The following is a 72089-nucleotide window of genomic DNA, read 5'->3' as shown; positions in this document are numbered from 1 at the left end:
GTGTGGAATTATTTCAACACAAATGCGGACAACAGGTGTCAAGCCGTGTGTTGCCTTTGTCAAGTTCTAATAAGTAGGGGTAAGGACGTTAACCACCTAGGAACATCCTCCCTTATACGTCACCTGGACCGCATTCATCAGAAGTCAGTGACAAGTTCAAAAACTTTGGGTGACAGCGGAAGGAGTCCACTGACAACTAAATCCCTTCCTCTTGTAACCAAGCTCCTGCAAACCACACCATCAACTCCCTCAGTGTCAATTTCCTCCTTACCCAGGAAAGCCAATCGTCCTGCAGGCCATGTCACTGTCAAGTCTGACGAGTCCTCTCCTGCCTGGGATTCCTCCGATGCATCCTTGAGTGTAACGCCTACTGCTGCTGGCGCTGCTGTTGTTGCTGCTGGGAGTCGATCGTCATCCCAGAGGGGAAGTCGGTAGACCACTTGTACTACTTCCAGTAAGCAACTGACTGTCCAACAGTCCTTTGCGAGGAAGATGAAATATCACAGCAGTCATCCCGCTGCAAAGCAGATAACTCAGGCCTTGGCAGCCTGGGCGGTGAGAAACGTGGTTCCGGTATCCACAGTTAATTCCGAGGCAACTAGAGACTTGATTGAGGTACTGTGTCCCCGGTACCAAATACCATCTAGGTTCCATTTTTCTAGGCAGGCGATACCGAAAATGTACACAGACCTCAGGAAAATAGTCACCAGTGTCCTAAAAAATGCAGTTGTACCCAATGTCCACTTAACCACGGACATGTGGACAAGTGGAGCAGGGCAGACTCAGGACTATATGACTGTGACAGCACACTGAGTAGATGTATTGCCTCCCGCCGCAAGAACAGCAGCGGCGGCACCAGTAGCAGCATCTCGCAAACGCCAACTCGTTCCTAGGCAGGCTACGCTTTGTATCACCGCTTTCCATAAGAGGCACACAGCTGACAACCTCTTACGGAAACTGAGGAAGATCATCGCAGAATGGCTTACCCCAATTGGACTCTCCTGGGGATTTGTGACATCGGACAACGCCACCAATATTGTGCGTGCATTACATCTGGGCAAATTCCATCATGTCCCATGTTTTGCACATACATTGAATTTGGTGGTGCAGAATTATTTAAAAAACGACAGGGGCGTGCAAGAGATGCTGTCGGTGGCCCAAAGAATTGCGGGCCACTTTCGGCATTCAGCCGCCGCATGCTGAAGACTGGAGCACCACCAAACATTCCTGAACCTGCCCTGCCATCATCTGAAGCAAAAGGTGGTAACGAGGTGGAATTCAACTCTATATGCTTCAGAGGATGGAGGAGCAGCAAAAGGCCATTCAAGCCTATACATCTGCCCACGAAATAGGCATAGGAGGGGGAATGCACCTGACTCAAGCGCAGTGGAGAATGATTTCAACGTTGTGCAAGGTTCTGCTGCCCTTTGAACTTGCCACACGTGAAGTCAGTTCAGACACTGCCAGCCTGAGTCAGGTCATTCCCCTCATCAGGCTTTTGCAGAAGAAGCTGGAGACATTGAAGGAGGAGCTAAAACAGAGCGATTCCGCTAGGCATGTGGGACTTGTGGATGGAGCACTTAATTCGCTTAACCAGGATTCACGGGTGGTCAATCTGTTGAAATCAGAGCACTACATTTTGGCCACCGTGCTCGATCCTAGATTTAAAACCTACGTTGTATCTCTCTTTCCGGCAGACACAAGTCTACAGAGGTTCAAAGACCTGCTGGTGAGAAAATTGTCAAGACAAGCGGAACGTGATCCGTCAACATCTCCTCCTTCACATTCTCCCGCAACTGGGGATGTGAGGAAAAGGCTAAGAATTCCGAGCCCACCCGCTGGCGGTGATGCAGGGCAGTCTGGAGCGAGTGCTGACATCTGGTCCGGACTGAAGGACCTGCCAACGATTACTGACATGTCGTCTACTGTCACTGCATATGATTCTCTCACCATTGAAAGAATGGTGGAGGATTATATGAGTGACCGCATCCAAGAAGGCACGTCAGACAGTCCGTACGTATACTGGCAGGAAAAAGAGGCAATTTGGAGGCCCTTGCACAAACTGGCTTTAATCTACCTAAGTTGCCCTCCCTCCAGTGTGTACTCCGAAAGAGTGTTTAGTGCAGCCGCTCACCTTGTCAGCAATCGGCATACGAGGTTACTTCCAGAAAATGTGGAGAAGATGATGTTCATCAAAATGAATTATAATCAATTCCTCCGTGGAGACATTCACCAGCAGCAATTGCCTCCAGAAAGTACACAGGGACCTGAGATGGTGGATTCCAGTGGGGACGAATTAATAATCTGTGAGGAGGGGGATGTACACAGTGAAAGGGGTGAGGAATCGGAGGAGGATGATGATGAGGTGGACATCTTGCCTCTGTAGAGCCAGTTTGTGCAAGGAGAGATTGATTGCTTCTTTTTTTGGTGGGGGCCCAAACCAACCAGTCATTTCAGTCACAGTCGTGTGGCAGACCCTGTCACTGAAATGATGGGTTTGTTAAAGTGTGCATGTCCTGTTTATACAACATAAAGGTGGGTGGGAAGGCCCAAGGACAATTCCATCTTGCGCCTCTTTTTTCTTTCATTTTTCTTTGCATCATGTGCTGTTTGGGGACAATTTTTTTGATGTGCCATCCTGCCTGACACTGCAGTGCCACTCCTAGATGGGCCAGGTGTTTGTGTCGGCCACTTGGGTCGCTTAGCTTAGTCACACAGCGACCTTGGTGCGCCTCTTTTTTTCTTTGCATCATGTGCTGTTTGGGGACAATTTTTTTGAAGTGCCATCCTGCCTGACACTGCAGTGCCACTCCTAGAGGGGCCAGGTGTTTGTGTCGGCCACTTGGGTCGCTTAGCTTAGTCACACAGCGACCTTGGTGCGCCTCTTTTTTTCTTTGCATCATGTGCTGTTTGGGGACAATTTTTTTGAAGTGCCATCCTGCCTGACACTGCAGTGCCACTCCTAGATGGGCCAGGTGTTTGTGTCGGCCACTTGTGTTGCTTAGCTTAGTCACACAGCGACCTTGGTGCGCCTCTTTTTTTCTTTGCATCATGTGCTGTTTGGGGACAATTTTTTTGAAGTGCCATCCTGCCTGACACTGCAGTGCCACTCCTAGATGGGCCAGGTGTTTGTGTCGGCCACTTGTGTCGCTTAGCTTAGTCACACAGCGACCTTGGTGCGCCTCTTTTTTTCTTTGCATCATGTGCTGTTTGGGGACAATTTTTTTGAAGTGCCATCCTGCCTGACACTGCAGTGCCACTCCTAGATAGGCCAGGTGTTTGTGTCGGCCACTTGGGTCGCTTAGCTTAGCCATCCAGCGACCTCGGTGCAAATTTAAGGACTAAAAATAATATTGTGAGGTGTGAGGTGTTCAGAATAGACTGAAAATGAGTGGAAATTATGGTTATTGAGGTTAATAATACTATGGGATCAAAATGACCCCCAAATTCTATGATTTAAGCTGTTTTTGAGGGTTTTTTGTAAAAAAAAACACGAATCCAAAACACACCCGAATCCGACAAAAAAGATTCAGGGAGGTTTTGCCAAAACGCGTCCGAATCCAAAACACGGCCGCGGAACCGAATTCAAAACCAAAACACAAAACCCAAAAAAAATGTCCGGTGCACATCACTACATTTAATAAAAACAGACCTCAATTTAAACAGCCCTCACCAACTTCTACATGGCATAAATAGTCTCCATAGTTCAATGACCAACCAGACCCAACATTAAATAAAACACCCATGTAATAATTAGGTCTTTGTACCTGAAACCAGCCCTGACAATAAATACATAGCATTCACATTTACAGTAATTCTTTATTTAAAGAATACCTTTCACCTAATACTTGACATTGGCTAAATCCTTCAAATATTTCAACATCTTAATATTGTATATTGTCTGCTATTGTAATGTCTTATGTGTACCTATAGGGGGTGGTACCTCTAAAAACTCATTGAACAATTGTTTATTACCCTGTGATGCACCGATACTTGTTAAAATGAATTTATTTTAATAATTGATACTCTTTAACATGTCATAATATTAACTTTGTGAGTTAAAAAAAAAGTTAAAAACAGAAGTGTGGGTGTGGCCTGGCTAGCATGGGAGGAGGACGTGCTTTCCCTGAGCTCCTGCACAGCTTACCAGTTTAACCCATGTATTGCCTCTCCTAACCCTACCTAACCCTACTCCCTACCTCTCCTCCCGTAGCTGATACCCTGTATAGCCTCCAGGTCAGGTCCGCAGAATCGGGGAGCACTCCTGGAGTTCCGCGGATTGCAGCCTGCCCGCCCCTTGGATCCACGGCCTCAATTTGAACCGGAAGTCGGAGATGAACCGCCGCGGGTAACAAGTCGGGACTTCAGGGGCTCACACCGGAGAATCGCTACTGTCACATCAGCTCCCTCGGAGGTCCCCCGCCGACACCACACCCGGAAAGCGTCCATCCTTCCTAACCCTGATTGACGCCTCCAGGATGAAGGACTCCGGCTCTCCACTGCAGGCAGCCATATTGCAGTAACGGAGAAAAAACTCTTCATTCAGGTGAGCTCACCTGCTGCTGTGATCATCTGATCTGCTGACTGCGGGATTGAGGATCTATGTGAGATACTGCCGCAGTCCCTTGCAGCTGCACTCCCAAGCGACGACCGTTGCTAACTGTGCACCCCAAGTTACCTGGATAACCTTTATTACAGGGGGTGTCCGCCCTTACCCAGTGCCAGATTAAGGGAGGGTCACAGAGGGTTAGTACCCCGGGCCCTCCTTCCTAAAGGGCTCCCCCAGCTGGAGCTGCTAAGATCCATTTGCCACTGCTGCCTGCACAGCGTAAACAGTCACGCTGCATGAAGGGTTACAATGACAGGTAGCTACAGTAGTAGCAGCTGTCTGGATTTAGGGACCACGCCTCTTCCCAGCGAGTAGAGAGGGACCCGGACTCTGCAGCGACCTGGACAGGAGACTGAACAGACCTCTGCTCTGATAAGGAGTGCGGTCAAGCAAGCAAGGTAGTCGAGAGGTGAACGCCCACCCCACACAGTAGTGAGTTCATTGTTACAATCAGCAAGAGTGCAGAAAATAACATCCCCCCCCCCATTGGCAATAGAACCCACAATGGACTTAAACCCGTTACAGACTCAGTAGTAACCCCATACCCCCTTAGAAGCAATAAATAAAGTTTTATAAACCACCCAATCCCCCCCAGTAAAAAAACAACACTTTTTTTGTGCACACACTACCCCACCCTGCAACCAATGTATTTTTATTTATTTATTATCACTTTAACTGTACATTATTCCTCCCCCACCCCCAATTGTTATTGACCCCCCCCCCCCCCCCCTTGGAAGTCACTCCCTCTCTACCCCCATAGGCATACGTGACCCTCCCACACATGCAGGGCCCCCCTATTTTAAGTTCCCCGGGCCTCCGAAAGGCTTAATCCGGCCCTGACCTTACGCCACAGACACCCCAGACCTGGGAATTTTGGTTGTTGGCAGATCCAGACCAGTGGTCCTTAACCTGTGTTGATCCTTAGTGCTGTGTAGGGATGTAGGTTTGGAAATCCAGCTATTAATCCAGGGGAGGAGACGAGTATATGAAGGAGGAAACACATCCCCACCCTTCATCTCCCATACAAGTTTATAGTGAATTAATTTCCTAGTAATCCACAAATCAGCCTCACTTTCTGAAAAAGAGCACTGTAATTACATAATTTCTGCTCCTTGATGCATACATGGATTTCAAAATCCTGCTACTACAGCACCATCTTGTGGCCATCTTTGATATATATAATCATTGATTCAACATCTCTGTGAGGGTATGTCCTCCTAACAACATGATCTCTACGCCGTCGCTTCCAGACTAATTAACCCTTTGAATCGGTCATCCTGCACTCATATATATAATTTGCAAGTCCTTATTGGGTCGCGTCGATATGCCTCCGAAAAAACTAAGGGATCTAAATCTGCTCCGCAGGTGCATTTCTTTGGACCCTCCTCATCTGGAAATAAATCTCATCCATCCCTTCCTTCGACTGACCAAACTCCATCGTATCAAACAACTTCACCATCTTTACATAGCTCCACTACTATCCCACAAGGTAATATGGACTCATTAGATGGTCCTGTTACACTCCGCTCTATTCATTCTATGCTATCTTCATTCAAAACAGGCATTACGGCCAAGCTTAAATCTAATATCCAAGCCCTACGCTCTGACATCTCTGAAATTGGTAATAGAACGGACCATATTGAGCATAAGATGACAGAGCTGGTTGCATCGCACAATGATCTGATCACCGCCCATGATTCTCTCCAGGGGGAAGTCGCCTCCATCCGCGAGAAAATCACGGACTTAGAGGATCGCTCATGAAGAAACAATATAAAAATAAGATGCATCCCTGACTCTGTTGCAAATGCTTACCTGTATACTGTAAATACACTACTGATATTTTTCAAAGGCTATTACAAGAAGATTCCCTATCGGACCTTCTGATTGACAGGATCCATAGACTTCCGAAATCTAGGCAGGCTCCTGCTCAAGCACCAAGAGACACCCTTCTTAGAGTGCATTTTTTTCATATTAAAGAGAAGATTTTACGTGCCGCACTATCCCTCTTCATCTACTGCAGACTGTCTTGATTCTCTTCAACTTTTCCCAGATTTGTCCCCAGCAACCCTGGCCAAGAGACACTCATTTTATGCTATCACATCCGCCTTACAGAAAGCTACAGTTCAATATAAATGGAGATTCCTCACTAAACTGATAGTGCTACGTAATGGTACTTCTACTATTATTCCCAGTCCTGAAATATGGACCTGCAATCCTGAAGAGATGGGACATTTTCCTTGACAATCAACCTGCTACTTCAACTGCATCACCTAAACATATCACCCCAGAGTGGACAGTGGTGCCGGGTTAATGTTTAGTCTGATGAGATCAACTGACAAATATATTCTGTTATCCCCTTTTCTCTAGTATTCCTGAGTTGACATAAGTACAGCCTTATAGGCCTTGCTACTCACATTTCTTATACAATGTTACAGCTAGATGTGTGTCTTGGTAGAAATGTTAATGTGTCCCTATGATTTTAGGCAATCTTCCTTATGACCATGTTCCAGTGACCGCATTGATTTTTGTTATTGCTGTTTAGGTGAGGTCCTCAAGAATATTATTTATTTTTGAATACTGTTATACGGTTATGTTTTTATGGTTGGATACTACTCCTCTTTTCACTATTCGGAAGGTGACCTTTTTCCCTCAAGTTAGGATGACCATATTCTCTGATAGTTATTATTATTGTTTCGGTTTGGAGGCGACAGTGGGTATCTAAGGCTGACCCGCCGCCCACTTGTACTTGTCCGTCACGGTGTCCTTGTGCCGGTATCTCTAGCTCCTTTATGGATGCTATTTCTGTTCTTTTCTCCCATTTTATTTCTTGTTTTGTCTGTTATTTTTTTTTTCTTTATTGATGCCAATTCTGACTTTTTGTTTTTGAAGAGATATGCACATGCCCATTATGATGTACCAAACTTACTGCTGATGTATGTCATTGCTCTCTGTAGTATAATGTCCTTCCTCCCTCCATGGCTAAGTTTCTAAGTCTTAATGTAAAAGGGATCAACTCACCCCGCAAGAGACGTTTAGCTTTGAAATATTTTGCAGATCAAAAAGCGTAAGTGGTAGCTATACAGGAGTCGCACTTCCCATTGCACTCTACCCCACAGTTCTCCAATAATAACTATCCAGTAATTTATACTTCTTGTGGACCGTTTAAAAGAAATGGAGTGGCTATATTATTCCATAAATCGTGTCCTTTCCAATTGGAGCACAAGTGGGTGGATTGCAATGGCAGATACTTGATTCTTGTGGGGAAGTTGCGTTCTAGATCTGTTACTCTGGTTTTGCTCTATGCCCCTAACACCAGTCAACCTCGTTTCCTTAAAACTTTTTTTCAAAAGTTATATGACATTGAGAAGGGTGCTGTTTTCCTTATGGGTAATTTTAACTTAGCTCCTGACCCCCAATTCGATAAATCCTCCAAACTTGATAAACAATCAGATAATGCTGCTAGATCTTTAGCCTCCTCTTTCTCACACTTACTGACTGAATTTGATTTATATAACGCCTGGAGAGTCAAGAATGTAGGAACAAGGGATTACACATATTATTCAGCAGTACATAAATCTTATTCTAGGATTGACCTCCTGCTCACAGATAAATGGTCATTGCAATCAATTCCTAATGTTAAAATATTGCCAATCTCATGGTCTGATCATGCCCCTTTAATATGGTCCTGGTCATATAATACAGCCAGCTCTCCTCCACGTCCTTGAAGGTTGCAGGACTATATTTTGAGAGATGAAGATGGAGTCTCTATCTTACAAGAGACATTGTCTTCATATCTGGAAACCAATGATCCTGCCGATACCACTGTCTCTAACCATTGGTTTGCCCTTAAGGCAGTCATGAGAAGGGCCACTATCCAAGCTGCAGCACGGATAGCACGCCGAAATCGAGAAGTCCAAATAGCTTATGAGTTGGAGGTGACAACGTTAGAATCCAAACATAAAAAATCTCCTAGAGGTTCTGCTACACTTGCAGCCCTCAGTGAAGCAAAGAGGAAACTCAATAGTTTATATCTTTCACATATCCAAAAAGCAATTTCCACACTGAAACAAAAATTTTACACACTGGGTAATAGAGCCAGTAAACTATTGGCGTGGAAACTTAGGGGGAAAAATCTAATCAACAGAATTAAAAGTTTGACTAACTCAGATGGGTCGTTGTCCTTGAACAGTAAAGATATCACTAATCAATTTGCCTCTAACTATGGGAAATTATATAATCTTAACCTAGATCCTCTCACCCCTCAACCTTCATTGCAATTTATACAATCTTTTCTAGACTCCATTAATCTGCCTTCTATTTCTCCCGATGACGCTTTTGCACTTTGTTCTCCTTGGACTGATGAGGAACTTCATAACACTCTGAAATCCCTTAAAAAAGACAAAGCCCCTGGCCTGGACGGGTTTATTAATAATTTTTATATTATATTCCAAGATTCCCTCTATCCTATTCTTATTAATCTGTATAATGATGTTTCCAAAAATCCTTTCTCTAGTGAAATGTTGGAGGCGCAGATAATCACGATCCCCAAGCCTGGCAAGAATCCATCTCTCTGTGCAAATTATAGACCTATAGCACTTGTGAACACAGATATTAAAATTGATGCTAAACTAATTGCGAATAGATTGAATCCATTGGTCCCTACCTTGGTAAATCAAGATCAAGTCGGTTTCACTATAGGTCGCCAGGACTCAGACAATACTAGAAGGGTTTTCTCCCTACTAGAGGCTCACTCTGTATTCCGGAAGCCCTTATTACTGCTTTCTCTTGATGCGGAGAAGGCTTTTGACAGGATTCATTGGCTATATATGTCCGAGGTTCTTGCTAGGTTTGGGTTTTCAGGCCAATTTTTACAAAATATTCTCCGTTTATACTCTCAACCCACGGCGCGTGTTTTTAGCAATGGGTTTTTGTCTGATCTTTTCCCTATCACAAACGGCACTCACCAGGGATGCCCTTAATCACCATTAATTTTTGTATTAGCGATAGAACCTTTGGCAGAAAAAATTCAGACATCTACTCTGGTAGATGGAGTACATATAGGTGCCTTACAACATAAGATCTGCTTATTTGCAGATTACGTCCTTTTATTTGTAGCTAACCCTGAGTCCTCTCTCCCAGCTATCCATAACATTCTCCAAGATTACTCCAATATATCGTATTACAAATTGAACACATCCAAAACGGAAGCACTTGCCCTAGATATGGATAATTCTCTCATTCAATCCCAACAATCTCGCTATAATTACTCTTGGCAAAACTCTTCCCTTCAATATCTAGGGATTAAAATACCCATAAATTTTCATGATGCAGTAACTTGTAACTTTCTCCTACTTCTAGCTCAGTTCACAGCTCTCCCTAAGCAGTGAACAAATTACGAGGTTTCCTGGATGGGGTGCCTCTCCTCGATTAAAACGATGCTCCATTATTTGTTTAGAGCCATACCGTATTTGGTCCCACTTAAATTACTTAATAAATTCTATTCTATTATGTCTACTTTTATTTGGAAGGGTAAAAGGCCCAGAATGGCTAGAGCCCGCTTGTTTAAATCCAAAGGTAGTGGTGGTCTTACCTTCCCTAATCTTGAACTTTACCAACACGTGTGTCTACTTGACCAATTAAAAGACTGGCTCCAGACAGACTCTATGAAACCCTGGGTGGATATTGAAAGACATATGTGTAAAGGTTTCCCCTTACCAGATTTGATTTGGGTTAAAGCCTCCCATAGAACCCCTCTGCTAAAGTTATGAAAAATGTTTCTAATTCCCTTATAGTCTGGGAGATGTTAATCACTACTCTGGGTGAATGTCCTCTACCTTCCTCAAATGTATCCCTTTTGGCAGTTTCAAAACTACTCTCTGATTTTTCTTTACAGAATTGGCGAGACCTAGGTATTCGATTGAGCAAAGATCTATGCGATAACTCAGGGCTTAAACCTTCCAGCAACTACAAACCCAATACTCAATACCGGCAAAGAACTTTTATAAGTATTTGCGTATTAGGCATTGGATTGTGACAAATACACCTGATTCACACTCTCTACCTTCTCCTCCACCATATGTGTTATCTAAATTTTCTTCCCAAGGCCACAAAGGCGGTATATCACAGTGGTACTCTACTCTCCTTTCTCCACATGATGAGCCGAAACTGCACATCCAAGTTAGATGGGAATCAGAACTAAATATTCTTTTGACAGATGATGAATGGAATAAAGTTTTTCTGAATGTTTTTAAAATGTCCAGATGCATAAACCATTCGGAAATGATGTTCAAGTTAATACATGGTCTCTACCACACTCCGGATAAGCTCCACAGGATCTGGCCTGAGTCTTCTAAATTTTGTTGGAGACAGTGTGGGTTAGAGGGAACATTAATCCACATATTTTGGCTATGCCCTATTATTAGATTGCTCTGGACAGAGGTTTTTGATCTAATTGAACAGGTTACAAAAATGTTGCTCCTCCCTCTCCCTGAGATCGTATTCCTACATTATTTCCCTCCCTCTGCACCCAACGAACACGCATATATTATAGGCCATATACTTAAAGCTACTAGAGCTGCTATAGCTCAATACTGGAAAAGAACAGATCCACCACATTTGTCCAAAATTATAGATTCTATCCACCACAAGTTTGAAATGGAAACTATGGGCTTTAAATTAGTGATGAGCACCGGAAATTTTTCGGGTTTTGTGTTTTGGTTTTGGGTTCGGTTCCGCGGCCGTGTTTTGGGTTCGAACGCGTTTTGGCAAAACCTCACCGATTTTTTTTTGTCGGATTCGGGTGTGTTTTTGATTCGGGTGTTTTTTTCAAAAAACTTTAAAAAACAGCTTAAATCATAGAATTTGGGGGTCATTTTGATCCCAAAGTATTATTAACCTCAATAACCATAATTTCCACTCATTTTCAGTCTATTCTGAACACCTCACACCTCACAATATTATTTTTAGTCCTTAAATTTGCACCGAGGTCGCTGGATGGCTAAGCTAAGCGACCCAAGTGGCCGACACAAACACCTGGCCCATCTAGGAGTGGCACTGCAGTGTCACGCAGGATGGCCCTTCCAAAAAACACTCCCCAAACAGCACATGACGCAAAGAAAAAAAGAGGCGCAATGAGGTAGCTGTGTGAGTAAGCTAAGCGACCCTAGTGGCCGACACAAACACCTGGCCCATCTAGGAGTGGCACTGCAGTGTCACGCAGGATGGCCCTTCCAAAAAACACCCCCCAAACAGCACATGACGCAAAGAAAAATGAAAGAAAAAAGAAGTGCAAGATGGAATTGTCCTTGGGCCCTCCCACCCACCCTTATGTTGTATAAACAGGACATGCACACTTTAACCAACCCATCATTTCAGTGACAGGGTCTGCCACACGACTGTGACTGAAATGACGGGTTGGTTTGGACCCCCACCAAAAAAGAAGCAATTAATCTCTCCTTGCACAAACTGGCTCTACAGAGGCAAGATGTCCACCTCATCATCATCCTCCGATATATCACCGTGTACATCCTCCTCCTCACAGATTATCAATTCGTCCCCACTGGAATCCACCATCTCAGCTCCCTGTGTACTACTTTGTGGAGGCAATTGCTGCTGGTCAATGTCTCCACGGAGGAATTGATTATAATTCATTTTAATGAACATCATCTTCTCCACATTTTCTGGATGTAACCTCGTACGCCGATTGCTGACAAGGTGAGCGGCGGCACTAAACACTCTTTCGGAGTACACACTTGTGGGAGGGCAACTTAGGTAGAATAAAGCCAGTTTGTGCAAGGGCCTCCAAATTGCCTCTTTTTCCTGCCAGTATAAGTACGGACTGTCTGACGTGCCTACTTGGATGCGGTCACTCATATAATCCTCCACCATTCTTTCAATGGGGAGAGAATCATATGCAGTGACAGTAGACGACATGTCCGTAATCGTTGTCAGGTCCTTCAGTCCGGACCAGATGTCAGCATCAGCAGTCGCTCCAGACTGCCCTGCATCACCGCCAGCAGGTGGGCTCGGAATTCTGAGCCTTTTCCTCGCACCCCCAGTTGCGGGAGAATGTGAAGGAGGAGATGTTGACAGGTCGCGTTCCGCTTGACTTGACAATTTTGTCACCAGCAGTTCTTTGAACCCCAGCAGACTTGTGTCTGCCGGAAAGAGAGATCCAAGGTAGGTTTTAAATCTAGGATCGAGCACGGTGGCCAAAATGTAGTGCTCTGATTTCAACAGATTGACCACCCGTGAATCCTTGTTAAGCGAATTAAGGGCTCCATCCACAAGTCCCACATGCCTAGCGGAATCGCTCTGTGTTAGCTCCTCCTTCAATGTCTCCAGCTTCTTCTGCAAAAGCCTGATGAGGGGAATGACCTGACTCAGGCTGGCAGTGTCTGAACTGACTTCACGTGTGGCAAGTTCAAAAGGTTGCAGAACCTTGCACAACGTTGAAATCATTCTCCACTGCGCTTGAGACAGGTGCATTTCACCTCCTATATCGTACTCAGTTGTATAGGCTTGAATGGCCTTTTGCTGCTCCTCCAACCTCTGAAGCATATAGAGGGTTGAATTCCACCTCGTTACCACTTCTTGCTTCAGATGATGGCAGGGCAGGTTCAGGCGTTTTTGGTGGTGCTCCAGTCTTCTGTACGTGGTGCCTGTACACCGAAAGTGTCCCGCAATTCTTCTGGCCACCGACAGCATCTCTTGCACGCCCCTCTCGTTTTTTAAATAATTCTGCATCACCAAATTCAAGGTATGTGCAAAACATGGGACGTGCTGGAATTTGCCCATATTTAATGCACACACAATATTGCTGGCGTTGTCCGATGCCACAAATCCACAGGAGAGTCCAATTGGGGTAAGCCATTCCGCGATGATCTTCCTCAGTTGCCGTAAGAGGTTTTTAGCTGTGTGCGTATTCTGGAAAGCGGTGATACAAAGCGTAGCCTGCCTAGGAAAGAGTTGGCGTTTGCGAGATGCTGCTACTGGTGCTGCCGCTGCTGTTCTTGCGGCGGGAGTGCATACATCTACCCAGTGGGCTGTCACAGTCATATAGTCCTGAGCCTTCCCTGCTCCACTTGTCCACATGTCCGTGGTTAAGTGGACATTGGGTACAACTGCATTTTTTAGGACACTGGTGAGTCTTTTTCTGAGGTCTGTGTACATTTTCGGTATCGCCTGCCTAGAGAAATGGAACCTAGATGGTATTTGGTACCGGGGACACAGTACCTCCAACAAGTCTCTAGTTGCCTCTGCAGTAATGATGGATACCGGAACCACGTTTCTCACCGCCCAGGATGCCAAGGCCTCAGTTATCCGCTTTGCAGCAGGATGACTGCTGTGATATTTCATCTTCCTCGCAAAGGACTGTTGGACAGTCAATTGCTTGGTGGAAGTAGTAAAAGTGGGCTTACGAGTACGACTTCCCCTCTGGGATGACCATCGACTCCCAGCAGCAACAACAGCAGCGCCAGCAGCAGTAGGCGTTACACGCAAGGATGCATCGGAGGAATCCCAGGCAGGAGAGGACTCGTCATAATTGCCAGTGACATGGCCTGCAGGACTATTGGCATTCCTGGGGAAGGAGGAAATTGACACTGAGGGAGTTGGTGGGGTGGTTTGCGTGAGCTTGGTTACAAGAGGAAGGGATTTACTGGTCAGTGGACTGCTTCCGCTGTCGCCCAAAGTTTTTGAACTTGTCACTGACTTATGATGAATGCGCTGCAGGTGACGTATAAGGGAGGATGTTCCGAGGTGGTTAACGTCCTTACCCCTACTTATTACAGTTTGACAAAGGCAACACACGGCTTGACAAATGTTGTCCGCATTTCTGTTGAAATACTTCCACACCGAAGAGCTGATTTTTTTGGTATTTTCACCAGGCATGTCAATGGCCCTATTCCTCCCACGGACAACAGGTGTCTCCCCGGGTGCCTGACTTAAACAAACCACCTCACCATCAGAATCCTCCTGGTCAATTTCCTCCCCAGCGCCAGCAACACCCATATCCTCCTCATCCTGGTGTACTTCAACACTGACATCTTCAATCTGACTATCAGGAACTGAACTGCGGGTGCTCCTTCCAGCACTTGCAGGGGGCGTGCAAATGGTGGAAGGCGCATGCTCTTCACGTCCAGTGTTGGGAAGGTCAGGCATCGCAAACGACACAATTGGACTCTCCTTGTGGATTTGTGATTTCGAAGAACGCACAGTTCTTTGCTGTGCTTTTGCCAGCTTGAGTCTTTTCATTTTTCTAGCGAGAGGCTGAGTGCTTCCATCCTCATGTGAAGCTGAACCACTAGCCATGAACATAGGCCAGGGCCTCAGCCGTTCCTTGCCACTCCGTGTGGTAAATGGCATATTGGCAAGTTTACGCTTCTCCTCCGACAATTTTATTTTAGATTTTTGAGTCCTTTTTTTACTGATATTTGGTGTTTTGGATTTTACATGCTCTGTACTATGACATTGGGCATCGGCCTTGGCAGACGACGTTGCTGGCATTTCATCGTCTTGGCCATGACTAGTGGCAGCAGCTTCAGCACGAGGTGGAAGTCGATCTTGATCTTTCCCTATTTTTGGAACCTCAACATTTTTGTTCTCCATATTTTAATAGGCACAACTAAAAGGCACCTCAGGTAAACAATGGAGATGGATGGATACTAGTATACTTATGGATGACGAGCGACTGCCGACACAGAGGTAGCTACAGCCGTGGACTACCGAACTGTGTCTGCTGCTAATATAGACTGGATGATAATGAGATAAAATTAAAATATATATATATATATATCACACTAGTACTGCAGCCGGACAGGTATATATTATGTAATGACGGACCTGCTGGACACTGTCTGTCAGCACTGCAGACTCCTAAAGTAAGCTACTAGTATCAAGAAGATAGAAAAAAAAAAAACCACGGGTAGGTGGTATACAATTATGGATGGACGAGCGACTGCCGACACAGAGGTAGCTACAGCCGTGGACTACCGTACTGTGTCTGCTGCTAATATAGACTGGATGATAATGAGATAAAATTAAAATATATATATATATCACACTAGTACTGCAGCCGGACAGGTATATATTATGTAATGACGGACCTGCTGGACACTGTCTGTCAGCACTGCAGACTCCTAAAGTAAGCTACTAGTATCAAGAAGATAAAAAAAAAAAAAAAACACGGGTAGGTGGTATACAATTATGGATGGACGAGCGACTGCCGACACAGAGGTAGCTACAGCCGTGGACTACCGTACTGTGTCTGCTGCTAATATAGACTGGATGATAATGAGATAAAATTAAAATATATATATATATCACACTAGTACTGCAGCCGGACAGGTATATATTATGTAATGACGGACCTGCTGGACACTGTCTGTCAGCACTGCAGACTCCTAAAGTAAGCTACTAGTATCAAGAAGATAGAAAAAAAAAAAACCACGGGTAGGTGGTATACAATTATGGATGGACGAGCGACTGCCGACACAGAGGTAGTTACAGCCGTGGACTACCGTACTGTGTCTGCTGCTAATATAGACTGGATGATAATGAGATAAAATTAAAATATATATATATCACACTAGTACTGCAGCCGGACAGGTATATATTATATAATGACGGACCTGCTGGACACTGTCTGTCAGCACTGCAGACTCCTAAAGTAAGCTACTAGTATCAAGAAGATAGAAAAAAAAAAACCACGGGTAGGTGGTATACAATTATGGATGGACGAGCGACTGCCGACACAGAGGTAGCTACAGCCGTGGACTACCGTACTGTGTCTGCTGCTAATATAGACTGGATGATAATGAGATAAAATTAAAATATATATATATATCACACTAGTACTGCAGCCGGACAGGTATATATTATGTAATGACGGACCTGCTGGACACTGTCTGTCAGCACTGCAGACTCCTAAAGTAAGCTACTAGTATCAAGAAGATAGAAAAAAAAAAACCACGGGTAGGTGGTATACAATTATGGATGGACGAGCGACTGCCGACACAGAGGTAGCTACAGCCGTGGACTACCGTACTGTGTCTGCTGCTAATATAGACTGGATGATAATGAGATAAAATTAAAATATATATATATATCACACTAGTACTGCAGCCGGACAGGTATATATTATGTAATGACGGACCTGCTGGACACTGTCTGCAGAATGCGTTTATAAAAACACCACACGACGAGTGTTTAACTTTTTCAGGCAGACAATCACAATATACTGGTGGTCAGCAGACAATCACAATATACTGGTGGTCAGTGGTCACTGGTCAGTCACACTGGCAGTGGCACTCTGGCAGCAAAAGTGTGCACTGTACTTAAAATATGTACTCCTGCTATAACTGCTCCCCAGTCTCCCCCACAATTAAGCTGTGTGAGCAGTGAGCACTCAGCACAGTCAGATAATGATATACAGTATTACATATGATGCAGCACACTAGGCTGAGCACAGATATGGTATGTGACTGTGTCACACTGTGTATCGTTTTTTTTCAGGCAGAGAACGGATTAATTAAACTGGTGGTGGTCACTGGTCACTGGTCACACTATCAGCAAGTAGTACTCCGTCCTAAGCAGACAATCACAATATACTGGTGGTCAGTGTGGTCACTGGTCAGTCACACTGGCAGTGTGGCACTCTGGCAGCAAAAGTGTGCACTGTACTTAAAATATATTATTTATGTACTCCTGCTCTAACTGCTCCCCAGTCTCCCCCACAATTAAGCTGTGTGAGCAGTGAGCACTCAGCACAGTCAGATATACAGTATTACATATGATGATGCAGCACACTGAGGCTGAGCACAGATATGGTATGTGACTGTGTCACACTGTGTATCGTTTTTTTTCAGGCAGAGAACGGATTAATTAAACTGGTGGTCAATGGTCACTGGTCACACTATCAGCAAGTAGTAGTACTCCAGTCCTAATATGCTCCCCAAAATTAGTAAATAGTGTCTCTAACTCTCTACTCTCTTCTCTATAAACGGAGAGGACGCAAGCCACGTCCTCTCCCTATCAATCTCAATGCACGTGTGAAAATGGCGGCGACGCGCGGCTCCTTATATAGAATCCGAGTCTCGCGATAGAATACGAGCCTCGCGAGAATCCGACAGCGGGATGATGACGTTCGGGCGCGCTCGGGTTAGCCGAGCAAGGCGGGAAGATCCGAGTCTGCCTCAGATCCGTGTAAAAAGGCTGAAGTTCGGGGGGGTTCGGATTCCGAGGAACCGAACCCGCTCATCACTACTTTAAATATTCTTTAGCTCCAACATCTCCTCTGATTAAATGGTTATCCTGGTCTAACTATTACACCTCCAATATAGCTTCACGTAAGTTTTTGATTTGAAGGACCATGATTAGCTTCTCCTTCTGATGCTTTTGAGGATCATAGAGGTTTTGGATGTGTCGTTTCCTGTTCCATCCCATAGATATATTGAAATGTACAGTATGGGACTGTGTGCATGCGTCTTCTAACTACTTATAATTATTTGTACGCTGTTTAGTTTATGTTCTTGATTATACACGTGCTCACTGATTGACTTTTGAGGCTATATTTGGCATCACCTCCCTCTCTTTTTCTTTCTCTTTTTTTTCTCTCTCTGTCTCTTTCTTTTCCTCTTTCTATGTATGTTCTATTGTGTTTTTGTTTTCTGTTTATGATTGCAGATCTACTGTTAATACGACATTGTCTTTATATATATTTATACTGACCTGTATGATCTGTAATGGAAAATCTCTTTAATAAAAATATTTCAGTTAATAAAAAAAATAAAAGTGTGAAAAGATAGAAATATTAGTTATGTAATATGTTTCTTTATTCTCTATAGTTTTGATCACGTATTATATATGACTCATTTGAGATACTGTAATTCCTAGATTGCTGAAGTTCAGTCAGGTCCTCCTTGTGCACACTTAAGAGGATTCCAGTCTCTTGCAGGTGTATGATCCCTAATGTAGTAATGGGTTTTCTGGGCAGCACTGATATAATCTAATCTATATATAATTTATATTCTGTATATATGGATTAGATAGAATGAATGATCCTTTTAATCAATTATATATCAGGCTTAAGGAATTTCTACACATTCATTTCAGAATTATTGCTCCCTATAAGAAACACACAGTAACATCAGCATGTAGACGCTAGTAATCCATACAATGAGCTGCCGCTTCCATAATGGATCTGAAAACAATCCGTGTTGTTGTTGAGCAGTATTTCTATTATTATGAATATAAGCCAATATAACTATTGCGTAGGAAATCAGGTATTACAGATATTGACTACAAATATATTGTCGGATCATACTCCATTCAGTTACGTGTATCTGTAGCAGACTTATCCTCTAGAGTACACTAATCAGCATCAATGTAGCCAATTTAAATATTTTGACCAGAGGCATTTCTAGAGAGGAAGGGAACCGCCACGCCATTTTTTCGGAGGCCTGCACTGTGCCAGAGTCTCTAGTGCTCAGTGCGCTAGCAGCGGTGGTGACGGCTAAGGGGAGAGGAGGGGGCCCACACACAGTCACCAATGGACGCCGTAAAGGTGAGTATAGAAGACATGGGTGCAGTGTGTGTGGTGTTGGCCCCCTCTGGACACAGGGGCCCGTGTGCACCACACACACTGAACCCATTATAGATACGCCACTGATTTTGACACCTCTCTATACAACAATCTTTCTTCTCCTATAGTAATGAACAGGGCAGTAGAGAGCCTGGTTGGCGTCAGGTAATTTTCGGGGGGTGTGGCGTAATCACAGGAAGCATGGCCATGCACCCTTAGAAAAGAAAATTCAGAAAAAAAAATATAGAATTTAAGCACCTCCAGTGCCAGGTTATGGAGGGGAAGAACGACCTAGGCCCAGGTAAATAGAACCCCCCCCTCCCTCCTCCCAGCACCACTGATAGTAAACACATACACTCAGAGCCGTAACTAGACATTTTTGGTGCCCTGTGCCAGAAAAAGCACCCCCCCACCTCCATATTTTTCTAACAGGGACATAAGGTGTACGTAAAGATATACATGTGTATATATATATATATATATATATATATATATACATAGATATATATATATATATAGATATAGATACATACATACATACATACATACATACATACATACATACAGTCCATATCCTTATGAATATAAGCAACTGTGGGATGCTCCAATAAAGACCAATTGGTCCATACATATCAAAAGAACAAAGTTTTTAGGCACTCGCCAAAAAATGCAGAGCACACTTGATTTATTAGTAACTCACAAGCAGCATAAAGTGCAAGTAGTGCAGTCAATGTTTCAGTCCTAGCTGGACCTTTTTCAAGACCTAATAGCATCTCCAACAATACAAGCAGTCAAAGGAAGTGTGACCACCTTCACTAAGAGATGGTTTAAGGCTTCTGGTGGGCGGTGCATCTTGGTGGCCGCGTTTTAGATGAGCTCCAGTGCTTCCACTAACTATCCACCAGCATCCCCGTATAATTTGGCCTCTAACCCTGCATTTATCTCCCTCTATGCCTGGAGGAGTGGGAGACCTACCACCCAGGCTAAAAACGGGAGAAATCGGAGCTACACCTCCACCGGAGACCGGCCTGCAAGGTTTCAGGCATTCTCGTGGTCCCATGCCGCTCTGAGACGCCATTATCATCAGTGTCCAGGCCCCAGCACTGCTATCTGCTGCTCACCTATCTTTTCTTACCCCAACTGGGACCTGGTGCTAACGCCGTCCCGGGTCTGGAGCTGCCAGTGACCGGGGGGTGAGGAGATGGCTGTGGCCGTGTGGAGCTACAGACTGTGGCGCGACCACCGCGGAGTCCTGCTGCGGCTGAGGCCTTGTCCCCTCCCTGCATGGAAGTCGGCGACAGACCAGACAGCACGGTCTGTTTCAGCCCTGTGGAGTGATCATGGCTGTGGAGGAGCTGCATGCTGGGGCGGGTACTGCCTGCGCGCCCTGGCTTGGTGGGATACGGAAGTCGTGGTGGGGCTGACTGACGGCGCTGGATGCCCGCACTCTGATCAACGTACCGAGTCATCCTTAATCTCCCTTGCTCCTACCTGGGCGCCGGTGCTACCAGTCCACGCCAAACGTTCCTTTTTTCTGTTGGGGACACACGCGCTGACTCCCACGAGATTGTCAGCGATCCGGGAGTGACTGCACCACGTCTGTTTCTGGAGTGACCAAAGGACTTTCCAGCTTTCCTATCTGCTGACAGGTGCAGGCACGCACACCAAGAGGCCAGAGGACTTCATCCCCTGTTAACCCGGTATTTGTCTCTTCCCTATTAACAACCTTTCCCTTCCCACCTAGTGTGTTCTCCTACCCTCTCAAACCCCCACTTCCCCCCTTCTCTTCTTATCCACCCCTCCCTACTTCCTTGCATGCCGGCAGAGACTGCTTTTGCTCCAGATTTGGGACGGCACCAGTTTTCTCCTTCACCTTTAAAGCTGAGTGAGGGGACCCCACAGCTGAACATTGCCCGACTGGAATACCTGTGCTTTGCTCGACACCTTAATTAGTGGCACAGCAACACTATTTTATTTTATGTAGCTTGCAGTGGCTTTGTGCCAGCTAAAGACTTTGATCTACAGGGACAGGTATCTCTGACTATTTTCATCATCGTCTGCCTGGTTCCTATTCACTGTATTACTTTCTGCTGCTGTGGTTTGAATAATTGTATATATATTTCTACTTAACTGAGGCAACACTGCCACCCAGTGGCCCTAAGCTCTTGGTTTATGTTTCACCTCACACAGCCTGCAGTCTGAATCCTTAGACGTACTGATTGCTGTTCATATGTACCATTTTTTATTTTTACTCCTACGTAATTTTTCTATTCTGTGTCTTTCAATATAATTCTATTTCTGTAATTCGGTGGGCGTATTCTGTTGCAAATAATTGTGACATAGGGCTGCACCCATATTCTTGAATTGTTTTCTATTCTCAGGTTTATATTTTGCTGGTCAATATTCATTCACGCTATTGTTTCTTGGTTCGCTTGTTATTATGCATACGCTCAGCCTAACGTTTTAACTATGTGATTCTACAGTGTGTGCATGTTACGTGCCTTGATTATGTGATTGCACAATGTTATGTTCTTTTGCTTTTGCTGGGATGTTCCCCTTGTGAGTCATGTTTTTAGCACAATAGCGTAACAGCATTCCACCACCCGAGACATCTTATTTCTAACTACAATATCCTCGGTGATTGTCGTTGATCGTATATATATATATATATATATACTTTTTTTTGGGGGGGGCCTCTATCATTGTTATTCTTTTTTAATTCCCCTGGGGTATGGATAAATATCTCAATAGAAATATGCCTCCAAAACAACCTAACCTTGCAAACAGGGCTGGGAAGGGGAAGGAAGTGACCCAAAAATCAGGCCCCTCCTCTCCTGGTAGCCCGGAGATTGACACTTTAGAGAAGCATAGGGATAGGCATTTTTCTTTGACGGCTAAAGACATTGCCGATTTTATGATGCCCCTAATGGACAAAAGATTCAAGGACCTTCAAGCTCGCTTGGATGCCGGGTTAGCGCGTATCGATTCACACGCGGCCCGCATCATGGCCCTAGAATCTATAGTAAGTGATGTGGAGGACAATGTTCACTCTGGTCACAATGAGGTGTCTACCCTCCACCGTCTTACACAACAGTTACAGGACAAACTGGAGGATCTAGAAAATAGATCCCGCAGAAACAACCTCCGGTTTGTGGGCGTACCTGAATCTATTTCAGGATCGGCCCTCACATCTTTTCTAGGTACGGACCTGCCCACATCATTGGGGATCATAGCTAATATTGAAATACCCCATATTGAGAGAGCTCACAGATTAGGGGCCTTGAGAGAGGGGGCATCAAAAGCGGTCATCCCCAGTTATTGCCCGCTATCTCGATTATAGAGCTAAGGAACAAATCTTGCTCACTTATCGTAAAGCTAGGGGCCTGGTGGTCGGGGGACATAAGATTTTAATCTTTCTGGATTTTTCCGCCGCAGTTGCCCAAAAGAGGAAAGAATTCTCTGAGGTTTGCACTTTTTTACACAACAAAAATATTAGATTTGCCTTGCTTTATCCTGCGAAACTGCGAGTGCTGGAAAATGGCGGTCACACTTTTTTCAATGACCCGGAGGTGGCGAAATCACATTTTCTGACGGATAGGCTACCGCAGCGATCACCACGTAGATAAAATTTTATTTTAATGTCTTCCAGCCTCTGACTCATTGAGACTCCATCGTCTCAGGTGGTACTGATTGTATTTGTTCTGTTTTTATTTTTATTTTTTTCCGTTCATTTTGTTCCTTTTTGGGGAGGCATCCCTATATGATAGGATTTTATTACTATATTTAGTAGTGTTCTGTGTGCGCACCACTAGGCCTATATGGTGCCCACCATAGTTGTTGTTGTTTGGAAAATATTTGAAAAGGGAGTTGTGAGTCATTATGGATATTTGAAATTGTCATTGTCATGTGTCTTGTTCATTCTTCTGTTAACAACATATACATTCTGTTTTAGCGTACTGCCTTGGTGCTGGGGGGGAGCTGCCGACTTGAACCAAGTAATATGGCCGATTTTCATGCATCACATTTGCCTATGGGGGTGAGTAGCCATGCTGTCTTCTGTGAATAATCCCTCTGATACCCTCCCCCCGAAGCCCCTCCGGATACGCTACTGGAACGTTGGTGGTTTGAACGCGCCTGTCAAGAGACGGCATGTCACCACACACCTTAAACGCCTAAATCCAAATGTGGTGTTCTTACAGGAGACTCACTGGATAACCAGTGAGAATAACACACTGAAGGCTGCCTGGATTGGCTCCTGCCTATCCGCTCCTTTTCATAGGAAAAATAGGGGAGTAGCCATTTTATTCCGTAGAGATCTTCCATTTACTATCATGGATGAAATTATTGACCCTAACAGAAGGTTTATAATTCTTGACATTGAAATCTTCCACACCAAGTACACATTGGTTAACATTTATGCCCCTAATGTTAACACTCATTTGTTCATTCAGGATTTCGGACATACTCTACAGGGTAGAACAAACTACCCTCTAATAGTAGGGGGCAATTTTAATATGGTAGAAGATCCTATGATTGATAGATCGCCAGCCATGCCCAGAAATACCGATTTTCAAAGCAGGTTTCTGTCCTCTTTTAGACACCCCTTGGACCTTTCGGATCCGTGGAGATTGCTTAATCCCGGGGATAGAACGCACACTCACTTATCATTGGCCCATAATTCATTATCCCGCATAGATAACATTTTTATAACTAATGAATTGGTGCCTCATGTTTGCCATGTGGACATACATGATATTCTAATATCAGACCATGCCCCTATCTCTTTGGCTCTTGCCCACTCCTCCATGCACCCGTCAGATCGCATATGGCGCTTCCCACATTATCTAGCTAACTCAGAAGACTTTAAATTTTATCTCACTTACCACTGGACTAATTTTGTTGATGAGAACCTAGATTATTGGGACAAGCCTGAAATCTTTTGGAATGCCTCTAAGGCAGTGATGAGGGGACATATCATAAGCTATGTGGCTAAAAAGAAAAAGGAGTCTAAGGCAGAATATATTGCATTTAAAACAGTAATGTCAGATGCATTTCAGGCTTATGTTTCCGCTCCATCGGAAAACACACTGACTACATATAGACAAGCGCAACAACTACTGGAAACTTATCTAGCAACGCAAGCGAAACATTCCATTGATTACACTAAAAACAAATTCTACAGGTGGGGGAACAAGGCGGGTAGATTGCTTGCTGTCATGTCTAGACCCCCTAGGAAACGTCATACAATAATCGCATTGAAACACCCTATAAACGGCACCATTATAACCAAATCCCAGGAAATTGTATCTCAATTTCAAGACTACTTTACGACTTTATTCAATTCCTCTCCAGTAGATGAGGATGTTCAGAATCACTTACTTACAAACTCCGTGCTGCCACCACTGACTCCTGAACAACGGGAAGCCTTGGCGGGCAAAATTACAATGGAGGAGGTCAATCACACTATCTCACATCTATCTCATGGCAAATCCCCAGGCCCAGATTGCCTTTCGGGCGATTATTATTGCATACTACAACCACATATTGCCCCATCATTATTGGAACTGTTCCAAGCCATACATGAAAGAAACTGCCCCTCTCCCTTTTTTAATGAAGCGTATATAACCCTTCTACCGAAGCCAGACAGGGACACGGCGCTACTCTCTTCATATAGGCATATTAGTCTCCTAAACGTCGATTATAAGATCTTGGCAGAGATTATGGCGACGAGGCTCCAAGTGATTCTCCCAGACATTCTCACTGTTACTCAAATGGGGTTTGTACAGGGCCGCCATGCAGTCAAGGCTATCCGCACAGCTTCAGTAGCAGTAGTATCATCCCACCATTCCCACGCTGACTCGAAAATGCTTTTAAGTCTTGATGCTAACAAAGCATTTGACATGATGTTATGGCCGCATTTATATACAGTTTTGGAAAAAAGGGGCTTTGAAACAACTTTCGTTGACTATATCCGGTATATATACAATAAACCTTCTGCCTCTCTCCTTATAAATGGTGTTAGAGGACCGCGCTTTTTTCTAGAAAGAGGCACCCGCCAGGGCTGTCCCTTATCCCCTCTCTTGTTTAATCTGGCACTTGATCCTTTATTGCGTATACTCCAAGATTGGAAAGCGTTTCAGGGAATCAGAATAGGTGCACAGGAAATTAAATGATCTGCTTTTGCCGATGATATACTCCTTTATATCAACAATCTGGAACGGGTCCTTCAACAAATACTCGATAAAATACAAATGTTCGGCTCTATTTCAGGGTTTAGCATAAATGTTGACAAATCTAGGGCATTATTACTTTGCAGCACTACCACTGGTACCCGGTGGACTACTCAATATCCTTTACATTGGGCCGACGCGTACATTCCATACCTGGGAATACTGATACCAAAAAACATAGATGCTTTATACAGACTAAATGTTAGTAAAGCCATATCTACCTTATCTACCGACATAAAGGGGTGGGACCGTCTCTCATTATCCTATTTGGGCAGGGCCAACTTACTTAAAATGGTAGCCATTCCCCGTCTACTTTATCCACTGCAAACACTTCCGGCCCTGCTTACGAAATCAGATATTCAATCAATCAACAAGCTTATCAGGGGATTTGTTTGGAGGGGTGGCAGAGCTAGAATAGCGATGCGGAAGTTGGCACAACCCAAATCAAATGGAGGGATCAATTTCCCTGATATTGAAGTGTGCAATCACGCTGCCCTCCTACGTCACTTGAGGGATTGGATACAAAAAAGTTCAGTCTACACAAACACATCACTGGAACAGAATTTCCTACAGGGCATTGACCTGACATGTTTCCTCCACCAACATGACCAGGAGGTTCCGGATTCTGTTAAATCTAACCCACTCCTGTGGACCACCAGAAAACTTTGGCACATTCTGCGCCATCATGCTAATTTGAATCATTATCACTCCCTGCATCTGCCCTTGCTTCGAAACCCTGAATTTCTGGACGGCATGGCTGCTCACCCCTTTACTGTATGGGGGTCGGCTGGGTTGCATTCTATTCGATCCTTGGTCTCCACGGAGGGTCAGAGGATGCTGACCTTTTCTGAGGTATCCTCGACGTTTGCCATGGTCAGCCCATACCCCTTGGCATTTGTACAATTGCGATTTTACGGAAATCATGTTCTCAGGCACTTTACAACTGCGGATTGGAATAACTCTCTAGACAGTCTTTTGTCTTACCCAGTCCCACAACGTAAAGCTAATTCCTCCCACTATACTTTCCTGAGAAAAATCTTGGACCATGCGACTGTTACGGGAGGCATGTCTAAGTGGTTGAATCATTTCCCTAGGTTAACGATACCTTTAATGGAAAAAGCCCTACTGTTCTCTCGCAAAGTTCTACCCGCTAGCATGTATACAGAGTTATTTTTAAATATATATCACAATACATATTTATCCCCCCTGCAACGTTTCCATATGGGAACCTCGGATTCTCATTCTTGCCCGAAATGCCATCAATCTGAAGCTGATACTTATCACTGTTTATGGGCTTGCCCAATCATACAATACTTTTGGCATCTCGTTAGGCGATATGCTGAAGCCAAATTAATCACCTATGTTCCCTTTACACCAGAATGGGCAATTCTAGGCATTATTGATCCAAATCTTAGGATGCCAATGGAATGTAAAAAACTACTTATAGCTCTTAGCGCGGCAGGGAAGAAGACAATTCTTCAGGGATGGATAGACACTGCACCTCCGCAGATACAATTATTTTTATCTAAAATATATCATCTGTTCCGAATGGATTGGGTGGAGGCGATAGTGGACAAGGGTAAACAGGTGGATCGTTTTTTTACATTATGGGAATCATATATCTCTGCTCTCCCTCTTACCACACGGCAACAAATACATCATAGCTTAAAAAACACCACATGGTATTTAACGAGATTGGCAGCACAGGATCCACCTGTTTCCCTGTGCTGATGCTGGAAGTCTGTCGGTGGCTCCCCCTCAAGACTAATCTATTGTCTTTGTCGGTTTAACGCAATTATTGGTGAAATGAATGGACATCGCTAACACAACATAACTATTCATTGTTACCGTTTTATTTCTGTTTACATATGTTCTGCTGTACGACTTAAAGTCTGTTCAAGACAACTGGCATTTATACTTGATCAATTACCTGTTTACTCATGATGACTCAATAAAGAAATGTTTAAAAAAAAAAAAATATATGGTTTAAATACCCCTATCAATAATAACAGGGACACGCACCGTGGGCAAGTACACATATAGAACTATAAAACTGCATAACTCTAAGGACTGTCCATATGAGCCATTCGTACATTGATGAACCAGGTTCTGGGCACCTCTAGAAGGTCCAACTAAGTACACATTTGTAAATAAGCAGCAAAAAGCAGCCGTGGTCCCCTCCGGGAAACTGGAAGTGCCATCCGTGTCATGTGTAGCAGCTAGATTCCAGGCCAGGAAGGGAGAGACTAAAGGCTAATGCGCAGACCGGCTGGAGGAGAGGAGGACCTGGCCTAACCAATTTCCTCTCTCCTTTCTTCATTTGTCCCTGAGTCCCCAGCTCTTCTATCCTCAGTCTGCCAGTGACTGCCTGCCTGATCTTTGACTCAGTCCTGCAACTGCTCTTTCGGCCATCGCTGGGCATTTGAGGTGACGATCTGTGAGAGGAGTGAATGAGCAGCCCTCTATGTATTGCAGTTCTACTGCCGGACCAGGTAATACAGTAAATACTAATATTTTATAATTTGTCACGTGTCCCTCTAACCGTCACTCTGTGCCTCTCTGTCACCCACAGCCTCCTCTTGTCACTCTTCTGATCACCCTGTGTCTTTCCCTGTCACATTCTGCCAATCCCTGTCATCCTCTCCCTGTCACCCTCTGCCTTTCCCTATCTTCCTCTGCATCTCCCAACCATCTTCTCTCTTTCCCCGTTGTCTTCTACCTCTTCCTTTCATTCACTCCCTGTCACCATCTGCCTCTCCGTCTTCCACAGCACAGCCTCTCCCCATCACTCTCCATCACACTCTTCCTCTCCCTGTTACCCACAGCCTCTCACCGTCACTCTATGCCTCACCCCATTACTCTCTGAACACAGCCTCTCCCCATCACCTTTTACCCACTCAGCGTCACCCTCTTATCTCCCCATCACATTCTTATTCTTCCCGTCACCCATAGCCTCTCGCCATCACCCACAGCCTTTTCACATCACTCATCCTCTGCTTCTCCTTATCACCCTCTGCCTCTCCCTATCCCCTTCTCCCTGTCACCCTCTACCATTCCCTATCACCCTCTGCCTCTCCCTTTCACCCTCTCCCCATCACCCACTGTCTCTCCCAGTAGCCCCCTGATCACAGTCTCTCCCCTTCACTTTTTACCTATTCACTGTCACCCTCTGCCTTTCCCTGTCACCCACTGCCTCTCAAACACATTCCCTGCTATTTTTCCCTATTATATCTTATTCATACCAGGAAAGACATAAATAGAATGAAATTCTGAAGTATACATTCTGTATATAGTATATCCCACTGGATTATTCCTAACACACTATTCTGATTATTCTGCTTGAACTGACTTTATATTGATAGCAAAAAAAGGGATACCCTACATCAGTGGTTTCCAAACTTTTTTGAATCACGGCGCCCTAGAATATCTGAATTTTTTTCACGGCACCACTAGGCCAAAAATTTCTTATTGAGAAATTTAGAAAGAAATATTACATTCAGTAAATCGCGTTTATATGTCATCCTTAGGGTCAGTTGTGTGGTGAGGGACAAGATTTGCTTCTGTTTGGCCACATATTTTCTCTGACGTCCTAGTGGATGCTGGGGACTCTGTAAGGACCATGGGGAATAGCGGCTCCGCAGGAGACTGGGCACAAAAGTAAAGCTTTAGGACTACCTGGTGTGCACTGGCTCCTCCCCCTATGACCCTCCTCCAAGCCTCAGTTAGATTTTTGTGCCCGAACGAGAAGGGTGCACACTAGGTGGCTCTCCTGAGCTGCTTAGTGAAAAGTTTAGTTTTAGGTTTTTTATTTTCAGTGAGACCTGCTGGCAACAGGCTCACTGCATCGAGGGACTAAGGGGAGAAGAAGCGAACTCACCTGCGTGCAGAGTGGATTGGGCTTCTTAGGCTACTGGACACCATTAGCTCCAGAGGGATCGAACACAGGCCCAGCCATGGAGTCCGGTCCCAGAGCCGCGCCGCCGGCCCCCTTACAGAGCCAGAAGCAAGAAGAGGTCCGGAAAATCGGCGGCAGAAGACATCCTGTCTTCACCAAGGTAGCGCACAGCACTGCAGCTGTGCGCCATTGCTCCTCAGCACACTTCACACTTCGGTCACTGAGGGTGCAGGGCGCTAGGGGGGGGGCGCCCTGAGCAGCAATAAAAACACCTTGGCTGGCGAAAATACATCACATATAGCCCCCAGGGCTATATGGATGAATTTTAACCCCTGCCAGAATCTATAAAAAAGCAGGGGAAAAGTCCGCGAAAAAGGGGCGGGGCCTATCTCCTCAGCACACTGGCTCCATTTTCCCTCACAGCTCCGTTGGAGGGAAGCTCCCCTGGCTCTCCCCTGCAGTCACTACACTACAGAAAGGGTTAAAAAAGAGAGGGGGGCACTAATTAGGCGCAGTATTAACAATACAGCAGCTATAAGGGGAAAAACACTTATATAAGGTTATCCCTGTATATATATAGCGCTCTGGTGTGTGCTGGCAAACTCTCCCTCTGTCTCCCCAAAGGGCTAGTGGGGTCCTGTCCTCTATCAGAGCATTCCCTGTGTGTGTGCTGTGTGTCGGTACGTTTGTGTCGACATGTATGAGGAGGAAAATGATGTGGAGGCGGAGCAAATTGCCTGTAATAGGGATGTCACCCCCTAGGGGGTCGACACCTGAGTGGGTGAACTGTTGGAAGGAATTAACAGTGTCAGCTCTTTACAAAAGACAGTGGTTGACATGAGACAGCCGGCTACTCAGCTTGTGCCTGTCCAGACGTCTCATAGGCCGTCAGGGGCTCTAAAGCGCCCGTTACCTCAGATGGCAGATACAGACGCCGACACGGATACTGACTCCAGTGTCGACGGTGAAGAGACAAATGTGACTTCCAGTAGGGCCACACGTTACATGATTGAGGCAATGAAAAATGTTTTACACATTTCTGATAATACGAGTACCACCAAAAGGGGTATTATGTTCGGTGAGGAAAAACTACCTGTAGTTTTCTTGAATCTGAGAAATTAAATGAGGTGTGTGATGAAGCGTGGGTTTCCCCCGATAAAAACTGACAATTTCTAAAAAGTTATTGGCATTATATCCTTTCCCGCCAGAGGTTAGGATGCGTTGGGAAACACCCCCTAGGGTGGATAAAGCGCTCACACGCTTGTCAAAACAAGGGCTCTACCCTCTCCTGAGATGGCCGCCCTTAAGGATCCTGCTGATAGAAAGCAGGAGGGTATCCTAAAATGTATTTACACACATACTGGTGTTATACTGCGACCAGCAATCGCCTCAGCCTGGATGTGCAGTGCTGGGTTGGCGTGGTCGGATTCCCTGACTGAAAATATTGATACCCTAGATAGGGACAGTATATTATTGCCTATAGAGCATTTAAAAGATGCATTTCTATATATGCGTGATGCACAGCGGAATATTTGCCGACTGGCATCAAGAGTAAGTGCGTTGTCCATTTCTGCCAGAAGAGGGTTATGGACACGACAGTGGTCAGGTGATGCGGATTCCAAACGGCATATGGAAGTATTGCCTTATAAAGGGGAGGAGTTATTTGGGGTCGGTCTTTCAGACCTGGTGGCCACGGCAACAGCTGGGAAATCCACGTTTTTACCCCAGGTCGCCTCTCAACATAAGAAGACGCAGTATTATCAGGCGCAGTCCTTTCGTTCCCATAAGGACAAGCGGGCAAAAGGTTCCTCATTTCTGCCCCGTGACAGAGGGAGAGGAAAAAGGCTGCAGAAATCAGCCAGTTCCCAGGAACAGAAGCCCTCTCCCGCCTCTGCCAAGCCCTCAGCATGACGCTGGGGCTTTACAAGCGGACTCAGGCACGGTGGGGGCCCATCTCAAGAATTTCAGCGCGCAGTGGGCTCACTCGCAAGTAGACCCCTGGATCCTTCAGGTGGTATCTCAGGGGTACCAATTGGAATTCGAGACGTCTCCCCCTTGCCGTTTCCTAAAGTCGGCTTTACCGTCGTCTCCCTCCGACAGGGAGGCAGTTTTGGAAGCCATTCACAAGCTGTATTCCCAGCAGGTGATAATCAAGGTACCCCTCCTGCAACAGGGAAAGGGGTATTATTCCACACTGTTGTGGTACCGAAGCCGGACGGCTCGGTGAGACCGATTTTAAATCTAAAATCTTTGAACACTTACATACAGAAGTTCAAATTCAAGATGGAGTCACTCAGAGCAGTGATTGCGAACCTGGAAGAAGGGGACTACATGGTGTCTCTGGACATCAAGGATGCTTACCTTCATGTCCCAATTTACCCTTCTCACCAAGGGTACCTCAGGTTTGTGGTACAGAACTGTCACTATCAGTTTCAGACGCTGCCGTTTGAATGGTCCACGGCACCCCGGGTCTTTACCAAGGTAATGGCCGAAATGATGATACTCCTTCGAAGGAAGGGAGTTTTAGTTATCCCTTACTTGGACGATCTCCTGATAAGGGTAAGATCCAGAGAACAGTTGGAGGTCGGTGTAGCACTATCTCAGGTAGTGTTGCGGCAGCACGGTTGGATTCTCAATATTCCAAAATCGCAGCTGGTTCCGACGACTCGTCTTCTGTTCCTAGGGATGATCCTGGACACAGTCCAGAAAAAGGTGTTTCTCCCGGAGGAGAAAGCCAGGGAGTTATCCGAGCTAGTCAGGAACCTCCTAAAACCGAGCCAAGTCTCAGTGCATCAATGCACAAGGGTTCTGGGAAAAATGGTGGCTTCCTACGAAGCAATCCCATTCGGCAGATTCCACGCAAGAACTTTCCAGTGGGACCTGCTGGACAAATGGTCCGGGTCGCATCTTCAGATGCATCAGCGGATAACCCTGTCACCAAGGACAAGGGTGTCCCTCCTGTGGTGGTTGCAGAGTGCTCATCTTCTAGAGGGCCGCAGATTCGGCATTCAGGACTGGGTCCTTGTGACCACGGATGCCAGCCTGCGAGGCTGGGGAGCAGTCACACAGGGAAGGAATTTCCAGGGCTTATGGTCAAGCCTGGAGACATCACTTCACATAAATATCCTGAAGCTAAGGGCCATTTACAATGCTCTAAGCTTAGCAAGACCTCTGCTTCAAGGTCAGCCGGTGTTGATCCAGTCGGACAACATCACGGCAGTCACCTACGTAAACAGACAGGGTGGCACAAGAAGCAGGAGGGCAATGGCAGAAGCTGCAAGGATTCTTCGCTGGGCGGAAAATCATGTGATAGCACTGTCAGCAGTATTCATTCCGGGAGTGGACAACTGGGAAGCAGACTTCCTCAGCAGACACGACCTCCACCCGGGAGAGTGGGGACTTCACCCAGAAGTCTTCCACATGATTATAAACCGTTGGGAAAAACTCGACAGGTATTGCGCCAGGTCAAGGGACCCTCAGGCAATAGCTGTAGACGCTCTGGTAACACCGTGGGTGTACCAGTCAGTGTATGTGTTCCCTCCTCTGCCTCTCATACCCAAGGTACTGAGAATTATAAGATGGAGAGGAGTAAGCACTATATTCGTGGCTCCGGATTGGCCAAGAAGGACTTGGTAACCGGAACTTCAAGAGATGCTCACGGAGGATCCGTGGCCTCTACCTCTAAGAAGGGACCTGCTCCAGCAAGGACCCTGTCTGTTCCAAGACTTACCGCTGCTGCGTTTGACGGCATGGCGGTTGAACGCCGGATCCTGAAGGAAAAAGGCATTCCGGATGAAGTCATCCCTATCCTGATCAAAGCCAGGAAGGATGTAACCGCAAAACATTATCACCGCATTTGGCGAAAATATGTTGCGTGGTGCGAGGCCAGTAAGGCCCGACGGAGGAAATTCAACTGGGTCGATTCCTACATTTCCTGCAAACAGGAGTGTCTATGGGCCTGAAATTGGGGTCCATTAAGGTTCAAATTTCGGCCCTGTCAATTTTCTTCCAAAAAGAACTAGCTTCAGTCCCTGAAGTTCAGACGTTTGTAAAAGGGGTACTGCATATACAGCCTCCTTTTGTGCCTCCAGTGGCACTTTGGGATCTCAATGTAGTTTTGGGTTCCAAAAGTCACATTGGTTTGAACCACTTAAATCTGTGGAGTTAAAATATCTCACATGGAAAGTGGTCATGCTGTTGGCCCTGGCCTGGGCCAGGCGCGTGTCAGAATTGGCGGCTTTATCCTGTAAAAGCCCTTATCTGATTTTCCATTCGGACAGGGCGGAATTGAGGACTCGTCCTCAGTTTCTCCCTAAGGTGGTTTCAGCGTTTCACCTGAACCAACCTATTGTGGTGCCTGCGGCTACTAGGGACTTGGAGGACTCCAAGTTGCTAGACGTTGTCAGGGCTCTGAAAATATATGTTTCCAGGACGGCTGGAGTCAGAAAATCTGACTCGCTGTTTATCCTGTATGCACCCAACAAGCTGGGTGCTCCTGCTTCTAAGCAGACTATTGCTCGTTGGATTTGTAGTACAATTCAGCTTGCACATTCTGTGGCAGGCCTGCCACAGCCAAAAATCTGTAAATGCCCACTCCACAAGGAAGGTGGGCTCATCTTGGGCGGCTGCCCGAGGGGTCTCGGCTTTACAACTTTGCCGAGCAGCTACTTGGTCAGGAGCAAATACGTTTGTAAAATTCTACAAATTTGCTACCCTGGCTGAGGAGGACCTGGAGTTCTCTCATTCGGTGCTGCAGAGTCATCCGCACTCTCCCGCCCGTTTGGGAGCTTTGGTATAATCCCCATGGTCCTTACAGAGTCCCCAGCATCCACTAGGACGTCAGAGAAAATAAGAATTTACTTACCGATAATTCTATTTCTCGTAGTCCGTAGTGGATGCTGGGCGCCCATCCCAAGTGCGGATTGTCTGCAATACTTGTACATAGTTATTGTTACCAAAAATCGGGTTATTGCTGTAGTGAGCCATCTTTTCTAGAGGCTCCTCTGTTATCATGCTGTTAACTGGGTTCAGATCACAAGTTGTACGGTGTGATTGGTGTGGCTGGTATGAGTCTTACCCGGGATTCAAAATCCTTCCTTATTGTGTACGCTCGTCCGGGCACAGTATCCTAACTGAGGCTTGGAGGAGGGTCATAGGGGGAGGAGACAGTGCACACCAGGTAGTCCTAAAGCTTTACTTTTGTGCCCAGTCTCCTGCGGAGCCGCTATTCCCCATGGTCCTTACAGAGTCCCCAGCATCCACTACGGACTACGAGAAATAGAATTATCGGTAAGTAAATTCTTATTTTATGACTGGCAGCCACCAGCACTGATTTTGCCTATTACATTGACCATGAATAATTTGAATTGGTCCTGGACCACCAACCCAGGGCACCCCTGCAAGTGTCCCGAGGCACCCCAGGGAGCCACGGCACACAGTTTGGGAACCTCTGCCATACATAATGAGAGATCCACTTGTATGCCATCTACTTTGTGGCTATATCATCTGATTTGCACCACATGAATGTTTAATGCATTTACTATATATATGGCTCTATATTTTTTAACAAAGAAGCCCGAATGGAAACGTTTCACCGTGTCTTTTTCCTAGACAAAATATTGGCAATGGGCTTGTATTTATTTAACAAAGCTCCAGCCAATCATGGTCATTTGTGTCATAACCCATTCAACCAGTGTGTTCCCCATTCAATTCATATCTGCGTAAACCAATCAGGTTTGTACGCACTGTACAGTGTGTATATTTAGAAATGTAGTTACTAGGCAACAGCTCCATATCAACAAATCTCTTGATAGTGCAGTTATATGATCGTGAGTAAAGCATAAGAAATAAAGCATAAGCACATCTACGATCAGCTTCCCTGACGTGCGGTGGGACGCCCAGCATAGGGCTAGTCCGCCCCGCTTGTCAGTGCCTGCTCGTCGCACAATTACAAAAGCATCACACAGCGGCGATGCTTTTGTACTTCAGGAGTAGCTCCCAGCCAATGCAGCTCCTGCGCGCTGGCATGGACCTACTCGTCGCTGCCCGGGTCGCTGCGGCTGTGTGTGATGTCACGCAGCCGCCGTGGCCCCCACCCCAAACAGTCTGGGCATGCCTGCATTGCCCGGAGTGCACCCCCCTAAATGACGGCTAAATGCCGCCGGCCCGCCCATGGCTACGACAGCCGTGCCAGAGCCTACTGTGCATGCGCAGGTCTCTGGAAACATGGTGCCCGTGCCCCATTCCCAGGGACATCTCTATTACACATGTGTGAATCACCAGGAAATGTCTGTGGCGCCCATATTCCGAGTGATATGTGCAACTCTGCAGCAAGCGCCGGACCAATGGAGAGGTGAGTATGGTTAAATGAGTTTAGGGTGTGGGGGGTCCCTGGACCCAGGGGTCCATGTGCTGTGCACACCTTGCACCCATTATAGATACACAAGGGGCTGTATGATCCAGTCACACAACAATGTTTCCGGGGGTCAGCAGGATGTGTGATTGTAGAAAGAGAACATATGTAGTTATGTGTGGACTGTCTAGAGCAGTGGTTCCCAACCTCGGTCCTCAAGTACCCCCAACAGTTCATGTTTTCCAGTCTCCTCACATGATTGCTAGTGAAATAATTTGCTCCACCTGTGGGTCTTTTAAAATGTGTCAGTGAGTAATGAATACACTTGTTCAACTGCTAGGTGACCTGGAAAACATGAACTGTTGGGGGTACTTGAGGACCGAGGTTGGGAACCACTGGTATAGAGGGCAGGTAATACGTTGTCTGAAGTGGAGGTCTGGAGACCAAAAGAAATTCATATCTCACCCCAGTAATGGCCAGGGATGTCTTAACAGCAGTATAGGCCCCTGGGCACAGCAATGCACTTGGGCCCCTACTCATCTGCCAGCGGTAGAGGTGGGGGATGCTATCAGCGGCAACTTTAAATTCCCGCGGGCGGTAGGGGGTGTTTTATCTTCCACTCAGCATGTAATTTCTGCTAATTACTCCTTTACTGCACAGATGGGGCACTAAACTGTAGAAGGGGGCATTATGCTGAATGAAGGGGGCCCGGTCACATGACTTCCAGGGTGGTAGGGGTGTTTAATACGTAAGGGAGGGGTGGATAGTGGAGTGGACTTAATATTCATCATTTTCTGGTAGGAGGGCAGCTTGCTTGACTGCAAATATCTCCAGTTCCTTGAAATAGATTTCTTAGCTGGGATAAACAACTAGAGTGTCCCACCTTTCAGGAGGTACTGGGGACTTGGGGATCAGATTTCAGGATCCAGAGCAATCCGCCAACAAAAATATAAAACTGCATATCAGGCGTGTGTAGCTGGAGCAGGGACCAGCTGCTGGAAGGCTTTGAGCATAATAGAGACAAGCTGCCAGTGTCCACCGGAAGGAGAGAGTCCCAGCTTTTGGAGTGAACCTTCAGAAAAACTCTACATCAGACAGAACTCAAGATATCTGGCTGGGAAGAGCAATTAACAGGCTTGGATGGGGACCACTGCTTTGACATTGGATATCTCCAGTTCCCCAAGGCCAATTTAAAAAAATCAGGTACCCCTGGAAAGAGGGGACTCGACTCTCAGCTATAAGCCTAGGGCCCTTACACTCCTGGGGCCCTTGGGCAAGTACACATTGAGTCCATACAAAAAGACGGCCCTGGTAAAGGCACTATAGGGGTAAATCAGAGTTGATCGCAGCAGCAAATTTGTTAGCAGTTGGGCAAAACCATGAGGGTCATTCCGAGTTGATCGCTAGCTGCCGTTGTTCGCTGCGTAGCGTTCAGAAAAAAAATGGCTAATCTGCACATGCGTATGCACCACAATGCGCACGCGCGACGCACGGCCGAACGCAGGAAGATTGACATGAAGTGGGCCTTTTGGGTGGCAACCGACCGTTTTCAGGGAGTGCTTAGAAAAACGCAGGCGTGTCGGGAAAAACGCAGGCGTGCCTGGGCGAATGTTGGGCGGGTGTGTGACATCAAAAGCAGTCCCTCCGTCGTTAGAATCAATGCACATGAAGAGTAACTACAGGGCTGGTCTTGTTTTGCACAAAATGATTTTGCAGGCGCTCTGCTGCACAAGCGTCCGCACTTCTGCAAAGCGAAAATACACTCCCCAGTGGGCGGCGACAATGCGTTTGCACGGCTGCTAAAAACTGCTAGTGAGCGATCAACTCGGAATGACCCCCCATGTGCACTTCAGGGGGGGGCAGATATGACATGTGCAGACAGAGTTAGATTTGGGTGGTTCTGTGCAGGGTAAATACTGGGTGCTTTATTTTTACACTGCAATTTGGATTGCAGATTGAACACACCCCACCCAATTCTAACTATCTCTGCACATGTTATATCTGCCCCCCCTGCAGTGCACATGGGCCCTCATTCCGAGTTGTTCACTCGTTAATTTTCTTTGCATCGCAGCGATTTTCCGCAAACTGCGCATGCGCAATGTTCGCACCGCGGATGCGCCAAGTAAATTTGCAAAGAAGTTTGGTATTTTACTCACGACTTAGCGAAGATTTTTCTTCGTTCTGGTGATCGTAGTGTGATTGACAGGAAGTGGGTGTTTCTGGGCGGAAACTGGCCGTTTTATGGGAGTGTGTGAAAAAACGCTGGCGTTTTCGGGAAAAACGTAGGAGTGGCTGGAGAAACGGGGGAGTGTCTGGGCGAACGCTGGGTGTGTTTGTGACGTCAAACCAGGAACGAAAAGGACTGAACTGATCGCAGTTGCAGAGTAAGTATCGAGCTACTCGGAAACTGCAAAGAAATTTCTGATCGCTATTCTATTCGCTATTCGCAATTCTGCTAATCTTTCGTTCGCTATTCTGCAAAGCTAAGATTCACTCCCAGTAGGCGGCGGCTTAGCCTGTGCAAAGCTGCTAAAAGCAGCTAGCGAGCGAACAACTCGGAATGAGGGCCTTGGTTTTGGCCAACTGCTAACACATTTGCTGCTGTGATCAACTATGAATTAGGCCCTGAATCTCCTGTCCCAAATGATTACTTTCTATAAAAGGCAACAATTAATGCAGGGGGAATCTTGAACCCCTTTAAGATCACTGAAATGTACTGGCTGTCCTCTGAAAAAAACAAAAAAAAACAAAACAGGTGTCAGGATAATAGCAGGGCCGGTTCTAGCCCTTGTTGCGCCCGGGCAAAAAATAGGGGCGTGGCTTCCTACCAGGGGCATGGTCAGTTACGCCCCCATTTGTGCCCCCTGTAGAGTAGCGCCGCAGAAATAAATAAATAAATGAATACTTCCTATCCCCGCTCCTGATTCCCGACCGCTGCTGACCTCCGAGGGCGCAGCTCCTCTCCTCGGATCTATGGGAGAAACGTCATGACGTCTCTCCCATAGCACAGCATAGACACTAGAGGTCAATTATGACCCCTAGCGTCTGTGCCAGTCCCAAAAATGTTGTGCGGTGCGCGATGACTGCACAGCAAAGGTCCTCTCCACGAAGGGAAACTAGACGGGTAGCGTCTAGTTCCCTTCACAGCGGGGGCCAGCAGGGGACACAGCGGCAGCGGGGGGCACAGTAGCGGATCTCGCCATGGTGCGGCGCCCTCCGGAAGGCGGCACCCCGGGCAAAAGTCCTGCTTGCCCATGGCAAGATCCGCTACTGATAATAGGTACTGTATACACCAAGGAAATAACAGAGAAAAAAATAAATCAAGTGTTCTCAGCATAGTATCAGCTAATAACATGCATGGCAGTAATTTGGGAGCTGTTGCACAAAATCACATTATCATATGTAAAACATAAACACCCACTCAAGGCTCTACCATAATATTTCCTTCTTTTCATAAAACCACTTGTGTTATAAAGTGATTGGAAAAATATAAATGTACCTGTTGTTCCTTATTCAGCGGGTTATACTACCCCTTTCCAACAATAAGAAACACTTAAACATCTTAATTGTGCGGATTGTTCGGCTGGAGTGTGCGCCCCAGTCTCTGGTTACCTTTCAAGGAAAAATATAAATAAATGATCCTGGGACAAACATTTCACGCAGCGTATGAGAACATTGTGGCTTGACGCGATGAGAGAAATTCTGCTTTTCCCCTGCCAACTGCGGGACTTACTGTATGTACACCGGATGAAACTGGAGAAGATAGAAGCTGAGGTAAGGGATCAGGATAAGAACGCAACAATGGAGAACAAACAAAAAATTATAGGCCCGTACACACTTGCCGAGAAAATGAGCGACATCGCTCATTTTCCCCCTTCCTGAGCGACATCGCTCATTTTTCCCCTATCTGAGTGACATAGCTAATTTTCTCGGCAAGTGTGAATGCCGCCAGCGCGGATTGGTGCGCAGCCCCTGGGTCGCCAACTATCGTCGCTGTTGGCAGTGCATGCATGCTTTAGCTGGACTAGCGTCCAGGAGCTGCATGCACAGCCGGCCGCTGCGTGACGTTACTGAGCGATATGAACGATCATATCTCTCAGTGTGTACGGGCGGCCACTGACCACCCGGAGGGAAAACACTAGGCGACGTCGCTCATACAGTGTGTATGGACCTACAATCTGCATTTTTTTATGTGGAAGTGACAAATATTTTTCGTAGAAATTTGCAACATGAAACTGAATATTTTCAGGCGAATTTACCATTTTCTCTTGCCTAGAGACGGCTCTAATCAGAGGCTGTCTGACGCAGAGCTGGAAGCAGCGTGATAGTGTTACCCTATCAGACTGCTTCCTGGTTCAGGTCACCCAATGCACATGTGCGGCAGCTGGACCACATCCCCCGGATGCACCACTCCTTGTTACAGCCCACGGTCAGCTGCAGTATACTGTAATGAGTCTAATTATTAAAACTGCTGTCAGTGCCGCTGAGGGCCCCTTCAGCGCCGCAGGGCCCGGTGCAACGTAGTTCCGCCACTGGCATAGCAGATTTTCCTAGATGAGGAGCTTCAGATCATACACAGTGTGCATATAGTTTCTACCCAGACACTTATAAATACTCCTATACATTTGTAATGTACGAATACACAATCATACAGCATACTGCCCAACTTTCTTATTAGATGAAGAGGGACACAAGCGCGGCTAAGCCGCGCGCTCCCAAAAAGGGGGTGTGGCCTCTGGAGCATGGCTTCGTGGGAGGGTCCGCGATCGCGAGCCACGCCCCCGTTTTGTCACTGAGGGGGCATGCCCAGCGCTCTGTGAGCTGCTGGCATGTCCCCCTCTCCTCCTGTCTCCACTGAATAGACGCTGTGTGCATGCGTACAGCATCTATTCTCCGCTGCTCTGCTAAGCAGAGCAGCGAGTGCAGGAGCCTCCCAACTGCCCCCCACCCAACCGCGGAACACTCGCGGGTGGGACAGCGGGACAGTCCCGAAAATCGGAACAGTTAGGAGGTATGATACAGTTTAAGTTTAGCTACACACAGCACATCACAGGCACACAGTGATTCTAAGGGTGTGTACACATGGTGAGATTCGGGCTATGTCCGATTCTCACTATGCGACATGGGGGTGTGGTTCATCAAAACGACAGTGTCTAGGTCGACAATGTTTAGGTCGACCACTATAGGTCGACAGTCACTAGGTCGACATGGATGGAAGGTCGACAGGGTTTCTAGGTCGACATGTGCTATGTCGACAGGTCTAAAAGTCGACATGAGGATTTCTTTTTGTGTGTGTCGTTTTCTTCGTAGAGTGACCGGGATCCCAAATTAGTGCACCGCGTCCCCTCGTATGGCTCGCTTCGCTCGCCATGCTTCGGGCATGGTGCCTTCGCTCCGCTACCGCTTCGCTCGGCACACTTTACCGTTCCAATCGTAGTCCACGTGGATCGTTAAGTATGAAAAAATCCAAAAAAAAACAAAAAATGTGAAAAACTCATGTCGACCTTTAGACCTAGCACATGTCGACCTAGAAACCCTGTCGACCTTCCATCCATGTTGATCTGGTGACTGTCGACCTATAGTGGTTGACCTAAACATTGTCGACCTAGACACTGTCGATCTTCAGACCGGATCCCGCGACATGGGCCGGGTCGGCACATAGTATCGCAAGCACATAATGGGTGTGCTTGCGACACTGGCTATGTGCAATTTTGGCTAAGTGTCAATTTTGACTATCTCTTCTATAGAGATAGTCAAAATTGACTTGCCTGCACAGTCTATCTTTTCTTTCGATGCCGGCCGTGCGGGACCGCGCATCGGCATCGAATCGGGATCACACTAACTAACTTTTCTTCCGATTCTGACTATATAGTCAGAATCGGAAGAAAAAATCTCACCGTGTGTACACACTCTTAGATCAGAACATATCACATACAGATTTTTTAAAAACCCTGCAGGGTTTTTCCTATTCAGCTGAAAGAGAGAAATCACTGCGAGAAAAGAAATCATTATTTTTAGGAAAAATTGTCCTCTGGAATAATTTGGACCGCCCCACTAATGACTAATAAAGCAACTGGAAGTTTCCAATTAGCCTAATTAGTCTTTAATTACTTACCTTCTGAAGAGCTGTCTTCATCCTCCGTCTCTTCACGAACATCCAAGACAGCTTTCATTGACCAACCAGGCACAGGACAGGTACTACCTCTAACCCTGCACATACTACCTGCATTACACTAACCCTGCACCCGCTCCCTTCACATACTACCTACATTACACTACCCCTAACATACTACCTACATTACACTACCCCTAACATACTACCTACATTACACTACCCCTAACATACTAGCTACATTACACTACCCCTAACATACTACCTACATTACACTACCCCTAACCCTGCACCTGCTCCCTGCACATACTACCTACATTACATTACCCCTAACCCTGCACCTGCTGCCTGCACATACTACCTACATTACACTACCCCTAACCCTGCACCCGCTCCCCACACATACTACCTACATTATACTACCCCTAACCTTGCACCTGCTCCCCGCACACACTACCTACATTACACTACCTCTAACATACTACCTACATTACACTACCCCTAACATACTACCTACATTACACTACCCCTAACCCTGCACCCGCTCCCTGCACATACTACCTACATTACACTACCCCTAACCCTGCACCTGCTCCCCGCACATACTACCTACATTACACAACCCCTAACATACTACCTACATTACACTACCCCTAACATACTACCTACATTACACTACCCCTAACATACTACCTACATTACACTACCCCTAACATACTACCTACATTACACTACCCCTAACCCTGCACCCACTCCCTGCACATAATACCTACATTACACTACCCCTAACCCTGCACCTGCTGCCTGCACATACTACCGACATTACACTACCACTAACCCTGCACCCTCTCTCCACACATACTACCTACATTATACTACCCCTAACCTTGCACCTGCTCCCCGCACACACTACCTACATTACACTACCCCTAACCCTGCACCTGCTCCCCACACATACTACCTACATTACACTACCCCTAACCCTGCACCTGCTCGCTGCACATACTACCTACATTACACTAACCCTGCACCTGCTCCCCGCACATACTACCTGCATTACACTACCTCTAACCCTGCACCTGCTCACTGCACATACTACCTACATTACACTACCCCTAACCCTGCACCCGCTCCCCACACATACTACCTACATTACACTACCCCTAACCTTGCACCTGCTCTCCGCACATACTACCTACATTTAGTGATGAGCGGGTTCGGATCCTCGGAATCCGACCCGCCCGAACTTCACCTTTTTTTTACAAGGGTCCGAGCGACTCGGATCCTCCCGCCTTGCTCGGTTAACCCGAGCGCGCCCGAACGTCATCATCCCGCTGTCGGATTCTCGCGAGACTCGGATTCTATATAAGGAGCCGCGCGTCGCCGCCATTTTCACACGTGCATTGAGATTGATAGGGAGAGGACGTGGCTGGCGTCCTCTCCGTTATAGTAGAACACAGAGTGACTTAGTTAGTTATAATTGTGGGGAGGATTGGGGACGGGGAGCAGCTCTTAGGGAGTACAGTGCAGGGTTTTGATTATACCACCAGTGAGTTTAATCCTTTGTTTCTCTGCCTGAAAAAAACGCTCCGACCACCATATCTGTGCTCACTCAGTGTGCTGCACTGCTGCATGATATATCTGTGCTGAGTGCACTGCTCTGCTCACACTGCCTAATTGTGGGGACTGGGGAGCAGTTATAGCAGGAGTACAGTGCACAGTTTTGCTGACAGTGACCACCAGTCCAGTATACGTTTGTCAACCTGAAAAACACTCCTGTGTTTTTGTTTTTTTTCTTCATACTAGTTTAGCAGTCTGCTGACAGTGTCCACCAGGTCCGTTATACAGTATATTATATATATAAGCAGCAGTACGGTAGGCCACGGCTGTACCTACCTCTGTGTCGTCAGTGCACTCGTCGTCCATAAGTAATATAATACTATACTATCCATCCATCTACATTGTATACCTGTGGTGTTTTTTTTTTCTTCATACTAGTTTAGCAGTCTGCTGACAGTGTCCACCAGGTCCGTTATACAGTATATTATATATATAAGCAGCAGTACGGTAGGCCACGGCTGTACCTACCTCTGTGTCGTCAGTGCACTCGTCGTCCATAAGTAATATAATACTATACTATCCATCCATCTACATTGTAATTATACCTGTGTTGTTTTTTTTTCTTCATCCTAGTTTAGCAGTCTGCTGACAGTGTCCACCAGGTCCATTATACAGTATATTATATATATATAAGCAGCAGTACGGTAGGCCACGGCTGTACCTACCTCTGTGTCGTCACTCGTCGTCCATAAGTAATATAATACTATACTATCCATCCATCTACATTGTATACCTGTGGTGTTTTTTTTTTCTTCATCCTAGTTTAGCAGTCTGCTGACAGTGTCCACCAGGTCCGTTATACAGTATATTATATATATAAGCAGCAGTACGGTAGGCCACGGCTGTACCTACCTCTGTGTCGTCACTCGTCGTCCATAAGTAATATAATACTATACTATCCATCCATCTACATTGTATACCTGTGGTGTTTTTTTTTTCTTCATACTAGTTTAGCAGTCTGCTGACAGTGTCCACCAGGTCCGTTATACAGTATATTATATATATAAGCAGCAGTACGGTAGGCCACTGCTGTACCTACCTCTGTGTCGTCAGTGCACTCGTCGTCCATAAGTAATATAATACTATACTATCCATCCATCTACATTGTATACCTGTGTTGTTGTTTTTTTCTTCATCCTAGTTTAGCAGTCTGCTGACAGTGTCCACCAGGTCCGTTATACAGTATATTATATATATAAGCAGCAGTACGGTAGGCCACGGCTGTACCTACCTCTGTGTCGTCAGTGCACTCGTCGTCCATAAGTAATATAATACTATACTATCCATCCATCTACATTGTATACCTGTGGTGTTTTTTTTTTCTTCATACTAGTTTAGCAGTCTGCTGACAGTGTCCACCAGGTCCGTTATACAGTATATTATATATATAAGCAGCAGTACGGTAGGCCACGGCTGTACCTACCTCTGTGTCGTCAGTGCACTCGTCGTCCATAAGTAATATAATACTATACTATCCATCCATCTACATTGTATACCTGTGGTGTTTTTTTTTTCTTCATCCTAGTTTAGCAGTCTGCTGACAGTGTCCACCAGGTCCGTTATACAGTATATTATATATATAAGCAGCAGTACAGTAGGCCACGGCTGTACCTACCTCTGTGTCGTCACTCGTCGTCCATAAGTAATATAATACTATACTATCCATCCATCTACATTGTATACCTGTGGTGTTTTTTTTTTCTTCATACTAGTTTAGCAGTCTGCTGACAGTGTCCACCAGGTCCGTTATACAGTATATTATATATATAAGCAGCAGTATGGTAGGCCACGGCTGTACCTACCTCTGTGTCGTCAGTGCACTCGTCGTCCATAAGTAATATAATACTATACTATCCATCCATCTACATTGTATACCTGTGGTGTTTTTTTTTCTTCATCCTAGTTTAGCAGTCTGCTGACAGTGTCCACCAGGTCCGTTATACAGTATATTATATATATAAGCAGCAGTACGGTAGGCCACGGCTGTACCTACCTCTGTGTCGTCACTCGTCGTCCATAAGTAATATAATACTATACTATCCATCCATCTACATTGCATACCTGTGGTGTTTTTTTTTTTCTTCATCCTAGTTTAGCAGTCTGCTGACAGTGTCCACCAGGTCCGTTATACAGTATATTATATATATAAGCAGCAGTACGGTAGGCCACGACTGTACCTACCTCTGTGTCGTCACTCGTCGTCCATAAGTAATATAATACTATACTATCCATCCATCTACATTGTATACCTGTGGTGGCTTTTAGTTGTGCGCAAAATATGGAGAACAAAAATGTGGAGGTTAAAAAAATAGGGAAAGATCAAGATCCACTTCCACCTCGTGCTGAAGCTGCTGCCACTAGTCATGGCCGAGACGATGAAATGCCATCAACGTCGTCTGCCAAGGCCGATGCCCAATGTCATAGTACAGAGCATGTAAAATCCAAAACACAAAAGATCAGTAAAAAAATTACCCAAAAATCAAAATTAAAAGCGTCTGAGGAGAAGCGTAAACTTGCCAATATGCCATTTACCACACGGAGTGGCAAGGAACGGCTGAGACCCTGGCCTATGTTCATGGCTAGTGGTTCAGCTTCACATGAGGATGGAAGCACTCATCCTCTCGCTAGAAAAAAGAAAAGACTTGCGGCAAAAGCACAGCAAAGAACTGTGCGTTCTTCGAAATCACAAATCCCAAAGGAGAGTCCAATTGTGTCGGTTGCGATGCCTGACCTTCCCAACACTGGACGGGAAGAGCTTGCGCCTCTTTTTTTCTTTGCGTCATGTGCTGTTTGGGGAGTATTTTTTTTAAGGGCCATCCTGCGTGACACTGCAGTGCCACTCCTAGATGGGCCAGGTGTTTGTGTCGGTACTAGGGTCGCTTAGCTTAGCCATCCAGCGACCTCGGTGCAAATTTTAGGACTAAAAATAATATTGTGAGGTGTGAGGTGTTCAGAATAGACTGAAAATTAGTGGAAATTATGGTTATTGAGGTTAATAATACTATGGGATCAAAATGACCCCCAAATTCTATGATTTAAGCTGTTTTTTAGGGTTTTTTGAAAAAAACACCCGAATCCAAAACACACCCGAATCCGACAAAAAAAATTCGGTGAGGTTTTGCCAAAACGAGTCCGAACCCAAAACACGGCCACGGAACCGAACCCAAAACCAAAACACAAAACCCGAAAAATTTCCGGTGCACATCACTACCTACATTACACTACCCCTAACCCTGCACCTGCTCCATACACATACTACCTACATTACACTACCACTAACCCTGCACCTGCTCCCTGCACATACTACCTACATTACACTACCCCTAACCCTGCACCCGCTCCCCACACATACTACCTACATTACACTACCTCTAACCTTGCACCTGATCCCCGCACACACTACCTACATTACACTACCCCTAACCCTGCACCTGCTCCCCACACATACTACCTACAATACACTACCTCTAACCCTGCACCTGCTACCTGCACATACTACCTGCATTACACTAACCCTGCACCCACTCCCCGCACATACTACCTACATTACACTACCCCTAACCCTGCACCCACTCCCCGCACATACTACTTACATTACACTACCCCTAACCCTGCACCTGCTCCCCGCACATACTACCTACATTACACTTAGTGATGTGCACCGGACATTTTTCGTGTTTTGTGTTTTGGTTTTGGATTCGGTTCCGCGGCTGTGTTTTGGATTCGGACGCGTTTTGGCAAAACCTCCCTGAAAATTTTTTGTCGGATTCGGGTGTGTTTTGGATTCGGGTGTTTTTTTTACAAAATCCCCTCAAAAACAGCTTAAATCATAGAATTTGGGGGTCATTTTGATCCCATAGTATTATTAACCTCAATAACCATAATTTCCACTCATTTTCAGTCTATTCTGAACACCTCACACCTCACAATATTACTTTTAGTACTAAAATTTGCACCGAGGTTGCTGGATGACTAAGCTAAGCGACCCAAGTGGCCGACACAAACACCTGGCACATCTTGGAGTGGCACTACAGTGTCAGATAGGATGGCAGATTTAAAAAATAGTCCGCAAACAGCACATGATGCAAAGAAAAATGAAAGAAAAAAGAGGTGCAAGATGGAATTGTCCTTGGGCCCTCACACCCACCCTTATGTTGTATAAACAGGACATGCACACTTTAACAAATCCATCATTTCAGTGACAGGGTCTGCCACACAACTGTGACTGAAATGACTGGTTGGTTTGGGCCCCCACCAAAAAAGAAGCAATCAATCTCTCCTTGCACAAACTGGCTCTACAGAGGCAAGATGTCCACCTCCTCCTCATCGTCCGATTCCTCACCCCTTTCACTGTGTACATCCCCCTCCTCACAGATTATTAATTCGTCCCCACTGGAATCCACCATCTCAGGTCCCTGTGTACTTTCTGGAGGCAATTGCTGGTCAATGTCTCCACGGAGGAATTGATTATAATTCATTTTGATGAACATCATCTTCTCCACATTTTCTGGAAGTAACCTCGTACGCCGATTGCTGACAAGGTGAGCGGCTGCACTAAACACTCTTTCGGAGTACACACTGGAGGGGGGGGCAACTTAGGTAAAATAAAGCCAGTTTGTGCAAAGGCCTCCAAATTGCCTCTTTTTCCTGCCAGTATACGTACGGACTGTCTGACGTGCCTACTTGGATGCGGTCACTTATATAATCCTCCACCATTCTTTCAATGGTTATATAACTGAGGTATTATACCTTATAGTTCACACATAAAGTGTATAAATAAGTGAAAGGGACACTAATATGCAGGAGAACCCGTCTCTGTAAGATAGGGTTAGTCTCTCACATTAATTCCATATCAGACAGTTTAAATGAAAAGGAAGTCCTGTAAACTGATGTAATTAGCGTTTGTGACCATAAAGGTGTCCAGATTTAAATAGTGTTTCCTTGGAGCAAAATAAACCAGCCGATTAATGTTACTCACTGAGACGTAATGATCTCTTGCTGTACGGGATAAATGGTTAAGAAACCGCTTGTTATCACCCTGTGCATGGGTGAGACATCCGTCAGCGGTATATTCAGATGAAAGCCACTTCTTTCTGTGCAGCACCAGTTGCCTGTATTAGATCACCATACAGATCCTCCAGCTTGCTGAGCGACGCCCGGCCGGGCAGGAGGTAACAATGTTCCAAATGCAAGGAGAGTTAGAGTGGAGTGATTGAATCACAGGCTGGATCATTCACCGGTAACTTGTAACAAACGGCCCTTACTTCTGTAACACACTCTGCCTCTTGAGAGGGTACAGAAGTAAGGGCCACACTTGACCATTAAGTGTCCCACGGAGCACGACATCCATCACTTTCAGCCGTATATTCATCTGAATATACCGCTGACGGATGTCTCACCCATGCACAGGGTGATAACAAGCGGTTTCTTAACCATTTATCCCGTACAGCAAGAGATCATTACGTCTCAGTGAGTAACATTAATCGGCTGGTTTATTTTGCTCCAAGGAAACACTATTTAAATCTGGACACCTTTATGGTCACAAACGCTAATTACATCAGTTTACAGGACTTCCTTTTCATTTAAACTGTCTGATATGGAATTAATGTGAGAGATTAACCCTATCTTACAGAGACGGGTTCTCCTGCATATTAGTGTCCCTTTCACTTATTTATACACTTTATGTGTGAACTATAAGGTATAATACCTCAGTTATATGCTCTGTGTAGTGTTGTGTCTTTTAATCAGTTTGTTATTGGTTTTATGTTAATAAATTGTGTTTTTATCAACATCACTGGTACCGTGCGCCTACTTGGTGATTTTGTTTTAGTTGTTTCACTTTCAGGAGGCCGGCTACCTCCTTACCAAGTGGCTGCCATTACCAGTGCTATATTTGCACGACCCTGTTCAGCGCCTAAAAACCTTTTTTCTGTTTGTATTCTTTCAATGGTGACAGAATCATATGCAGTGACAGTAGACGACATGTCAGTAATCGTTGGCAGGTCCTTCAGTCCGGACCAGATGTCAGCACTCGCTCCAGACTGCCCTGCATCACCGCCAGCGGGTGGGCTCGGAATTATTAGCCTTTTCCTCGCAGCCCCAGTTGCGGGAGAATGTGAAGGAGGAGCTGTTGACAGGTCACGTTCCACTTGACTTGACAATTTTCTCACCAGCAGGTCTTTGAACCTCTGCAGACTTGTGTCTGCCAGAAAGAGAGATCCAACGTAGGCTTTAAACCTAGGATCGAGCACGGTGGCCAAAATGTAGTGCTCTGATTTCAACAGATTGACCACCCGTGAATCCTGGTTAAGCTAATTAAGGGCTCCATCCACAAGTCCCACATGCCTAGCGGAATCGCTCCGTTTTAGCTCCTCCTTCAATCGCTCCAGCTTCTTCTGCAAAAGCCTGATGAGGGGAATGACCTGACTCAGGCTGGCAGTGTCTGAACTGACTTCACGTGTGGCAAGTTCAAAGGGTTCCAGAACCTTGCACAACGTTGAAATCATTCTCCACTGCGCTTGAGTCAGGTGCATTCCCCCTCCTTTGCCTATATCGTAGGTAGCTGTATAGGCTTGAATGGCCTTTTGCTGCTTCTCCATCCTCTCAAGCATATAGAGGGTTGAATTCCACCTCGTTACCACCTCTTGCTTCAGATGATGGCAGGGCAGGTTCAGGAGTGTTTGTTGGTGCTCCAGTCTTCGGCACGCGGTGGCTGAATGGCGAAAGTGGCCCGCAATTCTTTGGGCCACCGACTGCATCTCTTGCACGCCCCTGTCGTTTTGAAAAAAATTCTGCACCACCAAATTCAATGTATGTGCAAAACATGGGACGTGCTGGAATTTGCCCACATGTAATGCACGCACAATATTGGTGGCGTTGTCCGATGTCACAAATCCCCAGGAGCAGCCAATTGGGGTAAGCCATTCTGCGATGATGTTCCTCAGTTTCCGTAAGAGGTTGTCAGCTGTGTGCCTCTTCTGAAAAGCGGTGATACAAAGTGTAGCCTGCCTAGGAACGAGTTGGCGTTTGCGAGATGCTGCTACTGGTGCCGCCGCTGCTGTTCTTGCTGCGGGAGGCAATACATCTACCCAGTGGGCTGTCACAGTCATATAGTCCTGAGTCTGCCCTGCTCCACTTGTCCGTGGTTAAGTGGACATTGGGTACAACTGCATTTTTTAGGACACTGATGAGTCTTTTTCTGACGTCTGTGTACATTCTCAGTATCGCCTGCCTAGAGTAGAGGAACCTAGATGGTATTTGGTACTGGGGACACAGTACCTCAAGCAATACTCTAGTTCCCTGTGAATTAACGGTGGATACCGGACACACGTTTAACACCGCCCAGGCTGCCAAGGCCTGAGTTATCTGCTTTGCAGCAGGATGACTGCTGTGATATTTCATCTTCCTCGCAAAGGACTGTTGGACAGTCATTTGCTTACTGGAAGTAGTACAAGTGGTCTTCCGACTTCCCCTCTGGGATGACGATCGACTCCCAGCTGCAACAACAGCAGCGCCAGCAGCAGTAGGCATTACACTCAAGGATGCATCGGAGGAATCCCATGCAGGAGAGGACTCGTCAGACTTGCCAGTGACATGGTCTGCAGGACTATTGGCTTTCCTGTCTAAGGAGGAAATTGACACTGAGGGAGTTGGTGGTGTGGTTTGCAGGAGCTTGGTTACAAGAGGAAGGGATTTAGTTGTCAGTGGACTGCTTCCGCTGTCACCCAAAGTTTTTGAACTTGTCAATGACTTCTGATGAATGCGCTCCAGTTGACGTATAAGGGAGGATGTTCCTAGGTGGTTAACGTCCTTACCCCTACTTATTACAGCTTGACAAAGGCAACACATGGCTTGACACCTGTTGTCCGCATTTCTGTTAAAATAATTCCACACCGAAGAGATGATTTTTTTTGTAATTTGACCAGGCATGTCAATGGCCATATTCCTCCCACGGACAACAGGTGTCTCCCCGGGTGCCTGACTTAAACAAACCACCTCACCATCAGAATCCTCCTTGTCAATTTCCTCCTCAGCGCCAGCAACACCCATATCCTCATCCTGGTGTACTTCAACAGTGACATCTTCAATTTGACTATCAGGAACTGGACTGCGGGTGCTCCTTCCAGCACTTGCAGGGGGCGTGCAAATGGTGGAAGGCGCCACCTCTTCCCGTTCAGTGTTGGGAAGGTCAGGCATCGCAACCGACACAATTGGACTCTCCTTGGGGATTTGTGATTTAGAAGAACGCACAGTTCTTTGCTGTGCTTTTGCCAGCTTAAGTCTTTTCATTTTTCTAGCGAGAGGATGAGTGCTTCCATCCTCATGTGAATCTGAACCACTAGCCATGAACATAGGCCAGGGCCTCAGCCGTTCCTTGCCACTCCGTGTCGTAAATGGCATATTGCCAAGTTTACGCTTCTCATCAGACGCTTTAAATTTTGAGTTTTGGGTCATTTTACTGAACTTTTGTTTTTTGGATTTTACATGCTCTCTACTATGACACTGGGTATCGGCCTTGGCAGACGACGTTGATGGCATTTCATCGTCTCGGCCATGACTAGTGGCAGCAGCTTCAGCACGAGGTGGAAGTGGATCTTGATCTCTCCCTATTTTACTCTCCACATTTTTGTTCTCCATTTTTTAATGTGTGGAATTTTATGCCAGTAATATATCAATAGCAATGGCCTACTGTACCGTACTGCTATATATTATATACTGGTGGTCAGGGTTGGACTTGCCCACAGGGGTACCAGGGAAACCACCGGTAGGCCCCACTTCCTGAGGGCCTACTCCTTCCTCTAGGGATCAGGTTCCAGATTGTGTCCTTGTATTATACATGGTAGATATCTTGCATTACACTGCACTAAACTATTGTGTATTTCAAGCCTCTGTGGAGGCTGGGAGGCTGGCCACACCCCCTTTGTAGGCTGGCCATACCCCGAAGTATGGGCCCCTATAACTGCATCCCCCCGGTGGGCCCTTCATGCCCCAGTTCAACAATGCTGGTGGTCAGCAAAATTCTGCACTGTCCTCCTACTATATATACTGCGCACAACTAAAATGCACCACAGGTATGGATGGATAGTATTCTTGACGACACAGAGGTAGGTAGAGCAGTGGCCTACTGTACCATACTGCTATATATTATATACAGGTGGTCAGCAAAATTCTGCACTGTCCTACTATATATACTGCGCACAACTAAAATGCACCACAGGTATGGATGGATAGTATACTTGACGACACAGAGGTAGGTAGAGCAGTGGACTACTGTACCGTACTGCTATATAATACTGGTGGTCACTGGTCAGCAAAAATCTGCACTGTCCTCCTACTATATACTACAATGCAGCACAGATATGGAGCATTTTTCAGGCAGAGAATGTAGATATTTTCAGCACACTGAGCACAGATATTTGCAAGCACACTGAGCACAGATATTTGCAGCACACTGAGCACAGATATTTGCAGCACACTAAACACAGAAACTGAGAGAACGCTGCACGTCCTCTCCCTATATTATCCATTGCACGAGTGAAAATGGCTGCGACGCGCGGCTCCATATATAGAATACGAATCTCGCGAGAATCCAACAGCGGGATGATAACGCTCAAGTTAACCGAGCAAAGTGGGAAGATTTGAGTCTGCCTCGGAACCGTGTAAAATGGGTAAAGTTCGGGGGGGATCGGAATCCGAGGAACCGAACCCGCTCATCACTACCCCTAACCCTGCACCGCCTGCCCGCACACACTACCTGCATAACACTACCCCTAACCCTGCACCCACTGCCTGTACACACTACCTGCATAATACTACCCCTAACCCTGCACCTACTCCCAGCACATACTACCTGCATTACACTAACCCTGCACCTGCTCCCGGCACGTACTACCTACATTACACTACCCCTAACCCTGCACCTGCTCCCCACACATACTACCTGCATAACACTACCCCTAACCCTGCACCTGCTCCCCGCACATACTACCTGCATAACACTACCCCTAACCCTGCACCCGCTCCCCGCACATACTACCTACATTACACTACCTCTAACCCTGCACCCGCTCCCCACACATACTACCTACATTACACTACCCCTAACCCTGCACCCACTCCCCACACATACTACCTACATTACACTACCTCTAACCCTGCACCCGCTCCCGCACATACAATCTACACTACACTACCTCTAACCCTGCACCCGCTCCCCGCACATACTACCTACATTACACTACCTCTAACCCTGCACCTGCTCCCCACACATACTACCTACATTACACAACCTCTAACCCTGCACCTGCTCCCCACACATACTACCTACATTACACTAACCCTGCACCCGCTCCCCGCACATGCTACCTGCATTACACTACCCCTAACCCTGCACCCGCTCCCGCACATACTAACTGTATTACACTACCCCTAACCCTGCACCCACTGCCTGCACACACTACCTGCATAACACTACCCCTAACCCTGCACTTGCTCCCCGCACATACAACCTGCATTACGCTACCCCTAACCCTGCACCCGGTCCCCGCACATACTACCTGCATTACACTACCCCTAACCCTGCACCCGCTCCCCGCACATACTACCTGCATTATATTACCCCTAACCCTGCACCCGCTCCCTGCACATACTGTACTACCTGCGTTACACTACCCCTAACCCTGCACCCCCTCCCTGCACATACTACCTACATTACACTACCCCTAACCCTGCACCTAATCCCTGCACATACTACCTACATTACACTAAGCCTGCACCCATTCCCCACACATACTACCTGCATTACACTACCACTAACCCTGCACCCGCTCCCCACACATACTACCTACATTACACTACCCCTAAACCTGCACCGGCTCCCGCACATACTACCTGCATTACACTACCCCTAACCCTGCACCCACTGCCTGCACACACTAACTGCATAACACTACCCCTAACCCTGTACCCGCTCCCCGCACATACTACCTGCATTACACTACCCCTAACCCTGCACCCGCTCCCCGCACATACTACCTGCATTATATTACCCCTAACCCTGCACCCGCTCCCTGCACATACTGTACTACCTGCGTTACACTACCCCTAACTCTGTACCCCCTCCCTGCACATACTACCTACATTACACTGAGCCTGCATCCATTTCCCACACATACTACCTACATTACACTACCCCTAAACCTGCACCCGCTACCCGCACATGCTACCTACATCACAGTACCCCTAACCCTGCACCCGCTCCCGCATATATATTACCTGCATAACACTACCCCTAACCCTGCACCCGCTCCCTGCACATACTACCTGCATTACACTAACCCTGCACTCGCTCCCCGCACATACTACATGCATTAAACTACCCCTAACCCTGCACTCGCTCCCCGCTCATACTACCTGCATTACATTACCCCTATCCCTGCACCCCCTCCCTGCACATACTACTTACATTACACTACCCCTAAACCTGCACCCGCTACCCGAACATGCTACCTACATCACACTACCCCTAACCCTGCATCCGCTACCCGGACATGCTACCTACATTACACTACCCCTAACCCTGCACCTGCTCCCCACACATACTACCTACATTACACTACGCCTAACCCTGCACCCACTCCCTGCACATACTACCTACATTACACTACCTCTAACCCTGCACCCGCTCCCTGGACACACTACCTGCATTTCACTACCCCTAACCCTGCACCCGCTCCTCACACACACTACCTGCATTACACTACCCCTAACCCTGCACCCGCTCCCCACACACACTACCTGCATTACACTACCCCTAACCGTGCACCCGCTCCCCACACATACTACATGCATTAAACTACCCCTAACCCTGCACTCGCTCCCCGCTCATACTACCTGCATTACATTACCCCTATCCCTGCACCCCCTCCCTGCACATACTACTTACATTACACTACCCCTAAACCTGCACCCGCTACCCGAACATGCTACCTACATCACACTACCCCTAACCCTGCATCCGCTACCCGGACATGCTACCTACATTACACTACCCCTAACCCTGCACCTGCTCCCCACACATACTACCTACATTACACTACGCCTAACCCTGCACCCACTCCCCGCACATACTACCTACATTACACTACCTCTAACCCTGCACCCGCTCCCTGGACACACTACCTGCATTTCACTACCCCTAACCCTGCACCCGCTCCTCACACACACTACCTGCATTACACTACCCCTAACCCTGCACCCGCTCCCCACACACACTACCTGCATTACACTACCCCTAACCGTGCACCCGCTCCCCACACATACTACCTACATTACTCTTCCCCTAACCCTGCACCCGCTCCCCTCACATACTACCTACATTACACTACCCCTATCCCTGCACCCACTCCCCGCACATACAACCTGCATTACACTACCCCTAACCCTGCACCTTCTCCCTGCACATACTACCTGCATTACACTTCACCTAACCCTGCACCTTCTCCCTGCACATACTACCTACATTACACTACCCCTAACCCTGCACCCACTCCCCGCACATACTACCTGCATTACATTACCCCTAACCCTGCACATACTACCTACATTACACGACCCCTAACCCTGCACCTGCTCCCCGCACATACTACCTACATTACATTACCCCTAACCCTGCACATACTACCTGAATTACACTACTCCTAACCCTGCACCTGCTCCCCGCACATACTACCTACATTACATTACCCCTAACCCTACACCTGCTCCCCGCAAATACTACCTACATTACATTACCCCTAACCCTGCACCTGCTCCCCGCACACACTACCTACATTACACTACCTCTAACCCTGCACCCGCTCCCCGCACATACTACCTGCATTACACTACCCCTAACCCTGCACCCGCTCCCGCACATACTACCTGCATTACAGTACCCCTAACCCTGCACCTGCTCCCCGCACATGCTACCTACATTACACTACCCCTAACCCTGCACCCGCTCCCCGCACACACTACCTACATTACACTACCCCTAACCCTGCACCCGCTCCCCGCACATACTACCTACATTACACTACCTCTAACCCTGCACCCGCTCCCCGCACATACTACCTGCATTACACTACCCCTAACCCTGCACCTGCTCCCCGCACACACTACCTACATTACACTACCTCTAACCCTGCACCCGCTCCCCGCACATACTACCTGCATTACACTAGCCCTAACCCTGCACCCGCTCCCCGCACATACTACCTGCATTACAGTACCCCTAACCCTGCACCTGCTCCCCGCACATGCTACCTACATTACACTACCCCTAACCCTGCACCCGCTCCCCGCACTTACTACCTACATTACACTAACCCTGCACCTGCTCCCCGCTCATACTACCTGCATTACATTACCCCTAACCCTGCACCTGCTCCACACACGTACTACCTGCATTACACTCAGGGCCGGCCCGACGCATACGCGGGCTTCGCCGCCACGTTGAGCGCCATTCAGTAGAGGGCTCTGCTGCAGACAGTGAGTCACAGTGACTTCACTCTCTACAGCAGCGGTGGACAGCAAGCAGCTTGATCTGCTCCTGGCCACCGCTGCCCGGCGCGCACTGGCGTCTCCGGCGGCAGTGACTATCTTAAATTCGGCGCAGGCTGTGAGCCAATCAGAGCTCGCAGACCGGCAGCTGAGACTCCTGATTGGCTGCCGAACCGTGAGCTTTGATTGGCTCACGGGCCGGCGGCGAATTGAAGATAGACACCGCCGCTGGAGACGGAGGAGTAGGAGAGGCGCACACTGTGGGGGCATGTGTAGCAGCATTGGGGGCATATCTGGCACTGTGGAGGCATGTGTAGCAGCACTGGAGGCATATCTGGCACTGTAGGGGGCACTGTAGGGGCATGTCTAGCAGCACTGGGGTCATATCTGGCACTGTGGGAGGCACTGTGGGGGCATGTGTAGCAGCACTGGGGGCATATCTGGCACTGTGGGAGGCACTGTGGGGGATGTGTAGCAGCACTGGGGGCATATCTGGCACTGTGTGAGGCACTGTAGGGGCATGTGTAGCAGCACTTGGGGCATATCTGGCACTGTGGGGGCATATGTAGCAGCACTGGGGGCAGGCCCGGCGCTACCCGCTCAGCGAAGGGATGCAGTGCAGGGAGGCGCTGGGACGGAGAGGCGCTCCCCCTGCTCTGTATTCCTTCCCTGCTGCGCCGTCCTGTCCCCCGTGCTGCTGCTGCTGTGCCTGTATGACACTGGCAGCGGCGCTTGTAGCATTAGAATCCTCCTCCCTCCGCTCCCCACCCCTCACCTCTGTGACAGGACAGCGCTGTGTATGGGACAAAAGGGGGCAGAGCTACACGTGACGAAAGGGGGCGGGGCTAAACGGGGCCGAAGGGGGCGGAGCTACATGGACCAGGCTGCTATAGTGTACAGACTCAGAGGGAGACTGGCTTAGGTAAGTGAAGGGTGAGAGGGAAGTGTGTGTGTATTGTGTATGTGTGTGCACTGGTTGTGGTATGTCTGTGTGCGTGTATGTGTGCTTTAAGTACGCTACTACTACAGGGGGGGCATTACGTGTAACGTCGCTACTAATGGGGGGGCCATTACGTGTAACAACGCCACTAATGGGGGGGGGCATTACGTGTAACAATGCTACTAATGGGGGGGGGGCATTACGTGTAACAACGCTACTAATGGGGGGCCATTACGTGTAACAATGCTACTACTAGGGGGGTCATTACGTATAAGGACGATACTACTACTTGGGGGGGACATTATGTATAGGATGCTACTATTACTTGGGGGGCATTACATATAACAATAATACTACTACTTGGGGGGCCTTACATATAAGGACGCTACTACTACTGGGGGTGCACTATGTATAAGGATGCTACTACTACTGGGGGGGCATTATGCATAGGGATGCTACTACTACTGGGGTGCATTACATATAAGGACGCTACTACTACTTGTGGGGCATTACGTATAAGATGAATAAGATTGTGCTACATTGTGGTGAAATTTTGAATGGGGGTACTATTGTGTGGCTATGCTCCTTACTTGTGAGACCACACCCCTTTTCCCGGTGCGCACCAAAGGAATATGGGAGGGCGCAAATTTATAGTTTGCAGGGGGGGCGCCGAACACCCTAGCACCGGCCCTGACTGGGGGCATATCTGGCACTGTAGGAGGCACTGTGGGGGCATGTGTACCAACATTGGGGGGCATATCTGGCACTGTGGGAGGCACTGTGGGGGCATGTTTAGCATGTGTATCTGCACTGGGGGCATATCTGGCACTGAGGAGGCATGTGTATCTGCACTGGGGACATATCTGGCACTGTGGGGATATATGTATCTACACTTGGGGCATATCTGGCACTGTTTGGATATGTGAATCTGCACTGGGGCATATCTGGCACTGTGGGGATATGTGTATCTGCACTGGGGGCATATCTGGCACCAGTGCCGTAACTAGGCATTTTAGCGCTGTGTGCAAGAAACGGCATTGGCGCCCCCCATGCAAGACAGGGGCAGTGCGTGCCGCAGGTGCGTGAAAAATATATAGGGCGTTGCTTCATGGGGAAGGGGCGTGGCCACAAAATAATACCAATTCATACTACGGTGCACAGTAGTCTCCATTATTCAAATTACGCTGCACAGTAGCGCCACTAAAGCAGACAGATTCCCCTTTTTATACATTACGGCAGACAGCGTCCCCTTATTACACATTATGGCAGACAGCGTCCCCCTTTTTACACATTACGGCAGACAGCGTGCCTTTTTACACATTATGGCAGAGAGTCCCCCTTTTTACACATTACAGCAGGCAGTGTCCCATTTTTACACATTACGGCAGACAGTCCCCCTTTTTACACATTACAGCAGACAGTCCCCTTTTTTACAAATTAAGGCCTTTTTACACATTACAGCAGACAGCGTCCCCTTATTACACATTACAGCAGACAGCGTCCCCCTTATTACACATTACGGCATACACGTCCCCCTTTTTACACATTACAGCAGGCAGCATCCCCCTTTTTACACATTACGGCAGATAGTCCCCCTTTTTACACATTACGGCAGCCAGTCCCCTTTTTACACATTACGGCAGCCAGTCCCCTTTTTACACATTACGGCAGACAGCGTCCCCCTTTTTACACATTACGGCAGACAGCGACCCCTTTTTACACATTACGGCAGCCAGCGTCCCCCTTTTTACACATTGTGGCAGACAGAAGAGAAAGAGAGAGAGAGAGAAAGAGAGAAAGAGATAGAGAGAGAGAGAGATACTTACCATCTCTCCCCGCTGGCAGTCAGGCTCCTCATGCAGGCAGATCCATTCCCGGGCAGCGGAGAAGGAGGAGGAGGAAGGGGGACTGGAGTCACAGCAGCGCTATGTAATTGGTGGAGGCGCCGCTGCAGCAACCCCCTCTCCTTCCGCATTGGTTGCCCGCCGCTGTGAATGCTGGGATGCGGGAACCGCATCCCAGCATTCACAGCAGCGCCGGGCAGCCAATACGGAAGGATAGGGACTGCTGCAGCGGCGCCGCTACCAATGACATAGCGCTGCTGCGGCTCCAGTCCTCCCCCCTGCTCCTCCTTCTCTGCCTCCGGCGCCGCTGCTCTCCTCCAGCGTGGCGCACGGCACAGAACAGGCGGCTTGTAATGAGTCAATTTGACTCATTACAAGCCGCTGGCCGTGCACCCTAAGGGCAACTGCGCTGTGTGCCAGGCACACCTTGCACACAGGTAGTTACGGCACTGATTTAGGATGTTATATCGGCATGTATGGGCTTCTAGTTAAATTCTCACAAAATTAGTAAGCTGCTTATTACATTGTCTGTATTGCTAGCAGCTATGTGAGATAAGAACGTATAGTCAGATGTGCAATGTTAGATAGCTCCCTTGCTAATTTGTAGATGTTATAACTATTGGATGTCACCGCTGATTACATCAACCTGTACATATTATATCCTCATGCACTTAGATGGAGCTGCTAATATGCACGGTTAGATCTGTATTTAGCATAATATATCAGCATATGTAAGCTTCTGATAATCAGCTCTCCCATTATATTCTAGGGGAATTCCCTCTGTTGCTGCAGCTTCCTGTATTTAATATCCCGTCGGCAGTATTTCACAACAGCATAACAAATTATTATTGTTACAGATTCGTTTTCATAACAAGTTATATTCTTTTATATTAGGCATTAGTGAGATCATGTAGCGGCCACAACGCTGACACCTGTTTTGTTTTTGGACTTTTTTTAAAAAAATACCAAAAATGAAACACGTGTCGGCGTTATGGCCGCTACCTGGTCTCACTAATGCCTAATATTTAAAAGAATATACCTTGTTATGAAAACAAATCTGTAACAATAATAATTTGTTATGCTGTTGTGAAATCAGCGCCGTAACTACCTGTGTGTCAGGTGTGCCTGGCACACAGCGCAGTTGCCCTTAGGGCGCACGGCCAGCGGCTTGTAATGAGTCAAATTGACTCATTATAAGCCGCCTGTTCTGTGCCGTGCACCGCGCTGGAGGAGAGTAGCGGCGCCGGAGGCAGGGAAGGAGGAGGAGGGAGGTGACTGGAGCTGCAGCAGCGCTATGTCATTGGTAGAAGCACCGCTGCAGCAGTCCCCTCTCCTTCTGTATTGGCTGCCTGGCGCTGCTGTGAATCCTGGGATGCGGTTCCCTCATCCCAGCATTCACAGCGGCGGGCAGCCAATGCAGAAGGAGAGGGGGCTGCTGCAGCGGCGCCTCCACCAATTACATAGTGCTGCTGCAGCTCCAGTCCCCCTCCCTCCTCCTCCTTCTCCGCTGCCTGGGAATGGATCTGCCTGCATGAGGAGCCTGACTGCCAGCGGGGAGAGATGGTAAGTATCTCTCTCTCTCTCTCTCTCTCTCTTTCTCTTCTGTCTGCCATAATATGTAAAAAGGGGGACTGGCTGCCGTAATGTGTAAAAGGGGGATGCTGTCTGCCGTAATGTGTAAAAAGGGGGACCCTGTCTGCCGTAATGTGTAAAAAGGGGTCGCTGTCTGCTGTAATGTGTAAAAAGGGGTATGCTGTCTGCCGTAATGTGTAAAAAGGAGGATGCTGTCTGCCGTAATGTGTAAAAAGGGGGACGCTGCCTGCTGTAATGTGTAAAAAGGGGGACTGTATGTCTAAATATCCATATAATTGTGCGCATTAGCAGCTCCATTTAACTGCATGAGAGAATAAATAAAGAAATAATTCACACATGTAGATGTAACCAGTGGTGACACCCAATAACTGCAGCATTTGTAAATGAGCAAGAGAGTCAGCCAACACTGGGGGTAATTCCAAGTTGATCGCAGCAGGAAATTTTTTAGCAGTTGGGCAAAACCATGTGCACTGCAGGAGGGGCAGATATAACATGTGCAGAGAGAGTTAGATTTGGGTGGGGTGTGTTCAAACTAAAATCTAAATTGCAGTGTAAAAATAAAGCAGCCAGTATTTACCCTGCACAGAAACAAAATAACCCACCCAAATCTAACTCTCTCTGCAAATGTTATATCTGCCCCCCTGCAGTGCACATGGTTTTGCCCAACTGCTAAAAAATTTCCTGCTGCGATCAACTTGGAATTACCCCCACTATACATTCAATTATATGCTTTTACCTCACATACTGTAGCTGCTAGCAATAAAGATAACATAATACCAGTTTAACAAGTATGTGAGAATTATGTCATAGGAGATACACCCAGTGACTTTGTCTAATAGCTACATTTTGTTTACTTGTGAGTGATGTAGCTATTGCTGAAAGTTACATTTATATTCATCTGCAACAAATGAAGCTATTGCTGAGAGAAGGATGTGATAAGCAGCATGAAATAGCACAAGCGCTGTAGATATTAATAAAACACTATCTAAGAGTCATCTATATGTATAGAGGGATCAAATAATTGGTATATAGCTGCTAGCAATAAAGATAATACATAAGCAGCTTACCAATTGGACGTGAATCCAAGTATAGGATACATACTTAATGATTCTATCTAACAGCAATTAATACAAATATTGCTGCAAATTACACCCTAATAAATTCTATACATAAAAGTCCCAGTTAATACACATGAAACCTATTATAGCAATATATTTGGTGACTCTGTTCAGTAATAGCAAATACTTAATGTAACTACTGTTGAAGGACTGACACCTCGAGTAAATCCGCTGATCACTCTCAAGCTGTTCTATGATAGGTGCATTTGAAGAATACATACAGGTTCCAATGGCAGAGCACCCATAATTATGGTCTCTAGCTAGGGGTCTCATAACAATAATTTATGTATGGGAATGAGCTGAATACAATATGATATGGAAGCAAATCATTAATATACTCCTGTTAGAACCACACAGCTTACAGCATTGTAATATAAGAATAATTTCTGCAAACTAAAACGAGGACTATTTAGATACTGAATATCAGTGGACCAATTATATTCTCTACTGGAATACTTTTTGCAGATCATTGAATAACTCACTTTGAAAGCTCTTATTTATAGTAAAATATATTCAAATAAAATATACTAATACAGATTTAGCACAGGTAGCGAGCCCTTGTTTTTAAAACTCACTTTATTAAGCAATCTACTCACGGTGTATAGGAAGTGTAATTTTTGGTGTATTGTATCGTTTTATTTCTAGTTTGGACAGTTTTAATATATCTATTAAAAGTTACATTTTAAAATATCTAATGTGCGCCGACAAAGGACATTCTCTCTCCTTTTTTCTGTACACAGGGGCATTACTAATGGGGGCACTACTAATGAGGGCATTGTAAAGGGGGCACCACTCCTGGGGACATAAGGGGCACTACTACTGGGGGCATTGCATAAGGGCACCACTACTATGGGCTCTATATAAGGGGCACTACCACTGTGGAAACTACCAGTACAGTGGACATTGCAAAAGGAGCACTACTACTCTGGGCATTGTAAAAGGGGCGCTACTGCTGTGGGCATTGTGTATTACGGGGAGCTACTACTGTCAGCATTAATAATGTGCGACATATGTGTAAGGGGCATTATGTGTGTCATTATGTGTATAAGGACATTAATAAAGGTTGGCATAATGTGTAAGGCGTATTATGTTTATAAGGACATTAATAATGTGTGTCATATGTGAAGGGGCATTACTGTGTGGTATTATGTGTAGAAAGGCATTACTAATGTGTGGCATTATGTGCATATGGTGCTCTACTGTGTGGTGTAATGTATAGAAAAAGGACTACTGTGTGGTCTAATGTGAATAAAGAGCAATATGGTGTGGCGTAATTTGAATTGGGGGCACTATTGTGTGGCCATGCCCCTTCCCAAAATAACACGCCCCTTTTGGGACTGCACGCTGAATGTGCGCACTGTTCCTATTTAAAATATAGGGGGTAGGAGCACCAAAATGAGGACTGCTATGACTGAGGGGTGATGGGAAAGGGGTGCAGGGTCAGAGGCGGAACTAGCTGCAGTGCTAGGGGGCACCAGCCAAAATCTTGCCTAGGGTATCATATTGATTAGGGGCGGCTCTGGGCTCTGCAACCTGAGGGCACAGTTCTTTTATCATGGAAGGTGGAAGAAGGTATGTGAATGAAATACCCATAGCCCAGCCTGGATGTCTGACACCAGTGAATAGTATGGGTTTGGATATATTATTAGGGGGCTTTGAGGTTAGCGGTTAGTTACTCTCTGTGACAATGTGGGCTTTGCTGCAGCTGCCTAACACAGTTATGTGCTCTGGTCACTGGCAAGAGGGGGAAGGAAGCGGCAGTTCTACACCTCTCTATTATTACCCTGCTTCACCACACTTTCCTATAATAAATGAGATACACTAGATGCCCTAGTGTACCCTAACATAGCTGGAAGCTTGGACTGCTCACATGTATCACAGATTAGCCAGAGAGATACAGAATACCCTTCCTACTCCCCACACAGGTCACCTAGACAGTGCCAGTGTCTATACTTTATACTTCCTGAAGTGTAATCTGGTGACTGGTGTTCCGTGTCTCTGAACTATTATACAGCAATGTCTATGGGAATTATGCTCACTGCTGTGGATGATTCCTGCTGCTGTGTCTATGTGCGGCTACAGTGCATGAGAGTGTTTCCAGACCTCAGCAATCCTCCACCAATAATCTGCCTATTGCTCCCTATACACTCCCCTGACTCTGTGTGGGTGTGGTCAGTGCCATGTGGGTGTGATCAGTGCCGTGTGGGTGTGGTCAGTGCCATGTGGGTGTGTTCAGTGTCAGACACTATCAGACACACTTTCTCACAAAATAAATAAAAAAATAAAAATTGCAGAATTAAGTGAGAAAACTAGAAATACAATTGTAAGACTTATGATTTATGGGCGACCGTGTGGACAGCTGATGGGCCTAATTTTATGTTGCGGCCTGGAGCTGGAGCTCCATTCGCTCCATTGTTTGTCTGGCCCTGGGCACTGTCCTGGCTTTTGCTGGATATTAGGGCTCTTGCTTTCAAACATCAGCAGATATGGTGTCCAGTCTGATGAGTGGCAGCTGATGGTGATTGACAGCTGGCTGGGAAGAGGCCCGTTCTGTCTGCAGGTGCTGGTGGAGAGGGGTACAGTAAGAAGGGTGGACAGCTATAGTGACTGACATCTGGCTGTGTAGAGGGCCCGGACTGTGGGGGAGATGTACTAAGCCTTGGAGAGTGATAAAGTGGTGAGAGATAAAGTGCCATCCAATCAGCTTTTAACTGACATGTTACCGGCTGTGTTGGAAAAATGACAGTTAGGAGTTGACTGGTTGGTAGTTTCTCTCCACCTTATCACTCTGCAAGGCTTAGTACATCTGTGCCTTTCTGTGGTAACCAGCGACGGGTGTGAGTTGCGGGGGCGTGTCAGTTTGGGTTGGCAGGCAATATGGGCTGTCCATTAGGGGAACAGCGGGCAGAGCTCAGGTATCAGCAGCTGTCACTGCTGCTCTGAGATCCTGCGCTCACAGACACAGCTTCTTTTTCCCCCGGATACTCAGATTCTCCCGGCCAATGTACCCAGTTCTCAGCACCGCTCTCTGGAAACCTCAACGCCTGTCACCAAGAAACTTCAAGGCTTGTGCACGTCACCCTTGCCATCCGCCCTGAATGGATTAACAGGGCACCAGCAAAGTTCTCCATCCCCCAATGTTCAGGTGACCATTAGTGTCCACTCAATATTTCCCAGTGACAGTGGCGGAACTAGCGAGCGGTGGGCCCAGGTGCGACAAAATGCTTTGGGCCACCCATCCCATCCAAGTCCACCCCCTCACCCCTGGAGAGGATCTGGTGAGGGGGACCTGCTCAGGGCCAGAGAAATGGATACCTAGCAACAGTGTCGTAACTAGACATTTTAGCACTGTGTGCAAGAAATGGCATCGGAGCCCCACCCCTGCATGCAAAACAGGGGCAGTGCGCGCCGTAGGTGCGCGCAAAAATACATAGTGGCGTGGCTTCGTGGGGAAGGGGTGTGGCCACAAAATAATACCAATTCATAAAACGGTGCACAGTAGTCTCCATTATTCAAATTACACCGCACAGTAGCACCACTACACCAGGTAGAGACCCTTTTACACCTTACAGCGGACAGATTCCTCTTTTTACACATTACGGCAGACAGCATCCCCTTTTTACACATTACGGCAGACAGCGTCCCCTTTTTTACACATTACGGCAGACAGCGTGCACTTTTTACACATAACGGCAGACAGCGTCCCCTTTTTACACATAACGGCAGACAGCGTGCCCTTGTTACACATAACGGCAGACAGCGTACACTTATCTTTTTCATCCACTAGGGGTCACTGGATTACTCTTGGGATATGGACGGCTTCCACAGGAAGAAGGCAATTAATAAATTAATTTTGAAACTACTCCTCCCCTCCATATCCCAGAGTACCTCAGTGTTTTTTCTGTGCTCGACACAGTTAGAAGGCTTGTGGAGTTTGTCAATATTTCATTGGAATTTTTTCTAAGTTTTTTCAACGATTTACCACATCCCTTCCCCCCTTCCAATAGGCGTGGGTCCGGGATAGTGAAGGCTGCTATAGCAGCTGTGGGTGTCGGGCCTCTCTAAAAAGAGCTCCCTCGCTACCATGTGCAGGACTAAAACCTGCAGTAAAGGCTGGACGGAACTTACAGAAGAAGCCCCGTCATAGCCCTCACCACAGGGTCCAGGTATGTTGATCGGGGCGGTCAGCTCACACTGCCACCCCGCTGTGTGGGATACTGTGTGTGTGTGTGGCCGCCCATCGCTGCCTTCAGCCGCCCGCCGCCGCTTCCAGCGCTGCTGTTTATGCTGTCTCCCCCGCCGCTCTTAGCCGTGTCGGCCACGTGGTTTTATGCATAGGCCGCTCCACGGCTCTATGCAGCGCGCTACCCGGCCCTCGATGCCGCTTCGGGCTCCCTCTCCACCATAGCCCGGCTCCGTGTATAGAGAACGGTACACAGAGCACGGGGGGAAAAAATGAGAGTTGTAAAAGGCAGGCTCCATAACCTAGTGAGTAACTTTGCTGGCACAGTGATGTTCCATGCACACAGAAATGTCAGGGTCACTGGATAAAAGCTCATGATTCAACTCTTATTGATAAAGGGAATACAGCAGCGCTGCATGTGTATTACAATGAGCTATGAAGTCTTTGTTAAACAGGATACATGTTATATGTGCAGGTTTGAATGCAACATAAGATGTTTATTAAATCTGCTTACATAATTATAAGTCGGCACTTTGTGTTATACTGTGAGCATGGGTACATATTAACCATGCTTCCTGTTGTTTTTCCTGTTGTATTTCCAGAATTTCCTGTGTTACATCTCTCCTCCATTGAAGGCGCAGGGGTGTTAAGGGGAATTTGGGATCAGGCATATTGCTGGCGTGCACTGCACTTGGCCAGATATATATTTATAGAGACACCTTAGTGCTATTTACTGAGTCGCGCAAGTTGTCTGTCTTTGTATTTTTTTTTGTATTGTCTGTCTGTATAATGAGTAAGACACCAGCAATTACTAATAAGCAGTTTCCCTGCCATGTCTAAGAGTGTATTACATGGATATACACTCACTTCTCTTACTATTATTTATATCATAACTGTTTATAATGATATTATCCTAAAGACTGCAAATCTGAATCATGGCCGTGGCAGCCAAATACTGGCTTTGTTCACTGTTGTAAAGTAAGATATGTTATAACAATTGGTCAGCACATGGTGCTTATAAAACAGTATCTGTGGAGCACTGCAAGCATTGTGAGTTCAGGTCTCACCTGCAGCAGTTTTGCTTAATTCACTTGGCCACACCACACTGGATACGCCCAATCTCATCTGATTTTGGAAGCTAAGCAGTGTTGGGCCTGGTTAGCTACCTGGGAGTACAAGGTGCTGTAGGTATTTTTAATCTACAGCCACACCACACTGGATACGCCCAAACTCATCTGATCTTGGAAGCTAAGCAGTGTTGCATATTGTTTTGCCATCTGGGAGGAAACTGGGTGATTCAACTAGATTGCATACTAATGCATGCTAGTTTAAACTGTTAGAAAGATACATTCTGGTTAGCTCAGTTTGGGCTTACACTATCAATATAAACCTACCATAGGTTTTACAGTCATGATAGCTCCCCAGAGCCCGCTCCCCAGTGGTGCAAGTATGCGGGTACGCTCGGGTACGGAGTACCCTTAAGAATTTGGCAGCAGGTACGCAGTACCCACTACCACACCCTTTGCCATTACCACTATTATAATGTGCCACAAAGCAACAAGACCATGTCGGGGTTACTGGGAGTGCGACAGTTGCTGTATTTTCCTGTTATAATGGAGGCATTACTATAAAGTTATTAAATTGGGGGCATTACTATATATTTCTTGCGCCCCCTCATAACATGACCACGCCCATTTTTCGACACTCAGTACCACTAAGAAAATATTTCTACTTGCACCACTGCCGCTCCCTAGACCGCGCTCCCGGAGCCGGCCACTAGATAGGGCCCATTAACTAAGCTGCGGTTAAGCAGCAGTCATCTCAGGTTTTAAGCCTGTGTGAGGTCACATTTAGTTTCAGACTTCTAAGAATTATTATACCTCTGAATCAGGATATATCTGGATATATGTATATGGGTATATAATATATATGTGTATGTATGCATATATGGAATATATATATATTTATTAAGGTCTGAGTATGTGTGAATATACATTGGTTGTATGTATGTGTGTGTATATATATATATATATATATATAATATGCTGACATTAAAAATCTATTTTGCAGTAAGCAAGACTAATTGATCAGCACACAGTGCTTATTAAACAGTATCTGTTGAGCACTGCAAACATTGTGAGTTCAGGCCTCACCTGCAGCAGCTTTGCTTATTGTTTTTACAGGTGGCTCTGTAGCCAAGTGGTTAGGCTTCCCGGCCACAGTGAACATTGTGATTGCATGGACACTGGTTCAGATCCTGGTTTAACAGGTGTTTAAAAAAAAAAAAAAATCATGGTAGGACACCATTTTTTTTTTTAACGTTACTTCCTGGTTCTTTCCCGGAGGTTGCTGCCCTACAACACTCAGCCTCTGGAGGAGCGGGGTGTTGTTAGGAATTTAATTTATTAATTGTTTTTTGTACAGCATGACTCTACAGGAAGATTCACTATTGCTGGTAACCACATGCACGGTAATGCAGGTTTATACACACGTTACTTCCGTGGTGTACTTACTGGTTGGGGTACATGATCACTAAGTCTAATGCATAGTCAAACAAGCAGCTTTGCTGCAAAGTCGGTGACACAGTGTGTCGGACAAATACGACTGCACAGACAGACCCTTACTGGTCCTCTTTGGGGGGAATACGGGCGCATGTACTGCCTGAGAGGAAAAAATTTACTGTTTCAGCCAGATGGTTGCGGTCGATTTGCCGCCAGCCCTCATAGCATCAGGCCAGTACGTCAGGTTCTCAGCGAAGGCTGAACAATTTCCAATGAGACATAATTGCAATTATTGGGCGTTTAACTACCTATCGGAGTGTACCCTACACAGCAGTAGGGCTGTTGCTTCGCCCTGCTTTGGTAAGGGTTTGAGGTAACAAGGCTGTAGTGGCAGGGCACTCCAGTTCAGGTTTGCCCTAAACAAAGACCACCTTACACTTCTTGCTGCCTACAGCTTCTCTGGACGGTGGCAGTTGGTTCTTGCGTTTTCAGCTTCGCTAGTGGCGCACAACGTCCTCTTTGGCTACGTTCCTAACAGGCGGAATCGGATTCCAAATGAGAATAGATCGCAGACCAAGTGGGGGGGAAAATCTGATTTCCTACCATTGTCTACGCGAATTCCTGAATGATTCCGTCTCAACGACTTCAATTCCTAGGTATGATTCTCTATACGGTAAATCAAAGAATTTACCTACCCGAACAAGTACAGGTCATTCGTCATCTGGTACAATTAGTGCTCAAGCCACGCACAGTCTCGGTTCATTTGTGCATTCGCCTATTAGGCACAATGGTGGCGGCTTTCGAAGCACTTCAGTTTGGAAGACTTCACTCACGTCCTTTTCAACTGGATGTGCTCGCACAGTGGTCGGGCTCGCATCTGCAGATTTACCGCAGGGTGAGGTTGTCTCCAAGGGCCAGAGTGTCTCTACTCTGGTGGCTCAAAGTACAGAATCTAACCGCAGGGAAACGGTTCGGCGCCTGGAATTGGATAATTCTCATGGCGGATGCGAGTCTCAGAGGTTGGGGAGCTGTAGTTCAAAATTATCAGCTCCAGGGTCTCTGGGCGGATCACGAAAGATTGCTGTCTATAAATGTCCTGGAACTCCGGGCAATTTACATTGCGCTACGACAAGCAGTGCACATGCTGCAGGCTCGGGCTGTTCAGGTGCAGTCATACAATGCGACGGCGGTCGCATACATCAACAAACAAGGAGGAACGAAAAGCCGTATGGCAATGCGGGAAGTAGCTTGAATCCTCTATTGGGCCGAGTATCACCAAATGATATTGTCGGCAGTATTCATTCCGGGAGTGGACAACTGGGTGGCGGATTATCTCAGCCGTCGGAATTTTCATCCAGGAGAATGGGCATTAAATCCAGAAGTGTTTCACATGCTGGTCCAGAAGTGGAGTTACCCGCAGGTGGACCTGATGGCATCTCGCACAATCATCAAATGCCCCAGTTCGTGTCCAGAACGAGAGATCCAAAGGCAGTGGCGGTGGATGCTCTCACAATCACGTGGCCATACAGTCTCGTGTATCTGTTTCCACCGTTTCCGCTGCTCCCTCTGTGGCTAAAACGGATCAAAGGAGAGTCCGTCACAGTCATACTAGTAGCACTTCTTTGGCCTCGGAGAGCTTGGTTCTCGGATCTCCGCGGTCTACTCGCAGTCGATCTTTGGCCGCTCCCACTACGTTCGGACCTGTTACAGCAAGGTCCGTTCCTTTACCCCGATTTAGCGCGGCCGCGTTTGACGGGGTGGCTGTTGAGACAGCCCTCTTAAGAAGAGAAGGCATTCCAGAATCGGTTATACCAACCATGTTACGAGCTAGGAAGCCGGTTACGGCAGCTCATTATTACAAAATTTGGCGTGCCTATGTAGGTTGGTGTGAAGCTCGGAAGTTTCCGACATCATCTTTTAAGTTATCCCGTCTTTTGTTATTTCTACAGATGGGGTTAGATGAGGTCTGAGTTTATCCACACTAAAAGTGCAGATATCGGCGTTGTCAATTTTATTTTCAAAGTAGATTGGCCCTATTGCCGTCGGCTCACACCTTTATGCATGGTGTCCTCAGAGTTCAGCCTCCATTCACTCCACTTACTGCGCCATGGGACTTGAATCTGGTTTTAGATTTCTTACAGTCTTTTTATTTCGAACCCTTACAACAAGTGGATATTAAATTTCTCACAGGGAAAACTATTTTTCTTTTAGCCTTAGCTTCAGCAAGGCGTGTTTCAGATTTGGGTGCTTTGTCGTGCAAGCCACCGTATTTGGTGTTTCATGATGACAGAGCGGAAATTCGGACGAATTCCGCTTTTCTACCAAAGGTAGTGTCATCTTTTCACATCAAACAACCAATAGTAGTTCCTGTGTTAACAGGAGACTCTGGTAGGTTGGATGTGGTACGCGCATTACGCATTTATGTATCCCGAACGTCGACAGTTTGTAAGACGGATACGTTGTTTGTTCTCTATGATGCTGCCAAGATGGGTTGGCCAGCTTCTAAGCAGACCTTATCCAGATGGATAAAACTGACCATACATCAGGCTTACCTTCATGCTAGGTTACAGCCGCCTACATCAGTAACAGCTCATTCCACATGTGCTGTGGGAACGTCATGGGCAGCGAGCCGTGGAGCTTCTACGACACAGCTTTGCCGGGTGGCTACATGGTCTTCGGTGCACACGTTTGTGCGCTTCTACAAGTTTGATACGTTTGCGGCATCAGCATCTAGCTTTGGCCGCCTAGTGTTACAGGTGCCAAACGGGGGAAACTTTGGTACGTCCCAAGAGTACTCCAGTGACCCCTAGTGGATGAAAAAGAAAATAGGATTTTGGTACTTACCAGGTAAATCCTTTTCTTTGAATCCATAGGGGGCACTGGACGCCCACCCAGAGCAGTTTACCTGGTTTGGGGTAAGTTCAGTAGATCTTATGGTAACACATTTTCACCGACTGGTTCAGATTAAC

This window comes from Pseudophryne corroboree, chromosome 5, assembly GCF_028390025.1.
Source record: "Pseudophryne corroboree isolate aPseCor3 chromosome 5, aPseCor3.hap2, whole genome shotgun sequence".
In the NCBI taxonomy this organism is placed as follows: Eukaryota; Metazoa; Chordata; class Amphibia; order Anura; family Myobatrachidae; genus Pseudophryne; species Pseudophryne corroboree.
The sequence above is the reverse complement of the archived record's forward strand: the minus strand, read 5'-3'. Positions refer to the sequence as shown.